Source organism: Heterocephalus glaber, unplaced genomic scaffold (assembly GCF_053883595.1).
Source record: "Heterocephalus glaber isolate CG9 unplaced genomic scaffold, H.glaber_assembly_v1.0 deba00000676, whole genome shotgun sequence".
Lineage (NCBI taxonomy): Eukaryota > Metazoa > Chordata > Mammalia > Rodentia > Bathyergidae > Heterocephalus > Heterocephalus glaber.
The window spans coordinates 25,344,340-25,407,149 of NW_028258156.1; the positions used below are offsets into that span (position 1 = coordinate 25,344,340).

General features: G+C 43.1%; 1 protein-coding gene, 1 long non-coding RNA gene and 1 pseudogene across 2 annotated transcripts; 2 read left to right on the forward strand and 1 right to left on the reverse strand.

Moving 5' to 3' along the window:
- The first annotated feature begins 16,537 nt into the window (after positions 1 to 16,537).
- On the forward strand, positions 16,538 to 18,305 carry LOC101720495 (SOSS complex subunit B2 pseudogene; annotated as a pseudogene).
- An 8,101-nt stretch (positions 18,306 to 26,406) lies between these two features.
- Slc26a5 (solute carrier family 26 member 5) lies at positions 26,407 to 60,315 on the forward strand. Its single transcript, XM_021253951.2, has 18 exons — positions 26,407 to 26,582; positions 27,056 to 27,195; positions 33,678 to 33,788; positions 35,158 to 35,324; positions 35,863 to 36,027; positions 38,186 to 38,338; positions 39,430 to 39,512; positions 45,219 to 45,366; positions 46,331 to 46,444; positions 47,227 to 47,304; positions 47,943 to 48,038; positions 48,280 to 48,386; positions 51,704 to 51,773; positions 53,250 to 53,342; positions 53,993 to 54,100; positions 54,658 to 54,858; positions 55,482 to 55,536; positions 56,660 to 60,315. The coding sequence occupies exons 1-18, from the start codon at positions 26,431 to 26,433 to the stop codon at positions 56,851 to 56,853; spliced, it is 2,235 nt and encodes a 744-aa protein (XP_021109610.1). The 5' UTR covers positions 26,407 to 26,430; the 3' UTR covers positions 56,854 to 60,315.
- On the reverse strand, positions 34,535 to 41,056 carry LOC147829303 (uncharacterized). The gene is made up of 2 exons (XR_015449408.1): positions 40,993 to 41,056; positions 34,535 to 36,119 (listed from the first exon to the last, which is right to left on the reverse strand). It is a non-coding gene; the product is annotated as an uncharacterized LOC147829303 (long non-coding RNA).
- Positions 60,316 to 62,810: the final 2,495 nt, after the last annotated feature.

Here is a 62,810-nt window from a genome sequence, read left to right on the forward strand (position 1 = left end):
CGGAAAGGTGAAGGTCAGCCGTGGGGTGGGTGGAAGGGACCCATGTGGCTGGCGGGGGCTCGGTGGGGCGCCCAGGCCCTGCCCACGGCTGCCCGGGCGACGGCCACTCGCGCTCCTGCGAGTCCGGGCACAGCCCCTCCTGGGTTTGCAACCCCTTTGTCCACAGTGTTGGACTCCAAACCTGGTTGAACTTCGGTATCACCCGGCTGGCTGGGAATGCGTGTCCCAGGCCCCAGCCCAGACCCGCTGCGTCCGGATCTGCATTTTAACCGGGGCAGGGCAATCCGCGTGTACGCGGTAGTTTAAGAAGCGCCGGGCCAAGGACCTGAGTGCGGCCAAGTAACCTCAAGGCGGCAGAGGAACAGTGCAGAAATGTGCGTCCCGGGAGCCCAGCTCCTCCGGTTAGGATTTGTTCGGAGACTCAAAGCATCGCAGAAAAGAGAGCTCGGTGCAGACAGCGCCCGGGTGACCGGCAGGTGCCTGGCGGAGCCCTCGTGTGGCGCAGAGCGGGATTGCAGTCCTTGCTCCGCGCCGGGACCGCGCGCTCCCGGCCCGGCCCGGCGCTGCGCTGCGAAGGGTCGGGGTCAAAACCCGGGGCGCGGGGGCGCTTTCAGCCCCGCATCGGCGGCGAGACGGCCATGCGACGTGCGGACACCCACAGGAAGGGACCCGGCATCGCGGGCCCACTGTCAGGTCCCTTCCCGCCTCTCCCGCCCCATCCGGCCTCCCAAACCACAGCTGACGCTCTTGTCCATGATCCCACCGGAATCTGCTGCGGGAAAAGGGAGGAAGAGTCGGACCCGGACGATCGCTCTGGGGCGCTTTCGCCGAGGGTCACTCTCGGCCCTCGGCCCCGCTCCTCCCGGAGTCCCTTCGCATCCCCCAAACCCGCGCTGATTTTCCTGAGAAATAGGAAGGCTGTCTTGTAAGTCCCAACTCGAGTGCCTGCACAGTGACTCATCATCATCATCATCATCATCATCATCATCATCATCATCATCATCATCATCATTATTATTTTATTGCTGCTCAGGAGCCAGCACAGGGCAGCCGAGCCCCTCGCAGGCGGGGCGGGGGCAGGGGCGGGGAAAGGGGCGGGGCGGGGAAAGGGGCGGGGCGGGGCCGGGTTACCCTCCCCGGGCGTCTACCCCTCTGCAGAGCCGGGCAGCGCGGCTCCGCCCAGGGCAGCCGGAGCTGCGGCGCTGGTGAGTGCGGGGCGGCCGGGCCGGGGCGGCCGGGCCGGGGCGGGGGGGCGGGGGGGGGCGGGGGGCGGCCGGGCCGGGGCGGGGGGCGGGGGGCGGCCGAGGACGGGGGCCGGGACCCCGGCCTGTCCTGGGCGCGGTCTCTGCCACGCTGTCTCTCTCCGTCTGTCTCTTCCCGAAGGCCAACGGCCGAGAAACTGAAGGGGTTGGAGGTACTGAGCCCCGGCCCCAGGGCTTCGCATGAGCTACATCCATAGCCTCTTTTAAAACTCTTGAGATGGGACCAAGTTGCCCAGGCTGAGCTCAGACTGGCGATCCTCCTGCCTCAGCCTTGCAGAGTGCTGGGACTGCAGGCTGCCTGTGCCGCTAACTCCTTTGCTCCCGCCTCGCCCTTGCAGCCCTCCCTAAACCTTCCCTTCGCCCTCTGCACCGCTGGCTATTACTGCTCGCCAAGCCCCTTCGGTTCTCACCCAACCTTTGCCGTTATTTGGTTTGCGTTTTTTCTCGGATCTTCTGAGTGGCTCTCACCCTGCCCCGCTGTAGCCGGGACCGACTCCACAGGCCCAGCGTCTTCCACTCTGTCTGTCTCCGAATGGAGCGGACCCCGCCACCCTGCGGGCCTCCAGCCGTGTCGGTGGGTTCCAGGGGTTGCGGTCCCGGGATCCGAGCCTTAGCTCCCCGCTGGGGGCTCGGGTCCAGTGAAGCTTGAACCCCAGAGGAGGCCTAGAGCCCTCCTGCCCTAAATTTGGTACGGGGCTCGGGCCTAAAACCCCTTCCGCCGCCTGCTCACTGAGCCCCCGGAGCGGATCGGCCGGATTCGCCTGAGCCAAGCGCCCTGGGCCAGGCCGCGGGGAGCAGGGACTGGGTGCTGTGCACCTAGGGTCTGGCATTTTAAAAACATTAACGCAGACGCTTGTAGACAACTAAAGACAGTGTTTTGGGGGGAACTGAGGTCCTGCGTTTTCTTACCACAAAACTGGCACCAGTGCACCCTAGATTTTTTAAATGTATTTCTCCAGATCAGCTTAGCCCTGGGACTAACCTAGCATGAAAATAGAGAGAAAACTGAAATAAATAATAGGAAGTACAAGCCTCTTTGAAAATGAAATTTGAAGACTGATTTTGGTAGTGCTGGGGATGCAAGTGGTTACCCTGAGAGACATTTTTGCCAGTTGATCCTTCTAATTATTTAGCCCTAGTATTCCTCCCAGTAGAAGACTTTAGGTCGGGGAAGAGAAATTCAAACTAATTTGCATTAGAAAGAAACTGAGAGTAAAGGATTCCTGGGTAGGGTTGCTAGGACTGATACCTTAAGTGCGCCGCTGGAAAGCTTTCGGTCTATTAAGTAACACCTGAGGCCCCAATTCTGTTACGTAGCATTTCTCTCTCTCTCTCTCTCTCTCTCTCTCTCTCTCTCTCTCTCTCTCTCTCTCTCTCTCTCTCTCTCTCTCTCTCTGTCTCTCTCTCTGTCTCTCTCTCTCTCTCTGTCTCTCTCCCCCTCCCTCCCTCTCTCTCTACCTTGAAACTATACAGAGTTACACTTCCTCAGTAATTTATGAGCGATACCGAAAGCATTGCCTTAGTCTAACAAGTATTTGAGTGCCTCTGTGGGCAGGCACTTTGTGAACAGGTAAAGAAGAATGGGAGACAGGAAATTTCCTAACCAAAAGCAGCCAGACTAAAAACACAGTGTACATACGAGTTTGCACTGACTGTGCCTGAAATCAGAATCAGTTGAGTTTTCATCTCATTCCAGTGCTTTGTGTGTCCCTGGTACCTTAATCATTATGTCATTTTTCTACCCTCATGGGTAATCTGCATTTTAATAATTTCAAAGTAAGCCGTTTTCTAGGAAATAAAACTAAGAAGATGTGTCCGTTCTCCCTTGTATGTTTATATTATCATTAAGTTAAAATCAAGAAAAGTGAGGAAATGATTTTTCCTTTGCTTTGCTTTCAAACTAGTGAAATCTTACATGAAAGAAGACAAAAGCAACATGGAAAAGTTTAAGCCTCTGGTGCCTCCCAAATTATTTTTTTAATCTAAATCCATTCTTTTGAAGGATGGACCCAATTTCATGAAATCTTTTGAAGGATAGTTCCAGGGACCACTTTTGTAAGATCTTTCTTTATAGAACCAGCAAACACAACATCCTTATCTTCTCTCTCCAGCATTACCTGTGTAGCCCAGCTGTATCCTAGGGCTGGGAACAGGTCCTCTTCCAGACTGGCAAATGCTTGGGACTTTATCTCCAGAAAACAAACAAACAAATGAATGAACAAAAAATAATGTGGCAAATCTTTGTATTCCTGGTGCCCAGATTAAAAACCATTGTTTTCGAATGGCACACCACAATAGAGGCACCTAGATAGAGGGAAATGGAAACAGTGATGGGCAGAAATCCACAAAGTAGGTAGATACAGTTTAATCTACTTCCAAGTGGAATAAATATCTGGCCGCTGAGTTGTCAGTGGGAATCAGTCATTGTATCATTTGTGAAAGACTTTAGTCCTATTAATTTTTTAATTGACCAAAATCAACTTTGATCTTGAACATTATAAAGCTCTCATGTTTCTATTTTTCTTGCTCTTCTCAAGAAAAGTACTTCTGCGGTGATTTACTCGCAGTACTGAACAGTTTCTCACGCACGATTTTTGCACCAGTGTTTTGCTCAGGATGGGAAGGGCTGAGTTCAGGCATTGGACCTTGCCTTCCAGGCCCCTGAAATCTTCCTGTATGTGTGTTTTCCTGTCATAGCACCATGTTGCATGTAAGCTGCTGGGATAGCGTTGCTGCGTCTCAGAAGGCTGGGTTGGTATCAGGAATGAACAAAGGCGCGGCAGACCTTCCAAAGAACAGGCCAGCAGCAGTCGGCTAACTCCGCTTTCCTCTCCTTCCCCCAGGGGACGGTGAGGTCTCCCTCTCCAGCTCTCGGCCTCTGCTCAGGGAGACACTAGCAGTGCTGGAGCTCCTGCTGGGGTCCTGTCCCCTGCCTTTCCACCCGCCGCTCCCTGGCCCCGGGTAAGTAGACCTCCCGGAACTAGTGATGCTGGGAGCAGGTCCTAAGGAGGCATGGATTTTCCCAGATCCAGAGGCGCGAATCACACCCTGCTATTTGGATGAAAAGTCTAAGGGAGAGGGCAGAGCCATCTCGCTGGTCTCACTTCACTTAGGTCAGATCAGCCTAATTGATTCTTAGGTATCCATGAGCTTGGACTGACCTTATTTCTGGGTGGCAAATGGGTGCTGGTCATCAGTTCTAGAGTATCCCTGATAGATGTTCATTGGAGAGTAAATTCTTGGAGATCATGGTTTTAATGCGAGCTTTGTTCCTAGCGAGGTGTGTAATTGTGGGACAGTCACAAGTCAATTCAATTCTTTAGGCCCTAGTGTTTCTATGTGTAAAAGTAAGGTGGCATGTGGGGCCACTGGTTCTCATCCACTGATGTGTACTTGGATGCCTGGGAGTGTACTTTAAAAAATAAAGTACCAAGCAAAGATTCTGATGTAATTGGACTGAGGTAGGCCCAGGCCCCTTAGGTGATACTAACATCCAGCCAAGATAGAAAATCCCTGGGCTCAATAATCACTGAGAACCGATTCTGAGATTGTGTCATCTTAGGACAGAAAGCAGGCCTGCAAAATCTGCTTCACATGACCTGGCCGAGCACGACATGGGCCAGATGGTCACCAAGTCCGAAGCGAGCATCTCAGAAGCAGTCCAGCCCCCTTTCTCTGTGCCCCACCATGCTCTGCTGCGTTCTCGGTCCCCCTGCATTCTGGTGATCAGCTGTGCCTCGAGGTCCCGGGGGACAGTTGCATCTCCTGGGTATCCATGCCAGTGTTTAATCACCTCTTGAAACTTCTCCTCCAAGTGCTCTGTGACTTGTCAGGGTGCAGGAGAAAGGTGTCAACAAGGGATAGCGATGATCACCTTGATGGCAGTGGAAATGTGAGCTCCTCTGTCCCAGCTAAGATAAAAAGTGGTCCTCACACCTTCTCAAGTTGTCAGAGGCGATTGAGTTACCAGACCTGGGAGGGGGGAAAGAAAGGACGTTGTTTACCTCACTCATTTCTTGGGACCTGATCTCGTTGCCTTGGTGTTGTAAATTCTGTAGCTGTTGACACTTGAAAACTTGTTCTTAGGTTTAAACTTATAAAAGTGTGACTCATGATCTTCTTTGTGTCTCCTATCCTGAAATAGCTAGAAGACCAAAAGGGGTGTGTGTGTGTGTGTGTGTGTGTGTGTGTGTGTGTCCTCCCTGCTCTGTGTGTCTACGTGTGAGCTTGGGGCCGGGGCTCCCTGACTGTTCTTGGCAGTACCCACAGTGAACTAGCAGCCTGTACCCAGTGTTAACCAATCCCAGGGCCAGACTTCATTCCGGATAATTCCTTGGGTTGGAGATTTCCCCCCAGTAGAGTTCTTTACCTTTGTGTCTCAGAGTTGCTGCCCTTACTCATTGTCAAAAATCCAACTCTCACCAGCTTAGCCACCAGCGCTGCTTGTATTCACTGCCATTTTTTAAAAAAACTTTTAGAATTAGATTCATGTTATGCTGATCATTATTCTCAAAGAGTTCAGGGTATTGGGCACATGCTATTTTATTATTTCATAATTCATTCTTCACCCACTGCTTAAAATGAATTAAGGTACAAGAGTTACTAAGGAAAGATGGATTTGCCATCATAACTTTAATGAAAAACTTAATTATTACTAAACTCAAAGGCCCATGTGTTTATATAAACATTTGTCCTTCCACACACCTAATTTTTAAGATGATAAGACTAGTCAGGGTTATGCTAGGCCTTAAGGTTACTACTAGTTTGCTTTTTAAATCTTTACTTCTGCAAAATAATAAAGAGGTTGTAAAATAACTAGAAATGATAAAGTGTTTTAACTAGTCACGGTTTCATTGAACACTTTTGTCTCCAGAGGTAGCAGAGGTGTTGATTTCTTCCTTTCTCCTTTCTTTCCCTCTTCCTTGATTCTCTCATCATTCAACAGCTGTGGAGTGAATCCCTACCGTGTGCCTGTCCTCGTGTGGCTCATGTTCTTGTGGAGCATGGAGGCGGGACAGAAATACAAAAGTCAAATGCAGTGCAGATGTACTACTGTGTTTCAGACTTGACAGGCGCTGTGAAGAAAAAGAAAGAGGTGGAGTGGTACGATTTTTAAAATAACGTGGTCACATGAGAGGGATCCTGAGCTCAGGGCAGAAGGTGGTGAAGGACTGGGTTCTGCACCTTCAGGTCCCCAAACAGTGAAGAGGGGCCAGGCTGGAGCAGTGACAGGCAGGAAGTGACCAGGTGGGAAGTGAAGAAAGGAGGTGAGAGCTCGGGAGGCTGCGAAGCGCAGATCAGCAGGCGAGGCCTTCAGGGCCCTGCAGAGCCAGCCTTGAGGAGACAGGAAGATGGGCTTCCTGCTGTTTGACCAGAATTTCAGCAGCTTGAGTTCTCTGATTCCTCCTATACCCCTTTGACATGTGCTTCGCTTTCCTTCTCTCCCAGATCCGGGAATAATAACTGCTGGGTGGTACCAAACTAAGGATCATGGGAGGAATCTTAATAAACTTGTACAAAACATACTCTTGGTTTATACCATAGACTGGACACAAAGTAATTGTGCTGTTATTGGGCTGAGTGAAGCCGTGGTGTTTTATTGGGTCTGCTGCACAATGTTTTGTCACAAATCAGGATTTGGTTGGGCGGCAGCTCAGTGGTAGAGCCCTTGCCCACCATGTAGGAGGCAATCAGCATAGGTCTCCTGCATTCAAAGTTGAGAAAGATTTGTAAAAATATAGTTTTCAGTTCTTTTTAAAAATCAGATGTTCTAGCCGGGGATTTAGCTCAGTGGTTCCGCTGCCTGCCTCGCAACCACAAGGTCCTGAGTTCAATCCCTGGTACCCAAAATAAAAAAATCAGATGTTCTATATGAAGTTCTAGAGTAGGCAAAACTAATCCGTGAAAAATCAGAACTGTGGTTGTGTGATATGGCAGAGATTGGATGGAGATTATCAAGCGATATTTCTCAGTAACAAGAAATTCTTAAATGCATAGAAATCCTCACTAAACCATATGCCTATCCCAATCTGCATGTAAATTGCAGCCTCAATGTAAAGAATGTCTTGATTTTTACATTTAAAGTATTTTTAATTGACAAATCATAATTATATACATGCATGGGGTACGATTTAATGTTTTGATCCATGTACACATTGTGGAGTGATTTAATCAGGCTAGTTAACATAACCATCACCTCATTTACCTGACCTTTATTATAGTAAGATTTGAAATTTATTCCCTTAATTATTTTGATAGGAGTACATTGTTATTGGCTATATCACCCTCCTGTAAGCAGATCTCAAATCTTATTCCTTTCTTAACTGAAACTTTGTATCCTTTGCTCAACCATGCCCCACTCCTCCCCCTGCCCTGCAGCCTCTGGTAACTCATTATGTTTCTATGAGTTCAGCTTTTTAAAAGTTCAATATAGGGCCAGGGATTTAGCTCAGTGGTTTCGCTGCCTGCTGCACAATCGCATGGACCCGAGTTCGATCTCCGGTACCAAAAAAAAAGTTCAATATAAAAGTGAAAGTGGGGGGTGTTAATCTTTCTGTGGCTGAGTTATTTCGCTTAGCATACTGTTGCATATAGCTACCACGTCTTCTCTATCCACCCACCAGCTGATGGGCATTGGGCTGTTTGCATTTCTTGGCTACTGTGGAAAAGACTGCAGTGAATGTGGGAGTACACACCATCTCTCTGACGTATTGATCGCATTTCCTTTGGATAATGCTCAGGAGTGGGAATACCAGATCATACAGTTGTAGTATTTTGAGAAACCTCTATACTGGTTTTCCATAATGGCTGTAGTAATTTACATTCCTATCAATAATGTATAAGATTTCCCTTTTCTCTATGTCTTTACCAACACTTGTTAACTTTTTTTTTTTAATAGAAGGCCTTCTAATGGGTGTGAGACTCTGTCTCATTGTGGTTCAAATTTGCACTGCCCTAATGATGAGTGATACTGACAAGTTTTTCACTGACTAGTAGCTCATTTGTATGTTTCATTTCGAAAGTGTCTGCTCAAGTCCTTTGCCCATTTTTAATCTTTTTTTTTCATTGCTATTGAGTTGTTTGAATTCCTTTTCCCCCTTAGGTTTTTATTTACTTTTGTTCATTGTGAAGAATTGGTACATGTACATAACACATCTTAATTCTTTTTTCTCCCCTTTCCCCTGAATTCCTTATGCATTTTAAATTTTAACTTCTTATTCATTGTATGGTTTGCATAGATTTTCTCCCATTCTCTAGGTTATCTCCTCCCTTGCTGTAAGAAGCTTTTAGTTTGTTATCATTGTATTTATCTATTTCTGTTTGTGACACCAGTCCTTACAGGGCCATTTCCCAAAAAGTGTGGCCTAGCACAATGTATGGAATGTTTTCCTTACATTTTTTCTATTAGTTTTATAGTTTTGGGTTTTAAATATGTCTTTAATCCATTTTAAGGTGATTTTTAATATATAGTGTGAGATAAAGACCCAATTTCATTATTTTGCAGGTAGATCACCAGTTCTCCCAAAAAAAGCTGTAATGAAAGTTTTAAATGGAAAAGTCAGCCAACACCCTGCAAGGACGGAGCAGAAGCTCTGTGCTCTGGGCTTGGCACACGCTTTCTAGTCGGGCATCTCCCGGTCCACCTCAGTCATTTCACCAACTACCTGACCCCTGTAGGTGCCGCTGGGCTGTGAGGCCTTCAGTAATGGCTGGCAGCTTGGGTTTCCACTATCAGCAGGAAGCAAATCTGAAGGGCCTCATAATTTGACTGGCGAAGGAGAAAAATGACTTTCCTTCTGCGTTGCATCTGAAACATTGAACAAAAACATAATCCTGGTAGTATGAATTGGTCAAGCAACTCACCTAACCTCCCTCTTGGTTAGCAGTATTCTCAAATCTCAGGGTTCTCAGCTGTCTGTGGAGAGAACCCCACTCTTCCCTCCAATGCCAGGGTCTCCAGGGTTTGCAACCTCTTCCTCTGGGAAGGTAACAGCAATGACTCTTACTTCTGTTACTGGCGCTTAGCAATTACTTCCATTGTGTCCTCCTAAAATAATAGTATCTACTGTGCAAATCCTAGAAAGTGCAGATAACAAAAAGAAAATGTGATCCCACCGTTAAACACAATCTCTGCCGTTTTATGGAAGTGCTTTCAAATCTTTCTCCATACATCTATATAGTTTATGTTTAAAATATATTTGATACGTTTTACCACAAAATTGCCCAATTTGAAAAACAGACAATATTGGGCCGGGGATTTAGCTCAGTGGTTCCACTGCTTGCCCCACAAGTGCAAGGACCCGAATTCAATCCCCAGTACCAAAAAAAGAAAAAGAAAAACAGACAATATTGACAAGTCAAAAGGTAGGCACAGGCATTGCTTTTTCTCTCTGTGTGAGAACTCCATTAAAATGGCTATAAAGTCATGCAGATGGGAGAGTGATAGAGAAAGTGAGTTAGTGACGATCAGAAGCAAGAATTAGTCCAAGGAGAACCACTGCGGGGGACACAAGTGACCTTCTAGAAAGAAGGCAGAGAAGCTGTGAGCGTGCAGGCGGCAGGAACACAAACTCGTGTGAGCAGCGGTGTCTCAAAGCAGAGAGATGAATGGCACGTCTGCACGGTGAGTTACTATGAGCTCGGTTCTGACGTGAACGCTAGCACTTGCGGAGCCATCAGCCCTCTGTGACCCTGGGCATTGGTCCTAGGACACCACGCATGGATACAAAATGCTCAGATGCCCAAGTCCCCTGTATGAAATTGTGTAGTCTTTGCATATAACCTACACACACTCTCCATACACTCAAAATCCTCTCTAGGTTATTTGTAACGTCTAATACAATGCACATGCTATGAAAATAGTTCTGTTGTTTAGGGAATAATGACAAGAAAAAAAGCTCTTGTCTCCTCACCCTAAAGTGAAGCTAGGCATCAACAAAGCTGGCTGTGATACAGGGACCCTCCTAACCACTGTTTTATCCAGGAAGGAGCCCTAACCTAGAAACACATATGTAATGATGGTGGGGGAAACCAGTTGGCCAAGAAAGTGAATAAAATCTTTGACTTACAAAGAAAATACATAACCAAGGAGAACTTGATATATTAAAGAGGATGAAGCCGGGAGTGGTGGCACACACCCATATCCACAGCTCTCAGGAAGCTGAGACAGAGGGATCCCTGCCAGTTCAAGGCCAGCCTAGGCTACCCAGTAAGTTCAAGGCCAGCCTAAACTACATAGCAAGACCCTGTCTCAAAAAACAAAACAAACACAAAAGCAAAATCAAGATAAACAATTACTACTGCCAAAGGAGAGGTAATTCAAAGAAAGAAGAAATCACTTTTAAAAAGAAAATCTGAAGACTCCACGATTAAGAAGATATTGTAGGGCTGGGGATTTAGCTCAGTGGTTCCACTTCCTGCCTCGCAAGTGCAAGGACCGGAGTTCTATCCCTGGTACCACAATAAAATAAAACAAAATAATAAAAAGATATTGTTTCCTTACAACAAAAATAAAATGCTATTAAGGACCAAACAGAAAACAAAAAAGATCTCAAAAATTTTAAATGATTACTAAAATACATTTTATTTCTAAATTAATTTTATTGGTACAATTTAAATATATATAACAGTCACATTCATCAAAGGAAGTTTCTACCTGTACATGGGATATCTTGATTCCTATTTTTCTCCCAATCTCCTTCACTCCCTTCAACCTCCGCCCCCCTTATTTACAAAAGCTTCATTTCTATTTTTTCCTTCTTTTCCCATTTTTATTTTCCTTCTTCTCTCCCTCACCCTTTCACAGTTTCCCTTTTGTTTTGAACAGTTTCTTCCTATTTTATATTATCTGTTATACATTTTGGTCCTTATTTACCTTTTCAGTTTCTCACACCAGAGAGACAATGCAATATTTAGACATATGTGTCTGATTTATTTCACTTAAGAGTACAGTCTCAAGTTGCAGGGCTGGGGATTTAGCTCAGTGGTGCCGCTGCCTGCCTTGCAAGTGCAAGGTCCTGAGTTCAATACCCGCTACAAAAAAAAAAAAGCCAAGTTGCATACATTTAGCTATAAACTTCTCATTTATCTTTCTTTATGGCTGACTAGTACTTCAATGTACTAAAAAAACACATCTTTTTATCCATTCATTGGTTGATGGGCATTTGGGCTTTTTCCAAGCTTTAGCTATTACAAACTGTGCTGCTATAAACATGGGTGCACATATATCACTGTGGTATGATGCTTTTAATTCTTTTGGGAAGACACCCAGCAAGGGAATACCTGGGTCAAATGGGACTTCCAGCCCTAGTTCTTTAAGGAATCTCCATACTGATTTCCACAGTGGTTGCACCAGTCTACACTCCCACCAGCAGTGGAGCAGGGTTCCTCTTTCCCCACAGCCCCGCCAGCATTTGTTATTGGTTGATTTCTTGATAGCAGTCATTCTTTCTGGGGTGAGGTGGAATCTCAGCATTGTTTTAATTTGCATATCTCAGATGACCAGTGATGCTGAATATTTTTTCATGTATTTGTTTGCCATTTCTACTTCTTCATTTGAGAAGTCTCTATTTGTTTCAGATGCTCATTTTTGGATTGGGTCTTTAAATTTGAGGGGGGGGGCGTCTGATTTTTTTCAATTCTTTGTATGTTCTAGATATTAGTCTTTTATCTGAAGGACTACTGGATAAAAATTTTTCCCACTCTGTGGGTTGTCTCTTCACTCTGTTGGTGATTTCTTTTGCAGTGCAAAAACTTTTTAATAGGATGAGATCCCAGTTGTTGATTCTTTGTACTGTTTCCCATGCAGTTTGGGTTTTGTTCATGAAGTCAATGCCTACCTCTATGTCCTCAAGAGTTATGCCTATTCTTCCAGCAGATTAAGTGTTTCTGTTTTAATATTTAGATCTTTGATCTATTTAGACTTTAGTTTAGTGCATGGTGAGGGATTATACACCATGACTGAGTATGATTCATTCCAGGGAGGCAGAGATGGTTGAACATATACAAATCGATAAATGTAATACACCATATCAACAGAGCCAAGGACAAAAACCACATGATCATCTCAATGGACACAGAAAAACATTTGACAAAGTCCAACACCCATTCATGATAAAAATCCCTACACAAAATTGGAATAGATGGTCTTTACCTCAATCTGATAAAAGCCATCTATGAATACCTCACAGAATTAGAAAAAACAATCCTAATTCACTTGGAACCAGAAGAGACCTAGAATAGCAAAGGCAATTCTGGGCAACAAAGGCAAAGCAGGGAGTATCACAATCCCTGAATTTAAATTATACTACAGAGCTACTGTGAGAAAAACAAAAACAAAAAAACCAGCATGGTACTGGCAAAAGAACAGACCTGAGGATTAGTGGAACAGACTAGAGGATGCAGAAACAACTCCAGCCATACTCAGCCACCTTATCTTTGACAAAGGAGTCAAACACTTTCACTGGAAGAGAGCCTCTTTAATAAATGGTGCTGGAAAAACTGGCTTTCCATATGCCGAAGATTGAAACCATCCACTTACCTAAAATCATAATGAATCAAAGATCTAAATATTAAAACAGAAACACTAAAGCTGCTGGAAGAGAGAATAGGTAGAACACTTGAGAACATAGGAGTAGGCAAAGACTCCATGGGCAAAACCCAGACCTCAAGGGAAATGCTGCAAGGAATCAACAACTGGGAACTCATCTTATTAAAAAGATTTTGCACAGGAAGAGAAACCAACAGAGAAGAGACAACCCACAGAGTGAAAAAAAAATTTTACCAGGTATTCAGATAAAGGACTATTATCTAGAATATATAAAGAACTCAAAAAAAAAATCAGACCCCTCAAATTTAAAGACCCAATGCAAAAATGGGCGGGCATCTGAAATGAACAGACACTTCTCAGATAAAGAATTAGAAATGGCAAATAAACATATGAGAAAATGTTCAACATCGCTGGTCATTCGAGAAATGCAAATTAAAACAACACTGAGATTATATCTTACTCCAGAAAGGCTAGCTGCTATCAAGAAATCAACCAATAACAAATGATGGAGGGGCTGTAGAGAAAAAAGAACCCTTCTCCTCTACTACTGGGAGTGTAGACTGGTGCAAGCACTGTGGAAGTCAGTGTGGAGATTTTTCAAAGAACTAGGACTAGAGGTTCCATTTGAGCCAGCCGTACCTCTTCTTGGTATCTTCCCAAAAGAATTAAAAGCATCATACTACAACGATAGATGCACACCCATGTTTATAACAGCATAGTTTGTAATAGCTAAATGTTGGAAACAGCCCAAATCCCAATCAACTGATGAGTGAATACAGAAGTTGTGGTTTTTTTATACAATGGAGTTCTACTCTGCCATAAAGAGGGATGAGCTTATGGATGGACCTTGAGATCATACTCTTAAGTGAAATAAATCAGACACACATGTTTAAATACTGAATTGTTTCCCTGGTGTGAGAAATTGAATGTGGAAATAAGGACTGAGATGTATAATGGATGTTGGGAAATGGGAAGAAAGTGTTCATATGGGAAGGGAAACAAGGGAGGAGGGAGGGAGAAAGGAAGAAAAGGGCAAGGAAGAAGTGAAAATAGAAGAAAAATGGAATCAAAGCTCTGTACTTAGGGAGAGGAGGGGGCTTGAGGGGGGAATGGGATAAAATAAATTTATTAATTTAAAAAAGCCATCAATGCAGAGACCAACAGCCAACATAATACTAAATGGTCCAAAACTGAAAGCTTTAACATTAAAATCAGGTTATATAGGTAAACAAATTAAAAACAGTAGTATAACTTAGCAAAAATAGAGGGGATAAAGAGACTTAAATGTTTGTTTTTTTGTGCACTCATAGATAATATCCAAATTTGATAAATAGAAAAAATAGCCATACACTCTTGATATTTAGCTCTAAATTCTCCCGGAGATTTGGAAATGTATCATGTGGCAGGGTGGAGGGCTGCTAGAATTTAATGTCAAGAACAGAGATGCTAAATGTACAGAACAACCTCTTACAAGGACCGCCCCAAATACCAATTTTTCTTTTGTGCAAAATGCTGACTTAGAATTGAAAAAATCCTGAAAATAATTAATAACAAAAATAATTTTAATACTTTTCATTATTGAGAGAATATTAGTTTCTGTAATCAAACCCACATAGATAAGACCTTATATATTTAAAACAGTGTGCTACCCCTGTGCAAATGGCAAAAATATGTTTAATAATTCTAGCCCAGTGTGGCTGTCAATTTTGGTGTAATACCAACTCAACATGGTAAACTGGAATCCTTTTTCCAAAGCTGACAGCACAGCTAAAGTTTTCAAAATTTCAAATTTTATATAATTATTATATATTAAAAGACCAATAATAGCAGCATGTTGTTCAGACACAGCTTTTCCAAGTTCTGCAGTCATCTGGACAAAATTATAGGGACATCCGCATGCTTTTTTTTTTTTTTTTTTAGAGAGAAAAAATCCTCAGCAAACACCAAAGTTCTGTTTCTGGTGTGATACCTGGCACCTCTTTTTTGTTACTGTCTCAAGTTATTGTTTTAGAAGAAAAATGACTGGTCAACCAGTAGATTCTCTTTCCATTTTTACCTAGAGAACTTTTTCTTATTAAAATAGCTGTCACTCAAACGGAAGCACTCATTTGAATTACTAAGCTTTTTACCCTGCATATTCTGGACACGTATCTGGTGAGCATTCCTGATCTTTCAAGTGCTCCTGATTGGAAAATAAATGTTATAATTTATCAGCTTCCTGATCACAGTCAATTAGAGTTGGAAGGGTCTCAATTTCTTTATTAGAGCTCAATAAAATGCCCATGGCAGAGCGGTTTTGCTCAGTGGTTCTGCACAAGACGCCCACGGTGTGGCCACGGAGCAAGAGCCTGCTGCTTCACATCGCCCACAGCCGGCCCTTCCCGCTCCTCCAAGAGCTCTACCCGCTCTGTCTCATTTCCTGTGACCCCCAAGGCCCGCTTTCTCCAGTGCTTTCTGTATTCCTGAGCGAGCCCTGCTCGTGTCTTCCTTTCCCTCTCTGTGCAGTCTCCGTTCTTCCTTCTCTTCGTTGTCCTCGGACCCATTGAAAGCCCGCATCTCTTCTGAAGCCGCCTGGATCTCCCAGCTGCTCCCAGTTCCGTCAAAAGCACCACGCTCCCTAAACAATAGATGGGCACAAGTGGGAACACATGCCTATAATCAATACGACTGAGGTAAAATCAGATTGGCATTGTGACATGATTAATCTGACCCACACTTAATAAGGGAGCGTAAGGTAAGAACAGTCTCTGAAATGAGGCACACCGACTCCCAGCGCCGGCTGTTACTCGGTCCGAGCGCCAGCTGCTCGTCTGACATCTGTGGACCGACCTTGTGTGAGTGTGGTGATCCTTCAGCTGCAGTGCCAACCGCTGTTAACGCTATTTTGTTAACTATTGCACTTCACAGCCCGCGAGACTCATCGTTGCCTGCAGACCACATTGTCTTAAGACTGCTTTTACGCGGTCACTTCATAAGTTACCCAATACTCGTCATCAGTATCGGTATTGTTTAATGCTTATGATACAGTGTTGCTAAAAAAAAAATTAAAACCCACAACTCTTAAGATAGCCATATAAATATACATGTACATGTACGACATATATGCACTTAGAGCACACATTTAATATGTATAATTCATGGATGGAAACATAATTTTCCAAATTCTCACCCTAGTCATATATTAATTTTGTAATAAGAAGAAAAAGGAAACTGTTTTACACAACATAGGCTCTTTCTCTCATTTCCCAAGTGTTGCTGTCCCTTCACAGCCACCTCTCGGTCCTATCCCCAAACCTCCAGCGTTCCTCTGTGTGCTCATCTCTCGTATGACCCCACCGCCTGGAGGAAGTCCCCCAAAGGAAGCAGATTGCTGCGGGGTCAGATGAGAACTCCCCCGAGGCCGCGCCCTCGGAACTGGTGATCTCGAGGCGCGGTTCGGGTCTTGGCTCCCGAGCGGCTGCCACAGTCCTGCCTTCCTGCCCGAGGGTGAGAGTGACAGGCCGGCACAGACTTGGGCCCTCACTGCCTTTTTTTGAACCTTTATCCGCTCCGGTCCTCACTGGGAGCGGGGTCGCTGGGCGAGTGCTTGGCGGTTTTCTCCAGAGGCGGTTTTGCCTCCGTCTCGGGGCCGCCAGGCTTGGCTCCCGGTCCCCAGTAACCGCCCTCGCCCCTCGGCCTTCCCTGCCCCGGCCCCCCGCCCCACCCAGTCCCCCGCACCTGCCTCGCCATGAACGGGCTCGGCGACCTGCCTGTTTTCGTAAAAGACATTAAGCCCGGACAGAAAAACGTAAATGTCGTCTTTATTGTGCTGGAGACAGGACGCGTGACCGAAACCAAAGAGGGCCGTGAAGTGAGACCGCGCACAGTGGCAGATAAAACGGGCAGCATCGCTGTTTCTGTGTGGGATGACATCGGAGGTCTTACACAGCCTGGGGACATTATTCAGTTGACCAGAGGGTATGCGTCCATGCGGAAAGGGTGCCTGACAGACACTTTATACTGGAAGGGGAGATGAGCCTCAGAAAATTGGGGAATTCTGCATGGTTTATTCAGAAGTGCCAAATTTCAGTGAGCCCAACCCTGATTATCAAGGACAGTTGAACAAAGGGGCCCACAGTGAACAGAAGATGAATTCCATGAATAGTAATACTGGTACAGGTACCTTTGGACCAGTGGACAATGGTGTTCAAACTGGCCCTGAATCAAGGAGATACCAGGTTTCCTATACTGGTAGAAGTAATGGCTGAGGACCTGTCAGTCCACAACTCCCAGCAGCAGCTAATAATCAAGCAGTCATGACCACAATAAGTAGTGGCAGGGACCCTTGAAGAGCCTTTAAGAGATGACCTATGCCAAATAGTCACATGTAGTTTTTAAACTACGTGCCCTACTTGAACACTTATTGCGCTTTTATTTATTGTTAACTGTGAAAAAAAATATGTTCTTTATTGGTTTCCTTTTACATTTTTGTTCGAGTGGTTGGTTTTTATAGCAAAAATGTTAAGCTGCTCAGTCTCCTAGTGAAGAATGGGAACACTCTGAAAAGTAGGGGCATTTATTTTTTGAGCAAAATCTTATTGAATATCCTCTAAAAATTCTGCACCCATTTCAAGGGTGAGTTACCTAAAACACCAGCTTTATAGCCTCTATGAATCTGTCTTCTGTATAAATTTTGTGATATTTGACATTAGACTTAGTGGAGATGTTCTTGTGTTTTAAATCTAGATGTTACCAACTAAAGCAATAACCAGCAAAAATAGAAACAACAACTAAAAACCAGAAACTCAGTCAATGATAGCAATTTCTGAGTGTTTCTGACTCAAGGAGTAACTGACTTTAGTGAGTGACTGCCATTAAGATTTTCCAAGGACTGAATCATCCTAAATTCTTGCGTATTACCAGAAAACAGATTCTCTATCAGAATTATGAAATAGAATGTGATCTGTACTGTAACAAATAATTTTTAGAAGAAAGCTACAGTTGCTTTGATATTCATTAATATTATAGATTACACTGAAGAGAAATTACAAACTAAGACCTTGAATATTTTCGAGACTACCATGTATAATTGTATAATTTGAGAACATCATAAAGTCAATAAACATTGACCTAATTCTAAAAAATAACTGGTAGATAAACATAGTGAAGGTGATTCAAATTGAATTCGTGTAGTACTAATATTCAGTCTCAAGTTACAAACCCTAATACTTAGAGGTATTCAGCCTGAAGTGAAAATCCTTGGCACCTCCTTTTTCTAAGAGGATCATGTGTGTGCTGTCAGTTTCTGAACACAATTTGATAGCCTTATTAGCAAAAGTTAAATGACTCAAATCATTATAGCTTTATTCAGAAATATTAAGTTGGAATTTGTGTGTCATAAATGGTACCCACTTCTACTCTTTACTGTAGGATGGATAACTCGTAAACTTTGTTAGAATACACCTCTTTTTAAATATCTCTTGAATAAAACTTGCGTTCATGTTAACAGAAAAAAAAAACAAAAGAAAACTTGGTGATCTCTAAGTGTGGCCTGCTTACTCGGTCCAGCCTACTGTGTAAATAGGGACTCCGAAGATTTCTGCTGCATAATGTGGGAAAATGAAGAGCTAAGGCATCAAGAAATAAAGCAGGTAAAAAGGAATAACCATAAGACTAGTAAAAGAATAACAACAGAGCTGGGAACAGAGGTACGTGCTACAGTCCCAGTTATACAGAAGGCTGAGGCAGGAGGATTGCCTTGATTTCAAGGCCAGCCTGGACTACATAGTGAGACCCTTTCTCAAAAAACAAAACAAAACAAAAAAATAACAACAATAATAATAAAATGTAGAAGAATAAGGAAGTTCCTTTGTACTGACATGGAAAGATCACCAGGATATATTAAAAGAAAAGGCAATTCATGGGGAAGAATGTGTGTTCATATCTGCTTGTGAATGTGTAAAATACTTCTGGGCAGTCACATAGGAAACTGCATTCTGGTTGTGTTCCAGCCACGGAATGGGAGTGAGATTTCACTTTAATTCTTTTCATACAAGAGGTCTTGAGCCCTGTGACTACATTAGTGATTCAAAGCAGTAATCAAAGGAAGATCACTATCCTCATTCGCAAATGAGCAACCTGACTGAAATTAGGGACCTTGCCCACAGTAGTCATAATAAATTTTGCATTTTGGGGCACTGTGTGTCAAGTCCCAGAGATATTTTCTAATTTATTCCTTCAAGATCTAAAGTGAGATGTTCTTCTTGTCTCCGTGTTATAGCTTAGGAATCCGAAGGGAACAGAATTTTTGACTCCTTCTGCGACACTAGGAAGTAAAGATTACCCTGGGAGGCAGGCAGAAGCAAGGATCTTCGGCCCCCTTCCTAGACTTCAGGAATTTGTCAGCTGTCCTGCAGAACAGCAGACCAGGACTTGAACTGGTCTCTGTGATTCCACAGCCTGGATTCCCACTGCCATTTACAGATAAGGAAACTGAGGCTGGGAAACTTACGTAGCTTGCAAAAAGCCACACAGCAGGTAGATGCCAGTGCTGGCCTTCTGATCCCAAGTCCCAGTATATGGTGCAGCCTCTCTGAGTACTCATCTGGGAGCCCTTTGAGGGGGAGGACACATAAAGCAGAGGGCGAAGATGGGCAGGGCACTCAGCCCGGGCAGCCTGGGCCCGGCCACTGAAGTACACATAAGGCATTAAGTCAACATCTGCCCAGAGCAGCTGCCAGCTGTGAGCCCGGCCGCTGGAAGCCTCGAGAGCAGGCCGTATGCATCCAGGAGCAGCTGGAAGATTTTAGGGCCTTTTGCTCTCCGTGTAATTAGTCAGTGGCTGCTAATAAGGAGAAGCAGATAGTATATTCTGGTTATGGTAAAGAAGAGAGATCAGCCTTCAGTTTGCTTTTAGACATGGGCTAGTAAAGCTCCCAGTGAAACTTTTTCTGGATTATAATTCATGAGGCCTTTGCTATATGCTATGTATTTATTTTAAATCTTGTTTTTCTGTTTTTCTGGGCAGTGTTGAAAATTTTCATAAAAACATTTACTTCATTAATTGTTTATGCCAATGCCCATAGGGAAGATAGGCGAGAGACACAGGAAGCTTGACATGTGTGGGCATACTTGGAGTTAAAAGGTTAATATGCATACTTATTCACATCACCAATATGTAAATTGATTACTTCGAAAAGATGAGTGGGTGCCCTGAAATTCACTCTCTTTCAATACCTGGAGGCCACCCAGAAAAATATTCAATTCCTAAACTCAATAAAGAATTACTGTACTGATAAAGTTTCTTAGTTTCAGACTGCAGAGTCTGTTCTAGCTCGTTGAAGCGCAAAGATTTAAGCAACTGCAGGAAACCAGCCTGCTAGGAATGCCTAACCGGAGGAGGTGACTGGAGATTAAAGACAAGACTGGAGAAGATTTTGAAAGAGGGGCCAGGGGGGTCTTGCCTCTAGTGGACAAAGAGCCCTAAGCGTCTGGCTCACCTCTCTTTTAATTCAGTTTAGTCAAGGGAGCAAGCAATTAGGTAAATGGAAAATTCATCTTTTTCTCATTATTTGCAAAATGTACCCAGTACGTATTTCTCTAAACCAGATCTCAGCTGTTGCTGACTTCTCTGGAACTTGCAGCATGCTGGCAGGTTGTCAATAGAGGCTCAGCTTGCTGCTCCCTCCTTCATGTCCACAGGGAAGGTCAACTGGGCCTCTCTCCTTATGTCTAGTTTCCCATAAGGGACCTTTTGTACAAACTTGCCCAATTCTCTTCTCAGAATCTTGTCACTGGAAACATTATTTAAATAAAGATAAGGAAACACAGATGTGGAGAATAGAATGGTGATTCCAGGAGGAGGGGTAACAGGGTGGTATTAGTCAAAGAGAGAAAAGTTTCCGTTATGCAGGAAATTGAAGATCTGTAGTAACCAGTACCCACAGTTAGCAATACTATATTGTAGTGGTACACACCTGTAATCCCAGCACTTGGAAGGCTGAGGCAGGAGGATTGCTATGAGTTTGTAGCCAGCCAGGGCTACATAGTGAGTTCAAAACCAGCCCAAACTGCATAGCAAAACCCTATCTAAAAAAAAAAATACTGTACTGTAAACTTAAAATTTCACTAAGAGGGTAGATCTTATGTTAAGTGTTTTGTCACAAATAAAAATAATACTAAAAAAGGTGGTAGAAAACTTTTGGAGGTCATAGACATGTGAATGGCATAGATTGTGAGCCCTGTGAGCCAATCACTATGCAGAAATGAATAGGATTTGGATTTCCCATCTCAGGGAGCTTAGTCTGTATGCTAACAGGTTGTATCAAGTTCTTATTGCAAGACTTTTAAAAAGAATACAGATCGGGCCAGGGATTTAGCTCATTGGTGCTGCCGCCTGCCTCGCAAGCTCAAGGTCCGGAGTACTAAAAAAAAAGAATACAGATTGAAAATTATGAAATCAGAATCTGTAGAGAGCCTGGAAATCTGTGATTTCAGTCCCAGGTGATTCTGATGTGCTTCCAGGATGCAAAGCCCAGGCGTAATAGACCGAGTGGTGACATTCGAACAGTTCACCCGCCGCCCTACAGAACCAGGCCCGAACCTGGTCCTCATGCCCAAGGTTCTTGGAGCTTCTTCCACAAAAGCATTATTGAAGTTTAAAACGTTACTACCATTTTGATATAACTTCCACTTATAAATGTCTTTGCCTTTGAAATAAGTCCATTACCTCTACTACCTACACATGAGTCTATTTTCTCACCTGCAGAGTGATGGGGTTAAGTTGGGTGATCTCCAAGGTTACTTTCAAATCTAGAAATTTATTACGAAAGATGTTACAACTATTTTTAAATCCCTTCTTTCACACCTGTGGAAAATGGGACTTGAACGGTTAGACAAGTTTGCTTTATTAGTGCTTCCGTTGAGAACCTAGCAGAAGGTTTGTCCCATTAGGCCATCTTAGAAGTGACTTTTCTAGTGTATGGAAGGCTTTGTGTAGTTTTACATCTTAGTAATCCTTGAGTTCAGGCAGCACCGTGGATGCTCATTGTTTGCCATGTGAGTTTGGTCATTTGATCTCCTAATGTTGGTCCCTTGGCTTCTTTGCCTCCGATTCTGATAAGGTGGTTATTGATATCCTTCAAGGATTTCATTATTTAATCGTTGTTGTTGAGCATAATAAGTCCCCTAAAGGACATTTCATTCTATGAAAACAGGATGTTTCACCACCACACCCTCTTCTCCTTCCTTCCCTAGTTGGGACATCCCTGAGCTACCAAGCAGATCTCTCAAGGAGGACATAGATTATACTCAGGATTCTATACCCTCAAAAATAAGAGCACTGTGGTGGCCAGAGTTAGCGAAGAGAAATGCAGGGTATCCAGTTAGAGATGGGCCAAAGAAAAACATTAATACAAGTATGTCCCATGCGTTGTTTGGGACATACTTATGCTTCTTAAAATGTGTTTGAAGTGCTTGCCCCAGCTGCACATACACTACAATGTGCTGAATACCTGCTGTGCGTATTTAACCGAGCCTCACATATTTTCTCTGACAACCCAACAGAGAATCTATAACCTAACCCTTCCCTAAGGCCGTTAATGTTCTGAGATCTAAATTTCCAGGAGATTTGCTCTTGACCTAGACCCTCTGAGAAACGGCTGTGACAGTAAAGCTGGATTTGCTTGAGAAACCTAGGCTAAATATTTATCTTTTGTAATTTGTTGTTCAATATTTCAAAAACACGCAGAAGTAAAGACAGTGATATAGCGCACTGTACACAGTGTACTTCTTCCTCCTAGTTTGTCTGACTCAGTAGACAGGGGAGTGGGAAGGTGCAGTATTTGTTTTGCCATCTGCTAAGTGAGTGCTTTGAACCTTGGCTGCACTGTGGAATCACCTGGGAGCTTTTAATCTCTCAGTCCCTGCCTGTTTCCCGGACCAATTAAATCAGGATCCCTGGCAGGAGAGCCATGCATCTACGGTATTCAGACCTGGCCAGGCGGCTCCAATGCAGCCAGACTGAGAACCGATGTTCCCAGTGAAGATGGCAAATGCGGAGAAGCACTTTTAGCAGGAAAGTGTCCTGACACTTGAAATTCCTCTTCCAAACTGGTGCTGTGTACTTTTCCGTAAGCACATTGTCTTAGACTGTGTTATATTTATTATGCTGTGTGTTTTGTTAAACTGTATCATCTATTTGAAGTTTACCTTAAAAATAGTCTCATCTGGGTTTAGTTATGTCACTGATCCAGTATTAATTACCTAAAAGTCTGTCATTTGCTGTTGTTTTTAAATGTTTCTTTGTAATATATAAATAATTGTTATAAATCAAAAAAAAAAAAACAAACAGCCCTATGGCAAAATGGAGAAAGACAGGGACTGATTTTTGCTTTAAAAAAAACCACATGATGACATAGTAAACAATGCTTAGACTCATTTGTAATTGTGACAATGAAAAGTAAAAAGGTGAAATGTGCATTACAATACAAATTAAAATTACAACAAAATGCTATTTTTCACTCACCGGGTGGCAAAATTGTAAAGAACAGAAACTCTTGTATATATGGTTTTTTGTGGGGGATTGTTTTTTGTTTTGGTTTTTTGTTTATTTTTTTGAGACAGGGTCTCACTATGTAGTTCAGGCTGGCTTGAACTCATGGCAATCCTCCTGCCTCGGTCTCCTGAGTGCTGGGATTACAGGTGTGGGCCACCACGTCCAGGTTTACATACAATTTTTTCTATAAGATTGTACAAAGGTTGTAAATCTGTGAGAAAAATTAAGAGAATGATAATCAGTTCAGGATAGAGTCACCTCAAGAGGGGTAGAACAAAGGAGGGAACACAAAAGTGGACTTCCTAGGCTCTGTACGGGGTGAATGTTGATTGCACAGGTGTTTGCATTATTATTATTGTCATTATTATTCTTTTGTATGCTTTACATATGTTCTATTGTGTACACACATGTGAAATATTCTGCAATATTAAAATTAGGCCACTAAAAGTGAAAAAAATTGTGATTTTTCTTATTTTTTTCCATGTCTCTTTCTCCATCTTAGGTTATAAGCCAGTGGTTCTCACCTTGGACTGCTCTTAGACACACCTGGGGATGCTTTAGAAGGCAATGCCAGGGCCCTACTCCTGCGTGCGGTGCTCTAACTGCTCAGGGTGGCCCCAGGCTCTAATGCTTTCTCAAAAGTGTCTGAGGTGATTTCAGGTTTAGCCAAAGTTGAAAGTCAGTATTTTAAATATCTGATCATCTGAATGTCCTGGGGAGCTTTTAAAACACGCAGATGATTGCTTTAGTGAATGAAATAGGAATTTGGAGGCTCCAGGAGAGTGAGGTGTCCAGTGGCCTTCAGATGAATGTGTGTTAATGAGGACATCCTGACAGTAGTGCTGACAGTAAACATAAGGATGTCTGATGTTTTAAGTTGCTTTCCCTGCTACTTTTCAGTGCGGTATGATGGCTCCTAGAAAGGCCATAAAAAGCCACGTAAGGTGTGGCCAACCAGCATCGCTCATCCAAAGCAAAAGACACACAATCTTTGTTAGATTCTGCTGCAAAGTCCTCCCTGTCCACACTTAGCATGCCTGTCTCAGGGCATTTGTGCTGCTATAATGAAACACCACCGCCTGGCCCAGGTATGGACAGTAGAAATTCATTTCATACAGTGCTGACACTGGGATCCAAGGCCAAGGTAACAGTAGATGGGGGCCCAGTCCCCACCTCCACGATGGTGCCTTGTCACTGCATCCACTCGGGCAAGGAACAAGGTGTCCTCATCCAGCAGAGGGGACAGAAGGACAAAAAAGGCTATCGAGAGGGACATCTAACCCCACTTATGAGGGCAGAGTCCTTAGGACCCATTCACCCCTAAGGCTACACATCTTCCTACACAGACAACTCAGCTGTAACAGGATTTAGAGGTGACAACATTCATGGTATTGGAGCTCCATACCATTGTTGTCCAAACTTGGTCTCCTAGTTGCTAGCATTCCCTTTAACTCTAGGCTCTTGAATTTTCAACCTCCTTGGATACAGGTATTTATTTTGCACAAATGCTGAGTTCAGGTCAGCTGTGATTTCAGCTTGGTGAAAACCTCAATTTTACCATGACAGAGCTGTGTTGACCCAAGACTAGTAACCCACAATCCTGTAGCCACCATCAAACACTTGTACACAACATCCATGTTAAACCCGACTCCTTTGCATTACCTTCCTTTGGTTGGAGAGCTGGGATTAGTTGTGCACTAACCTTTTTATTATGAGGTATATAGTTCAAATGTAAAGATAAGTACACAGAATCATGTAATAAACACTGATTTTCTTACTACACAGCTTGATCAAGTCTTAATATTTTGCTGTATTTATGCCTATTCTTTTTTGTAATCAAAACATGGCAGATACAGTTAGTTCTGGCTCTCTGACTATCATTTCCTAATTTCCTTCCCCTTTTCTGACCAGGTAACCCCATCCTGACTGTAGTGTTTGCCATTGGCATAAATGCTTTTGTGCTTTTACTATGAATAGGCTGTTACATTATAAGTTTTTAAATTTAAATAATTGTTTAATAATTTAATAATTGTTTTAAGTTTAAATAATTGTATGCTCTATGAATGGTTTACATTTTATTAAAAATTAAGTTTTTGAGGCTGGGGATTTAGCTCAGTGGTTTCGCTGTCTGCTGTGCAATCGCAAGGACCCGAGTTCAATCTCCGGTACCCCCCCCCCAAAAATTAAGTTTTTGAGATTTATTGTGATACATTTAGATTTCTTTGTTTTAACTACTGCATAATGTTCAATTTATGATTACACCAAAATGTAGTTTTTATTGTGTACAGGTAGATATTTGGGTTTTTTTCAATTGTTTACTATCATAAAGCTACTGTGAATATTTTTGTACATGTCTCCATATGCACAAATATGATTGAGTTTATTCCTTAGTTATTTCTTTTCACGTAACTGGTATTCACTAGGAACCAAGGGAGAAAATATAACCATGCTAATAGTCTAACACTTGACAACATAATCAACTTTAAAACAATATTATAATATTGCAAATGTTTTGAACTTGTGACCTTTTGCAAAAGTCACTAGGGACTTCCTTCATGGGGACATGAGACTCAGCTTGGACCACAGAGTAGTGTAAGGATGTAATCAAACATAGCAGAATTGGGAAGGAGAGTAATATACCTTCAAGGAACTTGAGGTTCAATTTAAGGACCAATTTTACCTTCGCTGTTTACTTGATAATACAACTGCTCACCAGGCCTGGCTTACAGTTCTCCTTACATAGAGCTAAAGGCAACTGCCTGCATTACTTAGCCACTGGACTTAATATGAGCTCTTGTTGAAATTATGTGCATTATCCACTTACTGCTCTGGGAGGGAATAAATCACATATACATTTTCTATTGATTTTGATTTTGTTCTATTTGTTAGTGCCTACTATGAGCAGAACAATGAGAGGTGCTCTAGGGTGTCCAAGAAGTCATTAGAACTGGAGTACCACAAGGAAGGAAGGCTTAGGAACAGTCGTGGTGAGATTTGGGCATCTAAAACGGACTTTTAATTTTCTCCCTTTAGTGACGCTCAGGAAATGCTTGTCTCCTGCTGTTGATGAATAATTTTGGAGTACTATGGATCATGCTGAAGAAAATGAAATCCCTGCAGCAACTCAGAAGTACTACGTGGAAAGGCCTATTTTTAGCCATCCAGTCCTCCAGGAAAGACTACACGAGAAAGACAAAGTTTCGGATTCCATTGGGGATAAGCTAAAACAGGCATTCACGTATGTTGCATTTTAAGCTTTTTCCTTTATTGTATCATTCTGGCATGAGAGAAACAAGGTCAAATGTGCAAAGAAAGCCTGTTGGTGAAGTGGAGAAAAGATGAATGGTGATGCTTTTGGTTTGCAAAGCTGTCTGCAGCGATTCAGTGTAAATCTTCTGAACACAGGCTTCTTCATATAGTTCACTGTGTTTATTGAATTCCTACTATGCCTCATGTCTGTGTAAAGATTTCCATAGACAACCCACTTTCTAATTCTCCACCCACCTCTGAAACATCCCCTTCCTCCTGCTCCTGAGAATGTTCCAGCCGCTCTGTCTCTGCCCGTCTCTGACTCCTACCCCCTGCAACATCGTGAGTCACCAGTCGTAAAGTTTTCCTTCTCATATGTGGATATGGGGGAAGGAGGCTGCCTTGTGAATTCTACAGAGATGTTCCTCATTTACAACTCTGTCTCTTTCTTTGTCTTGCCAGATGTACTCCTAAAAAAATAAGAAACATTATTTATATGTTCCTGCCCATAACAAAGTGGTTGCCAGCATATAAATTCAAGGAGTATGTGTTGGGTGACTTGGTTTCAGGCATAAGCACTGGAGTGCTACAGCTTCCTCAAGGTTAGTAAGGCTGGATTCTTTCCTTCCTTCTTTCCTTCTTTCTTTCTTTTCCTAACTACCTTCTCCTCAAACATTTTCTTGACCTTTTTATCATGAATAAAAACAAATTAATAGTGTTTATCATATCATTGTAGTAACCTTTGCCTTTCTAAAGGAGTTCAGAAAACCTCACCCTTAAAACTTTCCAGGCATATTAACAGTAGAAAACAGCGGAGCTGTTTTATAGATCAGTACATTGCTTTGGCATTACAGTATCTCACCTCTTGCTAAGTCAGTCACTCAATCAACATTTTGTTATGGTTTTTATTGAAGTTCTTGGCTTTAGTCTAAATCCAGGTTGTAATTACAAATGACCATGGAATACTAAATTCCTTTGCAGCTCTGTGATTTTACATGTGATATAAACTTAAGAAAGTATTCATTTCTTCTTCTGAACAATGCATATATTCTAAGCAGCTATCTGGTCTTCCTTGTCCCCAAGAGCTAACCACCCAATCAGGGAGTGATATGAGGCAAATGAAGGCATTTATAAGTTTGTGATTATAAACACTTGAAGGAAGAGATGAGACACTGTGAAATCATAACTGGAAAGTTAATTTAGGTAGAGAAGCCACCGAAAGTTCTTTGAAGAAGTGAGACTTGAACTACATTGTAGGCAGAAGGCATGGCATGGGGAAGGTGCTGAGTAGGAGAGTTGAGTGGGGTTGATGAGCTGGCAGAAAGGAGGCAGGGAGCTGGGTGGCGGCTGGTAAGGTGGGCAGGGGAGGTCTGTAGAGGCTTCTCAGGCCACTTCAGGATTTCACTCTGAGTGCAGTGAAAGCTGTCGAGGTATCTTTTATGTGGGTTTTCTTGGTAGGAGGAGGTCACTGAGTGAGGAACGGACTTGGCTGGTGGAAGGGGCACCAGAGTGGATATGGGGAGACCAATTAGAGTCTGATCCAACAGGGGTCCAGGGTAGGCAAAGCCGGCAATGCCTTGAGCAGCTCTGGGTCAGTTGGCCAAAACTCTATTTCCTTCTAGCCAGTTCCCAAAATTTAATTTGTTAGAAAAAGATTTCCCATAATGATAAATTAGCGGAGGTTTTAATTTCCCAAGTGACAAATTAGCCAAATCTTGTAAATCTGTGAAACCAAATCTTAAACCAGGTTTAGGATAGTTTTTCCACAACCATTTTGCCACCATCACCCCAAAAATAATCAAACAAAAAGTGGCAGATTCAAAGCAGAGTTGAGGACGGAGTAAGGAGCAGAGAAGGGATTGTATCTGCAGTGGGAAACAGAAGCCAAACTGACCTCCAGTCAAGTGGGACTCAGCACTGCAGGGAACCTAGACAGCTTACACTCAGAGAGGTCCTTGGAATTCTGCCTCTCTGGGTCTCGGGCATCCCAGGAACCTACTTTTCACCAGTTGACTTTCTTTCGTCCTAAACAAGGCTGGTGGCTGTGAAAATGGAAAGATGTGTAATGTGGTTTGCAGCAAGAGAGGAGACTGGTTGTGGGGCTAATGTAGGCAGAATGAAGAAAAAGGGCGTGTTGAGGGCAGCTATAATGTTGCAGGCCGTGGAGCTGGATGCTGGCATGGTGTGGAAGAGGGGTGGTTGCAAATAAGTCCTAGGTATCCCCGAGGGACAGAGGTGCCAGTGCCTACATAATAAAGATGGCAGAAACGTGTTAAATTTAAGATGCTTGTGAGATATAGACAATTAGGTATTTCATGCTTATGTTTGATATATGGTGGCCAAAAGACGGGTGTGACCTAGAGATATCAATTTGGGAATCTCTGACACATTCGTAGCATTTAAACATGACAGCAGAGAAGGACAGCTAGGATGAGAATGTCAAGAGAAAAGAGAAGGGAGCCAAGATCAAGCTCTGTCCAACATTAACAGCCAAATGGAAAAGGCAGAACCAGCAGAAGAGACCAATAAGAAGTATCTGAAGAGAGGAAGGGAAACCAGGGGTGTATGGTATTACAGAAAGGAAGAAAGGATTTTAAAACATAGAATGAGCCAGTAGGTCGGTGACTGCTAAGGGGCATAGCCATCCCAAAAATTAGTATCAAAAAGGTATTATTCTGCCCATCTTTGATCAAAGAATATAGATAAATATGAAAATATATAGCAAAGACAATCAAAGTAAATTTATTGTGATTGATGAATAATTTAAATTTCCGAAAAGATTTTTCTTGTTAAGAATGCCACATCAGGGCCGGGGATTTAGCTCAGTGGTTCTGCTGCCTGCCTCGAAAGCGCAAGGTCCTGAGTTCAATCCCCGGTACCAAAAAAAAAACAAAGAATGCCACATTGAATACGTGGTTCTATCTCTAATCAATTTTAAATTTCTCTAAAATATCAGTAAAGAGGAGGAAAACAGTAGAAACTAACAAGGACAAAGAGAATGGGAGAGGAGACACCATGGAGACCACTCAGATGGACAAGCAAGACACCCAGAGTGCAGGAACTGAAATGTACAAAGCTGCTCTGCAGCACCCAGGGACTCCGAGGCTCAGGCAGGGTCAGATCTGGGAGCCAGAGAGGCAGGGAGCCAGAGAGGCAAACAGTGAGGGATTGGCCAAGTGTCTCTGTAATACCACGAAATGTCACTGACACTCAGGTGCCTGCCTCACACCATGCTGGGGAGGACAGGGTGGAAATGCTGAGAGATGTCAGAGGGATGAAGTAAAACTCTGCCCTTTTTCCCCGAAGCCTCACCAGCATTTGTTATTATTTGATTTCTGGGTGATAGCAATTCTTTTCGGGAATAAGATGGAATCTCAGTGTTTTAATTTGTGTTTCTCTAATGGCCAGCGTTGTTGAACACTGCTTCGTGTTTTTATTGGCCATTTGTACTTCTTCTTCTGAGAAGTGTCTATTCATTTCACTTGCCCATTTTTGATTGAGTCTTTTGGGGGGTCTAATTTTTTGTTAGTTCTGTTTTTTTGTTTTGTTTTGTTTTTGTGGGTTGTTGTTGTTTGGTTTTTTGAGACAGGGTCTCACTATGTAGTTCACGCTGGCCTTGAGCTCACTGTGTAGCCCAGGCTGGTCTTGAACTTGAGGCAACCATGCCTCAGCCTCCCAAGTGCTGGGATCATAGGTGTGTGCCACCATACCTGGACTGAATTCTTTACATGTTCTAGGTATTAGTCCTCTGTCTGAGGAATAGCTGGAAAATTTTTTTCCCATTCTGTAGGTTGTCTCTTCACTCTGTTGGTTGTTTCTTTTGCTGTACAAAAGCTTTTTAATTGGATATAATCCCACTTGTTGATTCTTGGTGCTATCTCCTGGGCAACCAGGAGTTCTGTTGAGAAAGCTCTTGCCTGTGCCTATGATTTCAAGTGTTTTACCATCTTATCTTTCAACAAATTGTTCCTGTTTTAATATTTAAATCTTTGATCCATCTTGATTTTAGTTTAGTACATGGTAAGAGATACGGGTCTAGTTTTAGTCTTCAGAATATGGATGGCCAGTTTTCCCAGCACCATTTATTGAAGAGGCTATTTTTCCTCCAGGGTATGTTTTTTTGCCCTTTTGTCAAAGATCAAATAGTGGAATGTGCTTGAGGTTGTTTCCACGTGTTCTGTTCTGTTCCACTGATCCTCGTGTCTGTTTTTTGCCAATACCATGCTGTTTTTATCACTGTAGTTTTGTAATTTAACTTCAGATATAGGGTTGTGATGCCTCCTGCTTTACTTTTGTTACCCAGGATTGCTTTTGCTGTTCTGGGTCTCTTCTGGATCCATATGAATTTTAATATTGTTTTCTCTAGTTCTGCAAAGGATGCTGTTGGTATTTTGTTTGGGATTGCATTAAATCTGTACATCTATTTTGGAAGTATGGCTATTTTAACAATATTGGTTCTTCCTATCCAGGAACAGGGGATATCTTCCCATTTTCTGATGTTCCCTTTGATCTCCTTTTTCAGAGTACTGTATGTAGTTTTCATTGTACAAGTCTTCCACCTCCTTGGTTAGGTTAATTTCTAAGTATTTAATTTTTCTAGGTGTTATTGCAAATGGCATCTTTCTCCTAATTTCTTTTTTTTCAGTGAATTCATTATTGGTGTACAGGAAGACTATTAATTTTTGTGTGTTGATTTTGTATCCTAATACAATGCTTAATTTTGTTATTCTAGGAGTTTGGTGGTAGATTTTAGGATCTTCAATGTTGAAGATCATGTTATTTCAAGTAATAATAACTTGACTTTTTCCTTTCCTGTACATATCTCCTTTATTTCCTTCTCGTGCCTAATTGCTCTTGCTGATATTTCAAGTACTGTGTTGAACAACAGTGGTGATAGTGGACATCCTTGCCTTGTTCCTGATTTTAGAGGGAAAGCTTTCAGCTTTTCCCGCATTTAATATGATGTTAGCACTAGGTTTGTCATAAGTGGCTTTTATCAGATTGAGATAAAGTCCTTCTATACCAATTTTCTTCAGTGTTTTTATCATGAATGAATATTGGAGTTTGTCAAAGCCTTTTTCTATGTCTATGGAGATGATCATGACGTGCGTTGTTTGTCCTTGCTTCTGTTTATGTGATGTAATAACAGAAACATTTAAAACAAAATTTCTCACACCATACCATTTACACTGTTTCTTGTGGCGTCTGTCCTGTGAATTATACGATATTCAGCAGCATCATGGCCTCTAACCCCTCAATGGCAGGAGCACTTCCATTGTAAAAAAGTCCCAAGTTTGCCATATGCAGGAGGGCTGACAAACTGCTTTGTTAAGGACTGCTGAATTTTAAAAATGGAGATAAACAGCAAAACTGGTTCCAGAGTTGGAAGTGACACTGGTGGGTTGGTCAGGATGGGACCTGGAGGGACAGGAGATGCAGTGGAGGGCTGGCTCACCCAAGTGGAGCTTGGAGTACTGCTTGCCTTCCGCACTCTGTACGTGCACTTCTTCGCAGTGAGCCACACAGAGTGCTTGCAGTGTTCCCTGCAATTTGTGGAGACCACTGTCTAAGTCTTGCATGAAAAAAAATTCCCACTGCTCAAAAAAATGGCCTCTTTTTTAAAAACCTGAATTAAACCTGGACATGGCTATTTCTAGCCTCTTTATTCATAGTCATCAAGCCTTGGAAGCAACCAAGATATCTTTCAGTAGATAAGTTAACTGTGGTCCATCCAGATGGTGGAATATGATTCACCACTGAAAAGAAATGCACCCTCATGCCAGGGAGAGACATGGAGGAAGCGTAAATGCATAGGTCCCAAGTATAGGACATTCTGGAAAAGGCAACACTGTGGAAAGAGAAAAGATCAGTGGTTGCTAGGGATCTGTGAGGAGAGAAGAATGAGGAGTTGGAGGGCAGAGGCATTTTTAGGCTATGAAACTATCCCGTGTGTACTGTCAGGGAGGATGGCGTTGTCACGTATTTGTAGGGAATGTGTATCATGTACCTTGGTGTAAACTCTGGCTGTAGGTTCATCATTGTAATAAACGTACCACTCTGGCCAGGGCTGGGCAGATGCAGATAAAGGAAATCCCTGAACCTTCTACTCAATTTGCTGCAGAATTGCTCTAAAAAATAAAGTCTCCTACGAGTCCACAGGTAAAGGCTGGTGTGAGCTGCTGGAGACAGCAGAACAGAGTCCTCAGAGGGTGTGACCTGTGCTTCCTAAGTTTCTTGGGGTAAAATGCCAAGCTTTCCTTTGGAACAGGGGCACCCAGAAGGTACCAGGACAGCTCGTGTGAAAGATGGCGTGGAGAAGACCCTGGGACTGCACCTTCTGATCCAGGGCCAGAGTCAGGGTCTGAGAGTCAGGGGAAGGCATCACATGGACCCGGGGTGGACAGTGGGGGCTCCTCAGAGCAAAGGGACCTCCAGGAACCCACACAACGCACCACTACAGGAAGAGAGAGCATTTGTCCATTGACACCAGACTACCACTGCACCTATCCAGGAAGATTTTTTTCTACTCTTGTCTTAATTTTTTAAAACTAAAGCAGGAAAGGGCCAGGGATTTAGCTCAGTGGTTCCACCGCCTGCCTCAAAAGCGCAGGGTCCCGAGTTCGATCCCCTGTACCATATAAATAAATAAGTAAAAGGATAAAAGCCAGGAGTGGCACATGCTTGTAATCCCAACACTCAGGGAAACTGAGGCAGGAGGGTAACAAGTTTGAGTCCCACCTAGGCAACATATGGAAACTCTGTCTCAAAATTTAAAAAATAAATAAAAGGCCTGGGATGTAGTGGTAGTGCCCCCCTGAATTTGACCCCCAGAGCTAAAAAAAAAAAAAAAAAACTAAAGCAGGAAAAAGCCCATATACTGGCAAAAGGGAGATGAAGAGGGAAAACCATGCCAGGCTGGAAGCTGCAGGCACAAGACTCCATGTGGGATTGGGGTGGAAGGGTGGGCAGGGCGGACACACCTGGCACATGAAGGTGGGCTTCACCTGTTGGTCAGAGAGGAAGCCCATGAGCAATGCACCCACCCCTGCCTTCTAATGCTCCCCTCTCTGCTTTAATCCCACAGGTCTGGCCTTCGCAATGCTGGCAGCGGTGCCTCCGGTGTTCGGCCTGTACTCTTCGTTTTACCCTGTTATCATGTACTGTTTCCTTGGAACCTCCAGGCACATATCCATAGGTAAAAGCTTATGCTTGAACTTGATTTTCTAGGACCTTTCTGTTGGCTTCACAGTGTGCCAAAGAAGTAGTGTGGTTGTTATTTAGAACATCTACTTTCTAACTTTTGTTACTGCTCACATAATAGGTGCTTTAGCTAAGCATGGCGGTGCATGCCTGTAATCCTAGCACTCAGGAGGCTGAGGCAGGAAGATCATCACAAATTCAAGGCCAGTCTGGTCTACACAGAAAGATTTTGCCTTTAAAAAAAAGGTCTTTAGAGCCAGGAATTTAGCTCAGTAGCATCTCGCCTGCCTCGCAAGCACAAGGTCCTGAGTTCAATCCCCGGTACCAAAACAAAAGAGGTCTTTAAGCAACACATTCCTCCCACAACTTCTAGAGTGAATAGCTTTCTTATACTCTTGGGATAATAAAAAAAGGACAATTTTCTTGTGTAAAATAGCAGTTATTAAAATCTGTGAAATGAGATAAATGCTTTATTTCCTAATAAAATTACTCATGTCTGACTTTCTTTGAGTTCCTATTACTATGCATGTATATAATTTTCATCATTTTGAGTGTCTGAATTGTACATATTTTCTCTCCAGCTATTTCAGATGTATTCATATGAATTTCATAACAGTGTTTCATAAAGCCACTGCCTGAAAACACAGTGTTTCAGGTAGCTATTGCTGGGTAACAAATGGCCCTCAATTTAGCAGCTTATATCATGGATCAGTTAAAAATTTTAATTAAAAATATAGAAAATATGAAAAAATAATCATTTTATTACCTCTCCTTTCTTGTGGGTCAGGATTGGGGAAGTGCTGGTCTGGGCCATCTCTCCTGTCTCCCTTCTTCTCCCTTTGTCTCCCTTTCCCTCTCCCTTTCCATCTTGTCACAGGAAGTCTCCCTGTAGCCTGGTTAGAGCTTTCTCAAACATGGTGGCCCAGGCTACAGCATGTGGTTTACAGCTCTCCGGTAGATGCTGCATTGCCATTCACTGCCTCACCTCAGAAGTCACGCAGTGTCACTGCTGCTGTGTTCTTTTGATTGCTAGCATGTCTTGAGCCCACCTAGATTCAAGGAGAGAAGTGCTGGACTCTACCTCTTGATGTCAAGGGCCCAGAAGAGCGGTGGGTGGGAGCTACTGCTGTGGTGGCGCTTGCAGCACACAGCCTGCACACCCGAGGTGCTCACACCCAGGGCCAGGACACTGAAAGAGGGCAGTGCTCACTGACCTCCCCTGTGTCTCTTGGCGCACAGCGATGACCACATGGGATTCACTGGAGAGGTTTCCCTCAGCGAGGGTCAGTCGTGCCTGTCTCGTAGCTACCCTGGGTGGTTCCCATGAGCCCCTGAATAAGACTGTTGATGGTTCACCATTTCAGGTCCTTTTGCCGTTATTAGCTTGATGATTGGTGGCGTGGCTGTTCGATTAGTACCAGATGACATCGTCATTCCAGGAGGAGGAAATGCAACCAACGGCACGGAAGCCAGGGACGCCTTGAGAGTGAAAGTCGCCATGTCTGTGACCTTACTCTCCGGAATCATTCAGGTAAGACTCCAAGGTGGGGACGTGGGGCTGGTCTGTTTGCCTCCGAAACATCTGTGCAACACTCCTGGCTGATCTTAACACACGGTGGACAGCCAGCCAGCCACACTCCAGAGCTGGGGTTCAGGCACACCAGTCTGACTGCATGCCTTATTTACAACAAGGAGAGGCTAGCAAGCTTTGTTGGGCACTTGGAGATCCCAAAAGCAAGTCAAGCCTGAAAAAGCAGGATTGGTTAGTACTGGAAGAGGACGTCCCTTGTCTGCTTGGCCGGAACGACCAGTGGTCAGGTGTGTGCTGGACCAAGCGTGGCCCTGGCTCTGTGGGACACAAGGCACAAGTGTGGCCCGTGCTCTGTGGCCCCTCCAGACTGCCATTGTTTTCTCCATAGCCAGTGGCTGATTTCCGAGCTACCGAATCCCTGCAGGTCCAAGTTTGTAGGGTTAGAAGGTGGGCCAGAAAGAACTTTTATGTGTTTTCTGTTTATCATGCCTTCCTAACCTCTCACGTGGTTTGTTTGTTTCTTTGCCATTAAAAAAAGTTCTGCCTAGGTGTGTGCAGGTTCGGATTTGTGGCCATCTACCTCACAGAGCCCCTCGTGCGCGGGTTCACCACTGCAGCTGCCGTGCACGTGTTCACCTCCATGCTCAAGTACCTCTTCGGGGTTAGGACAAAGCGGTACACTGGAATCTTCTCAGTGGTGTATGTAAGTCAGCAACTTCTGGGTCGCTGGGACTGCGCTTCTTTCTTTATTCTTCTCCCTTTTCTGCATCTCATTTTTCTTTTTTTTCCAAGAAACTATCAAAGGAAGAAGACTTAGTTACTCTAAGGGTTTCTGGGAAGAGAACCACAAGGAAGCCTAACCCTAAAATCCCATTGTATGGATATATGATTCTGCTTACTTCAACAACAATTTTTTGTTAAGTCTTTATTTGGTGACAGCACCATCACCCTAATGAGGTGCCTTACTTATGCTTCGCCTGCCTGAGTTTGTAATTTCTGAGAGAGAGATTCTCTCCCACTAGGCCTTTAAATTATTTGTTAGTGTCCAAAACAAACAAACAAAGCCTCCAAGACCATAACTTCATCTTAAGAAAAATAAAAGTAAGGCTCCAGGCATGGTGGCACCTGCCTGTCATCCCAGCACCCTGGGAGGCTGAAACAGGAGGGCTGTTAGTTCAAGCCCAGCCCGGGCTACCTAGCAAGTTAGTGAGACCTTGTCTCAAAATTAAAAATTTTTTTAAATGTCTGGGGAAGTAATTCAGTTCATAGGCCCGGGCTTCAATTCCCAGTACTGACCCCCACCCCAAAACATGTGAGGCAAAAAGATTAAACTAACACAGCTAACCCAGATTAATAGGATAAAATATGCATACTCTGCACACAACTGAGAGAAAATTTATTTCCAGGCATACAGGAAACAATGGTAATAAATTGTCATGTTAAAACCAATATGAAAACGAGCACAATCTAAAATGCAATATTTTTTCACACAGCGTAGTGTAAATGGAAATCAGTGAATGTCGTTTTAACCCCCCATACATTCTGAATCCAGAGACACATTTCTAAATGACCCACAGACGAAGAGGAAATGATGAAATACTTAGGACACCCTGACCGGGAAGTGGCAGAATCAGGACTTGGCAGATGCAGTCGCCGCTTTTCCAGGTGCTCTGTGCCCACCGCTATGCCGGGCACTAGGGGGCAGCAATGAGGCGAGCAGATGCCGCCTGGCCCGCTCCCGCTTGCAGTCAGGGGGAGGATGATTAATGAATCACCAGCTGGGCAAGTGTGTAATTAACTGCAAATTACATTAAGTCCTATGAAAAGAAGGCACACACTAGTCTGTAAAAAAAAAGTCTAGGAAAGTAACTTTGAGAAAATGATACTTAAATGTGAGTCCTTGATTGATTAGAATGGAATCAAGGCATAAGACTGTTCCCTAAATAACTGTAATTGCTGGTGACAGGCTTCTGACGCTGAGGCTTCTCAGACTGCCTTGTCACAATGACAATACAACACACAAGCAGCGCTGAGTGCACTCTAGGCAGCGACAGGAGTGTGTGCGACCTGGGTGAGAAGACCGTGGGCCTTGTTGGGTTGCAGATGGGGACTGTCTGCCACCCTAGGTCATGACCCAGTGGCTCTCCCCTCATGCATGCTCCCAGGGCTCCTTTCCAAACTTACACTCTGGCCTTCGGAGCCCACCTGACCTCTCCCATCTGCTGATGATCATTTCTCCCTCCTTGACTCCCGAAAAACTTTTCTGTTTCCCTTTGGAGTCTTTTGCTGATATTAACCCGTAATTCTTTCCTAATGGTCACAGCTCAGCCTTGGGGTTATTTTCCTGAATTTTATAAACACTACAGCAAGACATCAGCATATCAAAAAACACCCTAAGATTGGTGAATAAGAATTGCTGTTATAAAATTGTGTGGCACGGTAAAAATGCGAACATTTTTTGTGTGGTTCTGGGGATGGAACCCAGGGCCTTGCACGTGGTAAGCACACACGCTACCACTGAGCCCCAGCCCCAGCCCTCTCTCTTTTAAATTTTTAGTCTCAGTTCTTTTGATTTTTAAAAGTTTTCTGTGGTAAGATATATATAACAAAATGTATTCCTTTATTTTTTTAAAGTGTACAATTCAGTGGTGATAAGTACATTCACAGGGTTGTACAGCCACAATCCCTGGCCATTTCTGGAACCTCTTCCTCATCGAAGACAGGAGCTCCACACCCATTAGAAAGCCCCCGGCCCTCTGTGCACCTGTCTCTCTGAGCTGCTGTTCTAGGTACCGTGTGTTGTCGAGTCGTGCAATGCGGGCTGTTTCTTGATGTAAACTCCAGTGTTCACTGTGTTACAGAGTACAGTTGCTGTGTTGCAGAATGTTAAAAACCTCAACGTGTGTTCCCTAGGCGTCGGGCTGATGGTTTTTGGTTTGCTGTTGGGTGGCAAGGAGTTTAATGAGAGATTTAAAGAGAAATTGCCAGCACCCATTCCTTTAGAGTTCTTTGCGGTAAGTCCCACCTGGTGACAACCTGTCCAACTCCCACAACTGTGTGCTCATTGCTTGTCACCACATAAAACTAATGCTCAGAAACTTGAGCATATTTATGTTGTGAATTTAAATATTCTGGACACTCTCCAGAGCTGAGATGCATAAAAAATGTAGTTAAGAGTGAAAAACATAATTGCTGACAGAAAGGGGTCCTTTATCCAAAGGGACTGAAAACACCCTCGCCCCTGGTCTCTGGGCTTCAGTTTCCGACAGTAAGATTACCTTATGATCACTTTCCTGCCGGGGCCCCCTGAAAGGGACTGGTCCTTTCCCACATCATCTCTAAGTCCTTCTCTGGAGCACCCATTCAGAAAGCTCCATAAGCCATAGTTACTGGGGGTGGAGCAGACCCCCAGCTTACCTTGCTGTGTCTCCTCTTGTAGTGCACTGAGGGTGGTGCTTTACACCTCGGGTAAAGCTGGGCGACTGCGGTCCCGCTCGCCCTGCAGAAGACAACTGCAGGGTCCTGACCACACTTCCGGTGCTGTTCTACAAGCTGGGTCAGCAGGCAGATTCCAAAGTCACTGCATCACCCTCGCCGTATCCTTTATTCGTCCTTTACACTTTTCCTTATCCTTTACTCGTCAAGAGGCCAGAGATGCCTTCTACCCAGATGAAAGGCCAACCCCTATGCCAAAACCTCAGTGTGGAACAGAAGGGAAAATAGAACAATTCCAGGCCTTTAGGAAACTGGAAAGCCCATTTCAGTTATGTGGAGCAGAGTCATGGAGAGAAGTTAGAATTGCTGGATGCTAACAGTGATTCTTTCTTTTAAGTCTGAGCATTCAAAATGAATCATGAGCGGTGATGCATGCCTGTAATCCCTGAACACTGGAGGCTGAGGCCAGAGGACCAAGAATTGAAAGCCTGCCTGGGCTATCTAGTGAGACCATGTCTCAAACACACACACACAAACACACACACACACACACGCCAACGACAACAAAGTGAAAATAGATTTGCCTTGCCTAACAAATTCTTTGAAGCTTATTTATGTGACATTTGAATATTAATCTCTAAAGGTGCATTTGGGTTTGTGTCTATTTTAGGTGGTAATGGGAACTGGCATTTCAGCTGGATTTAATTTGCAAGAATCTTACAATGTGGATGTCGTTGGGACACTGCCTCTGGGGTAGGAAAATAGTTTAAGTAACAGAGTGACTTGAACAATCAATGGACCTATTGTTTATAACTCCTACTCTACTGCTCTTGCAATGAAAAATAACCTTTTTCTACCTATCAAATAGCTGGAGGGTTTAAGGGTTTGTGGCATGCGTGTGTATCTGTTGTGGTTTTAAAAAATCTATCATCTTAATCATTGTTAACCATATAGTTCAACAGAGTTAAATATATTAAAATTGTTGTAAAATAGATTTCTGGAACTTCCTCCTCTTGCAAATCATAAATTCTGCACTTATCAAACAATTCCCTTTTTCTCCATCCCTCAACCCCTGTGACCACTATTCATCCTCTTGTTTCTATGAATTTGACTTTTCTAGGTACCTCTTATCAATGGACTCATATAGTATGTCTTTTTCTGATGGCTTATTTCACTTAATATCCTAAAGTTTTGCCCATGTTGGAAATGACAGTGTATTCTTCCTTTTTTTACAGTTGAGTATCTCATTGTATGTACGTGGTATATTTTGTTTCTGCATTCACCCACCAGTGAGCATTTGTTTGCATTCACCTCTTGGCTATTGTGAATAGTGCTGCTAGGGACATGGGTGTGCAACTATGTCTTTAGGACCCTGCTTTCAATTCTTTTGAGTGTACATTCCAAAGTGGGATTGCTGGATGCTATGGTAGTCCCATTTATGATGTTTCAGGAGATGCTACACTCTTTTCATACCAAATGCACAACTTTATAATCCCACCAAAGTACAGCATGTTTTGTTTTGGGTTTTGGTCTTCTTTAATAACTTTGAAAATCTTTGACACAAGAATTGAGAACAAAAGGAATAACTGTAGCCTGCCATTTCCTAGCTGTGGAGTTGGGCAGGTCAGTTATGTCTCAAAGCTTCAGTCTCCTCCCCCACTGGTGGCCTGGGCATGGCCGCTGTGAGAGGGAGTGAAGCAGGTGGGGTTAGGGTTAGGGTTGGGAGCCACCCTGTTGCACAATAAACCTTCCAGGTAGGGGATTCAAAGTTCTGAGGCTCCTTACTTCAGTGAGTTTTCTAGTCTCAAGTCATACGATGCTTACATTTCTTCATCTGTATTACTTAACTCTGTGTTTGACATTTATTACCTCTGTATCAGAAGACCAAGAATGATCACGCCTCTGCTCGTTTCACTCTGCCCCTCTCCAACACTCTCTGAAATCTCTCTCTAGTTCCAGGTCGTCTCTGTCTTTCTGCCTCATGCACAATATTCTCCCCGTTGCTCTGACCATCGCTCTGTGCCGACACCTGCCCAGTTCTCTCCGCGTAGCCATCCAGCCCCATCCAGGAGCCCTGACAGGCAGAGCGGCCCAGGATGCTCTCGAAGCCAGCCAATGCTTCGAGAGACAGCAGGTGCTGGAGCGGGCAGTGTCACCAGATTTGGTAGGGAATCGAATCAGAACAGAACACCAAGAAGAGCGTCGCAGAGTGAAACGTATTCGCAGCACTTACGGAGACCAGGAGAATAAATTTCGAAGCAGTGACCCGGATGTAATCTGTCCCGCAGTAAAGCAACTTCCGGGACCATTGTCGTGCATGGGTGGGGCTGAGTCTGCGCAGGCGCAGTCCTGTGACCTGGGCTTTCAGGCTCCGGCCGTTCCTGCGGAGGTTTTGGGTTCCTAGGGCAGCAGGTTGGCCCCTGTCACTGGCACATCCTCATTAAGGTAGCTTGTGGAGCATTATTTCTGAAAAACAACTCTAAGGAGATTTATTGGAGAAACACCTTTGGGGGGAGTTCAAGGTACTGATGGGGGAGACAAAGATGGGAAGCAGCCTGCATCCTGCCTTCTCAGGCTGCTCCTCTGCCAGCAGAAACTTGCACTCGCTTTAAACTTGGAAGCATAAATGAGGATCGTGAACATGTTACTTAAGATCCAGCGTACAGCCGTGACAGTAATAACCCCTTGCTTTTCAATTTGGACTTTAGTTTGTACGATACTTCCGTACCTGCCATCGCAGTTGGTGCTTGTAATAATAACCCTCTGTCTCACAGCAAAATTCATTATTCCCATTCACTCAACATGTGTTTATTGAATGCTTATTATGTACCAGAGACACGGTAGTTAAAATCGAAAACAGACACACAAACAAAAAAGTGCTGGTCCCCGTGGAGCTTGCATTTACTGAAGTCAGCAAACAGTAAGAAGTGCTGTTGCTACTGGACGTGGAATCTCCCAGCCCCGGGGCAGGATAGGTGAAACCAAGCTTTATTGCCTCCAAGGAGGACAGCTCTGATTGAGAGGAGCAATCCGGCTCGCCTGTTAACAAAGAAAAGGGCAAGATTTCTATTCACATGCAGGGCTCCGAGGGGAGAAATTTCACTAGTTGAAAAGGAATTTTCTTTTCCTATGCAAACACCTTGGTCTCAGGGAACGGGCGACCAGCTTGTCCCAGCAACTGTTACATTCTATCACGTGCCCGTCCTGCATAGACGCCCGGGCCTGGTGATAGGATGGCGTGGGGTGCCCGCGAAGAGGACCCGCGGGTGGGGGAGTGGCAGAAAGCTCGATGGAGCTGTCAGCGAGCAGCAGGTTAAGAATCTGGGAGTTGGCTTGTCCTCTGTCCTCCTGAGATGTTACTGGTCATTTATTCTCTCATCTGGTTCATTCTTGGAGATGCTGTGGCAAACGCATCCTGGCTTTAAGGATGCACCTGGTTTTTGGAGGTTGATAAAATTGAGAGAGTGAGAGGATAAGGAGGAACACACACTGTACTCGTGTTAGACCCAGCGAGAAAGAACCAGCCAGAGACCGATATTAAATCCACACAGGAGTTTATTACCGGCCGGGACCGGAGCCGAGCATCGGACTCGAGCCCCGACTGGGGGGAGACTAACATGTTTTATACATCTTTGAGACCAACGGTTTCTAAGCCCCCTTATGGGACAGAACTAGCAAAGCAAGCAAAAGGTACAGAAGCGGAAAGTTCTGCTGTTAGAACATTTGTAAAACAATGGTTGATTAATTGTAGTTTCTAAAGAGACTTTCTAAGGGGAGGAGGTTTCTAAGCTTCCTCCTTCTGAGTTCATCTAAAGGGCAGGCAGGTGGGTCGTCCAGCAGCAATATGGAGTCTGTTTTGCTAACTAGGGTCCTTCACTCATAACGAGTCACAGGCCCAGAAGCCCACCTGCCCTTTGTCCCGTGGTGGTCTGTCTCACTGTGAAAACAGTGAAGTGAGGGTTAAGGGCACTGGCTTTGCTCTTTAGGAAGGGAATCTGGGAAGGTGATATTGTGGAGACATAAATGAGCTTTAGTGACATGCTGGTGAGTCCCAGCCAGGACCTAGAACTTGGTCTTCTGATACTGGGTTGTGTCCTCTTTCCATTACCTCAGCCCTGGGTCTCTAACTCAGTCACAAGATAAACAATCATCTCTGATTGGATCCAACAGATAATCCTATTCAGTTACTAGTTACAAATAATTCTATTGAGTGGGAAATTCTTACATGTAGATTTCTCCTTTTAAAATACGCTGATACATTAAAATTTACACATCATCATAATTCCTACTCAATGTCTTCCTTTCCCCGTTATGTTGTATCCAGATGTGTTGCTTTCCTTCTCTATGCAAGAACTAAACTAGGAAAAAAAACATTTTACCTTTCTGGAACTTGGCTAATGAGCAGTCTTATCTTTCTGGAACTTTGCCCAAAACCAAGCAGGTAACAAATACCTATGTGCTTATCTACATACAATCATACTATTTCTCTTATCTGTGACTCTACTCATATATAACAAACTCCCCCCTAACAGTGGCTTTCAACAGCAACCACTCACCTGCTCATAATTCTTCACCCTAAGTTGTGCTTGAAGTGGTGATGCTAGCCTCACTGGTGACCTCTCACCTGCAGGAGTCTGGAGGTGTAACTCGGCCTGGGGGATCCAAGAGGGCTCCAGCCTCACGTCCGTGCCTTAGCTGGCCTGGCTGGAGCAGCTGGGGGTCTGCACCTGGTGTCTCCAGCAGGGTAGCCAGACTGCTTTACCACGTGGCCCAGGGTAGCATAAAAAAAAAAAAGCAGCGAACGTGCTAGGCCTCCTCCAGCCCCATGTGACATCACTTCCACCTCATTATCTTGGTCACAGCAAAGCTAAGGCCAGCCTGGACCCAGCAGGAGGGAAACGCCAGGCTTCTGGTTGGGAGAAGCTCATGCCAGGGTGAGAGCACTGGGCCGTCTGAAGGGAACTTCCACTCTTATGGAGGCATACACACACATGTGCACAATGCAGGGCCCGGGAAGAGACAGATGACTCTTACAGACCCCGGTCATGATTGTATATCCCATTTGAGGGCTTCCTTTCCTGACTTCATTCCAGAACCTGCCCTTTTCTTATTCCTCAGGCCCCACCTGCTGCTGGGCCTTCTCTCTTGGCCAAGCTTACACAAACAGCGAAGTGCAGGAGAAAGATGATGATTTTATAGTCAGACCCCATGCGTTTGACATTCTGCTCCATCTTGGGAAAATCACTTAACAACTGAAAAGATAGATCTCTTTTTCCATCTAGAGAGTGGGATAATCCTGGCACTCACTGATAGGACTGCTGCATGTAGCAGATAATCTAGCCTTACAGACATCAGTTTCCTTTCCCTTCCTCCCCTCCCTTTCCTTACCCCAGAATCTGATGAAATGTCTCTTCTGTCAGTCTACTACGATGTGCAGACAAAAACGGTGTAGAGAGGCAGGTTTCTTGTGACTTTGCTGAAGTCATTCAAATGACTTGTTTGACCTTGGGCAAGTTGTTTAACCTAACTATGCCTCATTTTCTCCTCTATAAAATTGGGATTACAATGCTACATCATTCCTAGGGCTAGAGGAAATAATTAAATAAGCAGAGAACCTGGCACAGAGGAAGCACTTGATAAATGGTTGTGTTTGTAGTAAGCATTCTGAGTGTGTATCACTGAAATGGTTGTGAGTATTATCCAGCCCATTGTTTTGAGTTGGAGCAGGATCCGAATGCCTTTGAAAAATCCTTGTTTCTCTTTCCCTATACAGTCTAGGGAATCTCAATTAAGTTTCTTTAGGAAAGAGAGTCTCAAACTACAAGAATGGGCAAAAACTGGATACTCCTTTGTGGGGTTCTAGGAGGCCTCTAGATCCCCCAATTTCCCCATTGAGACCCAGGGAGTATGATCAGCTACTGCTCCTTCCCCATGTTAGAACTGACTGGAGAGACCGATGACACAGGAAGAGTTAGTAGACTCAGAGTCCTTCCCTCGGGTAACAAGGGAGAAGCATGAGTAGTGTTACAAGGACAGTAGTTCTCCTCTAAGTTAGCCCTTGTACGATGCCCTCCCCTCCCCGAGACTGGTTCAGATGTCTTGTGGCATCTGAGTACCTCTCTGACCCTCTTTTCTCCCTGTTCTGTGTCTTACTTACACCTGGCATCAGGGTGCCCTTGGTATGAGGTTTCTCCTTTTATAAATAAAATGGCACCTGATCTCTGCTGATAAACCACCCAGGCTTCAAGCCAGCCCTGCAGTTTGGGGCCTGGAAAGCACATCTCTAGGTCAAGGAGCGACCTCATGTTTGCCAAACCAGAGCAAATAAGTTCCGTGTCCCAAGAGCCCAGTGAGTTCACCTCATTTGCACCTAATGCCCTTCTCGAATGCTCCCCTCTGGTCCTGTGCTTTTTCCTCAGTGGTCACAACACTTGAGTTACAGTCAGCTTGACTTTTCAGGCTACTCCCTCCAGCCAACCCGGACACCAGCCTCTTCCACCTCGTGTATGTGGATGCCATCGCCATAGCCATCGTTGGATTCTCAGTGACCATCTCAATGGCCAAGACCTTGGCAAATAAACATGGCTACCAGGTTGACGGCAATCAGGTAAAATCATCAGTTCCCTGCAGATGCTTCCCTGTGGTACACTGGTCAAGCTATTACACAAGAAAGCAAGTGAACTCAATTTATCTATCTTGAAAGAAAAGCCTTTGCTTTGGTGATGGATGTATTTGAAGCATGTATTTATTCAATGCTATAATTTTTTCATTATGTATGAGCATTAGGCCATTGGAACCTGAGGTGCAGAGTCCTCCCTTCATGGTCAAGGCTCGGGCTAGAGAGCTGCAACTCGAATCTGGAGCGTATGGTTTGCCATGCTCCTATAGATGTTACTTCTGTGGTTAGAGCCCATAGCCTGGGAGTCTGATCTTTCTTCAGAACCATTTTTGCTCCACAGGAAGGCTTATCTGTATCTGTATTTATCTGGTATATGATTTACCTCTCAAACTCCACAGTATTCTCTTTGCTGCCCCCTCTTATAATTAGCTCCAGGTAAGATATTTAGTCCACACCCCATGAGCTATAACCTTGGCAGCCTATTTCAGCACGCTTTGGTTTCCAAGGTGCTCCATATTTACAGGAAATGCAGAGATCCAAGTCAAAATACCCAAAGGAGGCCTAAGAGCGTTCACTGGTCCTGGGAAGATGAGGGCATGCACTTGATGAGCAATAATATCTAAAAGATGCCAGTAGGAACACATCAAGAACTCTCTTTTAGACAAAATACTTTATAATAAGAAAATGCACTATATGTAAGAGAGTGTTTGGGGAAGGGGGGAGCGGGTAGGGATCACGGCATTTATCTCTGGCACAAGAAAAATCCAAAATGTTTTTCTCCAACCATAAAATATACTATAAATCCTATTTGGGGCTCATACTAAACAAATTATATCTGAAAAAAGAAAGAACAGAGACAGCTTGTGCTGCTGAAAGTTAGTAGTAAATAAGCTGTCACCTCCACCTCCAAGGTTGACTATCTCCTTTGCGTTTTTGTTTCCCCATGGAAAAGGAGCTCATCGCCCTGGGACTGTGCAATTCCATTGGCTCCCTCTTCCAGACCTTTTCAATTTCTTGCTCCTTGTCTCGAAGCCTTGTTCAGGAGGGAACTGGGGGGAAGACACAGGTGAGTATCAACAGGCGTCTGTGAACTGGTGATTTGAGTGCTCTTTAAATGTTAATCTCTTGGTTCTACTCTGAACCCAAACAAAGCTGCTGTGCCTGCAGATCCATGCTGCAGTGAGCTGGGTAGTGAATCAGATAAAGGCTTGATTGAATGAAGGAGTCACAAGGAACTGAATCTATAGAAAAGTGGTATATTCTCCGGTTAAATTGGAAAATTTTACAATACTCCCTTTGCTACCAGGGAAACTTAAAGATCAGACACAGGATGTTGTCAGGACAGCCTGAGACTCAATATGGGCAGGATGCCACCACCATGTAGCAGAATGGTCTGCAATGATGGCAATGCTAAATATGGTGGCCACTAGCAATTTATGGCTCTTGAGCATTTGATGTGGCTATGGCAACCAAGACCTACATTTTTTATTGTATTTTATTTTAATTTTAAATTGCTGAATGTACCCAATGGCTGCCATATCGGACAGCAAATAGTTCTCTGGACTCTTCTTTCCCTGGTAAGTCTCAAGTTGGTACCAGGCACCCCTCTCCACCCCTGCTATGGCCTTTCAGTCAGGATGTTTAAGCATTTTAGTTTCTGTTTAAAAGCTATAAGAGGAACTAAACCTTCAAAAAGTAGAGATATAGGTTCGTGTAATGGTTTGGATGACTTAATATGAATCCGTATTTTCTTGATTTTCCCAGTGGTAATGGAAAGAATAAGACCAGCCTCTGCCCCACATCTTACTCTGGTCTCCTAAAAGCCCTTCCCTGTCTTCTCTCATTCAGCTTGCAGGTTGCTTGGCCTCATTAATGATTTTGCTGGTCATATTAGCCACGGGATTCCTCTTTGAATCATTACCCCAGGTGTGTAGTGTGGACGTGGTGTGCATTCTTTCCAAGCGTGGAGAGTCTGGTATTTGTTTATATTTTTGCAGCCATCTTAGGGGTTTTACTGGAATCCTAGGAGGGTGGTATAAGAAAAGGCCCAGGCTAGGACTGATGTCATGCACCATCATGACCTGACGGCTGCCCACCGCACTCAGGAAAGCCATCTCCTCTCCTCTTGACCTCCAAAGTGGAGATTGTACTGGCTGATCACCGAGGATCCTTCTCCTTTTGTACTGGCTGATCACTGAGGAACCTTCTATGACCTTATACTTTCATTAAAAACCTGAGATGCCCTACATTCAAAGACATTTATTTGCTAATGTATTTAATCTAGGAAAGATCAAAAGATGGAAAAAGCAGATCATAAGTAGGAAGACCATGGTGAAATAATTCCTTGCATTCTAAGTTTAATTCTGAACCTCTTCACCACCATATAGCTTTGCTACTAGGAGATGAGCCTGGATTTTCAAGGCCCATTTCAGCTGAGTGCTAAAACTCCAGGCATTCGTGATTTCAGTGAGGAGTAGGGAGAAGATGGCTGCATGGGGGGAGCAGGAGGGCTCTGGGGCCATGGGAGGAGAGAGGGGAGCCACAGATGGGTTGCTGTGTTGCAGGCTGTGCTGTCGGCCATCGTGATTGTCAACCTGAAAGGAATGTTCATGCAGTTCTCAGATCTGCCTTTCTTCTGGAGAACCAGCAAAATAGAGCTGGTGAGTCAGTGATGCTCAGGTTAATATGTCTCAGCAGCAGCTGTTATTAGTGCAATAAAAACATGGCGAAGATGTTAACACAGTTGTTATGTGTAGCACCCAGGTAGGCAAAGTAAACATAGCCCGTGTGTGTGTGTGTGTGTGTGTGTGTGTGCACGTGTGCATGCACATGCGGGCCTGTGTGTTAACTCTTATGGGATTTTAACATGATTCTCTGGACTGCTCTTTGACCTTCATTTAGACCATCTGGCTCACCACTTTTGTGTCCTCCTTGTTCCTGGGATTGGACTATGGCCTGATTACTGCCGTGATCATTGCTCTGCTGACTGTGATTTACAGAACCCAGAGGTGAGTGCCAGATTGGAGTGGGTGTGACTGTCCTGGTGGACACTGGCATGCAGATTTGCAGCGCAAAAGTGGTGAAAGTGAAGCCCTTCAGTTATTTTTAGTTAGTGTAAGAGGGAGCTACAATGCTCATGTGACCTGTTGACTAAATCAACCAAGTGCCAAATACAAGATTGCATGCAATTTTGTCAGATACTCTACTGTGTCGTGGTGTATATTTCCAGCAGTGATTTTGTTTAAAAATCCTAAGCTCCATCATTGCCCCTCTCATTCCTGCCCCGAGTGTGACTCATTGGTTCATTTGCCCCTCTTCTGAGTGAAAGGTGTTCTGGCAATTCACTTTGGTACCCGGGGCCAACATGGATTTCAATGACATGAAGCAAGCTCCGACACCAAGTGGTCATACGCAGCCTTCCTGGTGTCCCTTCCTCCAGTCTGAGGCACTGTCCCCTGTCATGATGTCTTCTCCTAGTAGGAAGCCAAGCCTATTGGCAAAGGCATAAAATAAACTTTTAAAAAATGCTATTCTGGGGCCAAATGTGGTGGTGCACACCTGTAATCCCAGCTCTGGGAAGACTGAGACAGGAGGATCACAGTGAGTTTGAGGCCGACCTAGGCTACTTAGTGAGTTTGAGGCCACTCTGACCTGCATAGTGAGACCCTAGCTCAGTCAAAAACAAAACAAAACAAAAATGCTATTTATGATGAAGAAACCTCCATGAAAATAAAAGGAAATGTTTCATAGAAATAGCCTCAACTTGGGTCAGACAAACCCGAGTTTGAGTCCTGACTCTGCCTTCTGTAAGCTCTGTAATTTTTATGGAACCTCTGAAAATCTCAGTTTCTACATCTGTAAAATGGGACTAATACTTGCTACCTCAAACAGTTACAGTGAGGTTTAAATGACAGTAAGGCACATGGAGACCCAGCATAGCACCTGACTCCTGCAACCAAAGAGTTTTCTTCCCTTTAACGCAAAGAGTTGTGAAAACAAATCAGGCTGTTTTGCCTGTAGTTGCAAATCATGTAATGGTTCTTTAAGTTCAGACTCAGCTGCACTGAAAAGGCACCAGATGGGGATCCCAATGCTTTTTGTGCAGAGGGCTGGATGTTCCTGCTCAATGGAGTAGAAAATGAGCACTTTTATCACTAAAACAACATGAGAAAATTGTTTAAAAGATGTGTTCTAAGCTCAGAATGAAAATGAAACTACTTTTAACAAATTTCAACATTGTGGCCCATTGTTGTCTACAAGAAGGTTTTCCTGTTTTTATAAAGAACATCATTAGTTCCTACAGGGCCTTTTTTTAAAATCTCAGAGTGTTGGTGAACATCATAGTCTGAAACTATCCAGGGGGTGTAGGGTATAACTCAGAGGTAGATCAATCCCTGTCACTAAAAAAGAAAAATATCCATCTCCTCTAACAAGCCATAATATAGAATTGGAGATTTGTGTGTTGTTTTCCTTTTTTTTTGTTTTTTGTTTTTTTGGTATTGGGGATCGAACCTGGGTCCTTGTGCTTGTGCAGCAGTTGGCGAAACCACTGAGCTAAATCCCCGGTCCCATGTGTGTTGTTTTCTTTACCGAATAGGATTTTATAATTTCTGATCATAAATTAAAATTTAAAGTTGGGCAAGCTTGTTTTTTAAATACTGTACTTCTCTTTCTCCCTCAAGTATTGAACTGAAGTTGAGTTTGTAAGTTCTGTCAGTTGTTGGTGATCTTGCTGGGCTTTTGTAGGGTGGCCTTTGGGGACCAGCAGTCAGGATACTTGTTTCTTTGCAGCTGGCCTCCTTGCTGTGATCAGGCGCACTTCCAGGAGACAGCTAGTGGTGCACCAGCTTTGGCCTGTTCCAAATACTGGGTCCCCCACAGAAGCCCCATGACAGCCACTCCACCCAGCAGAGCTCGACATCACCTCTCCCAGGCCAGCATTGGAAGGAGGTTTAGCTTTGGCCCCAGAGCGCTCGTAATTTAGCCAGTGTTATAAAACGTGTTAAAGCAGTTATAATCTCCATGAGTACATATTTGTCGAGGACCTCCTATATCCCAGTGAGATACTAGACTCTTCGGATGTTGCAGTAAATAAGACAGGGTCCTTCCCTTCCATCCAGGCTGAGCCTCCCCAGAGGGCACCAGGGAAGAGGTTCATTTAGTCTACCTGAGTCCTTGATTCCATGAGTGAGTTAATTCCCCAATAAAGAACAAGATGCAGAGCCATTTATCAGAGTAAAGGCAGCATCAGAGGAAGAGCTCTAGAGCTCAAGAGCTGCTTGCCTTTATTCCTTCAGCAAAGCAGCTACAGTGCTGCTTTACAGCAGTTTACAGCAGTTTACAGCGCTTATGGTGTCTGTTATCAGCTTACGGGGACATGGTGAGACAAAACACCTGAATGACCTTTCAGGGCCATGTAGCACCTTCATGGGTGAGTATATAAAGTCATTCTTCTAGAACTGTGGCCCACTGTTCACATGGCCCTGATAGTGGAGTCATGTCCTTAAGTGTCCCTATGTTTCCCAGGCTTTGAGTCTAATCAGAAGTGGTACTCCACACCTTCAGAAAAGGTTGGCTTCTCCCAAAGATAACGGACATGCAGTAAGGGAATGATGTTAGTTGATAATGAAGGAATGATGACCCTAAATGATGACAGCTACTTACGTGCTCAGCTCCAGGCAGAGATCAGTGCTTTATGTCCTTTCCTCCTTACAACCCAAAGACTGCTAGCAGCTCCATTTTATGGGTGTGGAAGCTGGGTCAGAGAGTCACTGGGCTGCTCACCCAAGATCACAGTGAGTGGTGAGGCAGTGACTTAAATACAGGTTCCCGTGGATCCAGAAGCAGATTCTTCGTAAGCCTTGTATCATCTTTCTTAGAAGATTAGAATGTATAGTTTCATGTGCTTCAGCAGGCGTAGCCAGATACAGTGTGATAATAATGAGAAGAGGGCCCCAGATGAAGCCCATGGGAGCTCATGGAAAGAGACTTCCTGGCTCACGGTGTCAGGAGGGAAGCAATCAGGGCTTGGCCTCCCCTGGAAGCAGAAGGATGCAGACCTGCAGGGCACGCAGGTGGTTAGGGAGGCCCTGTCCTCCTCTGCCTGCCAAATCCTCCCCGCTGAGGCCCAGTTCTCCCATCCAGAGGGACTCGACTCCCGCTGTGCATCCACAATGTCAGCCCATGCAGGGACAGAGTGGCACTGGGAATGTGATGTGCCTCTTCTGCAAAGGCCCCCGAGAAGGGTCACACAGCATACCCACACATGCCTGTGACCGAACACTGCGCCCAGCACGGTGGGCTTCAGCACACTCTCTGTCTGCAGCCCGAGCTACAAAGTTCTGGGACAGCTTCCTGACACTGACGTCTATGTGGACACAGATGCCTTCGAGGAGGTAGGACCTCTTCCTACGATTTTAAAGATTGTAAGCACGTGATCGAGTGGCGTAGTACTTCCTCTCAGGAAGCAGGGGTGAAGCAGAAGGAGGGCATAGTGGTTATTGTAAAAACCCCCAAATTCAATTTACCGTCTGGATTTAACTGTATAGTTTATACCGTGCATTAACTACTCAAGTTCCTAACTGTCATTTTCCTTGTTTTTAAGGAGGATAAGTACTAATTTTTGGAATTAAAGCGTACATTTACAAAACAGTGAAATTTTAAAAAATGGTTTCTATGTGCATAGATTTTTTTTCTGATCTTTAAACCAGCAATAAAATACTAATTTTAACCCATCTAGATGGTGGGGCTATGCAATTCTCCTCCCCCTCCTTTTCTTGAGACAGGTCTTCTACATGTAGCCAGGCTGACCTTGAACTTTTGATCCTCCTGCCTCGCTTCCCAAGTGCTGGGATGATGGGCGTGTACTACAGTGCCCAGCTTTCCCACTTCATCTTTAATGGTTAAAAATTACAAAAGCAGATTTCCTTGATTTTTGAATGTTCTTTTCTTCTGTGGAATCTCAAAGACTTTTACAAAATGTTTTAAAATTAGTTTTGCCTGTCTCATTTTTTGCTAGAGAAGAAATTCTCAGGCTCACTAGGAGGTCCTAGGAAACAAGCCCAGGGTTGGGATTACTAATTTTTCCTCCTTCCAAAGAACTCTGTGGTGAATTAGTGACTATTTGCAATGAGTATTTGCAAACTGTGTCCTAGAGTTCCATGAGGCTCAGGATTAGACACAAAATACTCACTACTTAACTGTGTCCTCTAGGCTCCTTCCTGCACCTTGTGGTCAAACCCGAAAACCTCTGTTCACTTGATTTGCCTGCCTCTCACCATCTGGCAGCAGCCTTCCCTCTTCCGGCCCTGTTCTTTTCTCTTTTTGAATGTTTTTCCATTCCGTCTTCTTTGTTTGAATGGTAAAAATGAAGCAGAGATGATCTTGTAAAAGGAATGGGAGGATGGGCCTTTTGAAAAGCTTTCAAGCTGAGTGTGGTAGCACAGTCTTGTAGTCCCAGCTACCTGGGAAACTGAGGCAGGAGGACTGGTTGAGCCCAGGATTTTTTTGGTACTGGGGATTGAACTCGGGACCTTGAGCTTGCAAGGCAGGCGCCAGAACCACTGTGCTAAATCCCCAGCCCTAGAGCCCAAGATTTTTAAGACTAGCCTGAGCAACATAGTGAGACCCTGTCTCAAAAAAAAAAAAAAAAAAGCCAAAAAACAAAACAAGCAAACAAAAAAAACTGCTTTCTTCCTCAGTATTCTTGCTCCCAGAGCCTGAGTAGATAAAATGACACCATTTTATCCAAACATAGGAAGAAGATCCTTTGCCACTTCTGTATTCATTTAGACATTGGAGGAGGGAGGCAAGTGCAGTTTTGATGCTGAAATACATCCACGTGTTAAATTCACTAATATTTTACTTCTCAGGTGAAAGAAATCCCTGGAATAAAAATATTCCAAATAAATGCCCCAATTTACTATGCAAACAGTGACTTGTATAGCAATGCATTAAAAAGAAAGGTAAGTAGGAAGAAATTACGAGCAGTTCCTTTTGAGGAGGGGACTTGTGGATTGGCAGGGATGGGAGTACATGTGTCAGTGAACCTTACTATATTATTTCACCCCCCCACACACACACACCTGTGATAAAATATACCATTTAAGCATTTTCAAGCATCCAACCTAGTGGGTAACATTAAGGACATTCACATTCTTGGGCAACCATTGCCACTACTCATTCTCTCTTATATGTACTTGTTCCCTGTTCAAATAAAAGAAAGTGAAAAAATAATCTTAGATATTTTTACCTTGGAAATCATGTTGGTTCCCTTGGTGATGATCAAAATTCAATCCCATGCTGCCCATCAGCCCACAAAATCTCTTTAAGATATAAGAATCCAAGAAATCTAAGTTTGATAAATATCACTCTAAAAATTATCCTTGCTACTTCCACTTCTAGTTGTCTTGAGTAAAGACAGAATGAGAGAAGCTACCAATGTATCCATGTTAGGTCTTAGGCTGTGACTCAGTTCAGGACACCTGAGGGAAAGGTAGGAGGGGTGGGGTGATAATCTGCCGTGGAAAGCGTGTGGGGGAATTCGAAGATGAATGGCATCGGGTGGGTCCCTGGGAGCCATGGAGGGATTTCTGTATCTTGCTCTTCTGTGAAGACCCGAGTGAACCCAGCACGCATCATGGGAGCGAGGAGAAAGGCCATGAGGAAGTACGCTAAGGAAGTGGGGAATGCAAACGTGGCCAACGCCACTGTGGTCAAGGCGGTGAGTGGACTTTTCATTGTCATTTTCCCTCTCTCGTGACCTGCAGTAACTAAACAGCTGGAAGTTACCAAAGTGGGAAAGCTTAGGAACAACCTAAGTATCCTTGATGCATTGCAAGTATGCAGTACGGTCAGTTAGGTGGGTGCTTCTGAAATTAGTATTGAAAACTTGGTTTAAAAATAAAAATCACATAGAACCTTGAAAATTTTTACCATTACTGCTTCCTCATAGATTTATTCAGCTGGCAGTAAAAAAGTACAAAGGTAGATTTTTGATGATCAGGCTTATAACTTGTGACTTGTCACACTGAAGTTAACGGACCTATTTTAGAAGTTGGGGGAAATGGAGCGGATGACAAAGGAAGAAACTGAGTCAAACCTAAATATTATAGACATATCCTTTCTGTCAAATTATGAGGCTGGAATATGACAAATATTTTAAAAGAGATCGGCTATAGTCAGTAGCTTGAGAATAGAAGGCTGATATTTTATGAAAATCTTTCTCACACCGAAAGTGTGACTTCACAGAATTCTGGTTTGGTTTCATTTTTGATACAGGACGCAAAAGTAGATGGACAAGACGGTACCAAACCTGAAGAGGAGGATGGTGAAGTAAAATATCCTCCAATAGTCATTAAAAATACATTTCCTGAAGAACTGCAGAGATTTATGCCCCCAGGGGATAACATCCACACCGTTATTCTGGATTTTACACAAGTCAATTTCATCGATTCTGTTGGCGTGAAAACTCTGGCAGGGGTAAGCATCGCTGTGACGGAGTCATTTGATGTTGGTCAGTCAGCGCCCAGTGTCCTGTCAGTCACGGAAGGGAGTTGGCCTAGGCACCCTTTTCAACTCTTAAAGTTCTTTTTTGTTGTTTTTCAACTTTTGATTATGGAAACATTTTAAATATGCGAAAGTAAAGTGCCTAGCCTAGTAACTCCCCACATAACTATCATTCAGCTTCAACAATTACCAATTTATGGCCAATCTGTTTCATTTATACCAACAGGCACTTTCTTTTTTTCTTATTGAAGCACACCCCTGTGGTCACATCTTCTATAAATATTTCAGTAAACATCTTTAAAAAGATTCTTTAAAAAAAAATCGTTACTATTACCTATTACTATTACCTTTGTTACACCTAAGCAAAATTTAATAATATTTTTATACCCCTTGTTATCACTATTACTTTTAAACCAAAAAATAAAAGAAATAAAAAGTTATTTTCAACTGATTACCACAGAAGTGTTTAATTATTGGAACTAAGTAGCTCAATGAATGAATTAAGAGGGTCTTACATCCCTTAAATACATATTGGGAGAGAATGACTTGTGTCTGGCAGCATCAGGAAAACTAACTATATTTCAACATTATTGCAGATTGTAAAGGAATACGGAGATGTTGGTATTTATGTCTATTTAGCAGGATGCAGTGGTGAGTACACCTTTAGGATGGGGAAAAGTTTTGGGTTTTTTTGGGTACCTGGGATCGAACTCGGGTCCTTGCTCTTGCACAGCAGGCGGTGAAACCACTGAGTTAAATCCCCAGCCCAAGGATGGGGAAAAGTTTTAACAAGTTAGTTTTGTTTGTTCATAATAATTGTATTTGGAAATTTTTGCATAATTTTGATGTTTTGATCAAAATGACGATTATTCTTTTGGAAATCACTGTAAAGCTAGCTTTGAAATGATCCACTTACGGCACTCCTGTCAGTGGGTTGCTCCAGTCCTGACCTTCTGACCCAGAGTTGGAGAAAGGGAAGGAGCTGATAAATCCTTCCTGATTATGCAATGGCTGCCATGACACACTGGCACTCTATAAGGTCATTCCTATCGATTTTTTTTCAGCCAGTGGCTCTGCAATACCTTGCCTGCTATTTTTGCTTTATATTATATTTTAGTGAAAACAGTGCTTGAAAATGAAATCTATGTAAAGACATCACTTTTCACCTGTCAGGTCTGACACATGCTTCACAGGCATCTGGTGGAACAGCAGGTGCTCTCAGACAAAAATGATGGGGATGCAGACAGAGGGCAACACCCCGTGGAGGGAAGACCAACTTTATCTGGCAAAATTCCCAATGCATTGACCTTTTAACACAGCAAAACCTCAACATGCTGCACACATTCAAAACAACACGTGTATGTAGTTGGTCATCATAACATTGTCTATAAAATCAAAAAACTGGAAAAAAGTGTCAAGCAAAAGGGACCAGTTAAATAAATTAGGGTATGTCTGTGCAATGGAACACCATGAAATGGTTTTAAAAAACCATATAGAACAATGTATGTGTAATATATATGTGCTATCCTCAGGGTAAGTAAGAACATGGGGGAAATGTTTATATTTCCTAACATTTACATAGAGAAATCCTGGAAGGACACCAAGAAAGTCGTGAAAGTAGCTCCCAGGGACTGGGCATGGGGTGACGCAGACAGGCATTGGAGTGAGGCTTTACTACAGCGTTTTAATAAACTATATGAAAGTGTTACTTTAAAAAAATGTTCAAGACCAAAACCCTGAGTGCAGAATAATTTTCTTTTCTTATTTTTTATAGCACAAGTTGTGAATGACCTCACTCGAAATCGATTTTTTGAAAATCCTGCCTTGAAGGAGCTGCTGTTCTACAGCATCCATGACGCGGTTTTAGGCAGCCAACTCCGAGAGGCACTGGCCGAACAGGAAGCCTCGGCTGCCCCTCTGCAGGAGGATTTGGAGCCCAATGCCACTCCTGCCACGCCAGAGGAATAAGGAGGACCTCAGCTTGGGTGGGGCAGGATCATCATTGGGAAAATTCTTAATTTACACATTTTAAATACTAGAGCCTAGGGTTTTCCTTAAGGGTAAATACTAGTAGTCAAGGCTTGATTTGGAGGGTGAATGACGCACAGCAAGATGTATCTATCTTACTTGTGTTTTCTAAAATTGAGTATTTCAAAGATAAATTGACCTCTTCCCTGCACTTATTGTGCAGTGGCATTTCTGTTACTTTTTAGTATTGTCTTTGCAAGCCAAGCACTTAAAATCTTACTTCCTTGAAGTACTTTACCTACAAACAGGATATGCCATCAGCAGATGGTTCCTGGGTGTTGTACTTGTTTGGCTACAGGTGTCTATAATCAATCACCTGACAGAAGAGGGAAATTCACAATTTTCTAGACATTCTTGATTTACAATAACCTTTTATTATTATAGAAGAGATATAAGTGCATTGTGAACACACTGGAAAAAGAGGTGGGCAAAAAATATTAACATATGCTCAACCACTCAAAGCTGGCCCCTGTTAACATCTTAAACCACCGCCCCCCCTTGGTACCAGGGATCGAACTCAGGACCTTGCACTTGCCAGGCAGATGAGGTGCCATTGAACTAAATCACTGGCCTCTGCCTGTTAACATCTTAATGCAAATCCTTCCAGATGTTTTTCCTATGCATCATATATCTTTACACTTTAAACACATCTATATTTTAAACTATATCTATATAGTGTTTGGAACCAATTTTTTTAGTCACCAGTCTCTACTTTCTTGTCCAGGACATTTTTACCTCAGACTGTACTCACATTTATCCAATTGTCCCTAAATTTGCAGTTGGTTTGCCCAAATCCGTATTCATTCTGTGACCTTCCATTGTACCTATTGGTCATGTCCCTTTAAGTCCATAAGTCTATTTTAATCTAACAGTTCCTGACTTTATTTTCCCCCCAGTACTGGGGATTGAACCCTGGGCCTTCACTCTAAGCTACCTCCCCAGCCCTTTTTTTACTGAGTTACTAAGTTGCCTAGGCTGGGCTTGAACTTGTGATCCTTCTGATCAGCCTCCCAGAGTGCTGGGATTATAGGTATGTACCACCACACACTGCTGACATTTACTTATTAAAGATTGGGATTGTTGTTTTATAGAATCTCATCTTGTGAATTTGTCTAGTTACTTTCTCATGGTGTTGTTTAGCTTGTTCCTCTATTCTCTACCTGCAATCTGGAAGTTATATCCAAAGGCTCATGAATTTGAGTTAAACATTTTATTAAGAGATACCATATCATGCTTCCTATTGCATCGTATCAAAAATACATAATATCTAGTGTACCTACCATTAACAGTATTAAGATAGATCACTGGATTAGTATAATCATCTGAACTTCCAGTTGGTTTTCCCCTTTGTGGGAACAGTTATCCTTATAACTATTTCTCTGGCATTAAATGAATGTTCACTTTCACCATTAGCCACTAAACTAGAAAATGTAAAAATAGAGTTCTTACTGGAACAGCTGGTTGAATGCTTTATTTCCATTTATTTATCAAATTCAAAGTAAGAAATTGGTTTTGATAGTGACAAATTAGGGTGGGGGTTTTGGGTAGATTTCTCACTTGTGATTATAATTTTAGTCCCATTAAATTTTATAGTTTTAATGTTTTCACCCCATCATAGTCTTTTTGATGCTCAAATTATCACAGCTGTAGCCAGTAGGAATCCCTATAAACTTTGCTGTTGCTAATAGTGGAGTAGCATTAAAGACCATGGATTTTAAGAAAGCTAATGCCCAGGTATAGTTTCATGCCATCCTTAAAAGTTCACAATTATCAGTTAATGAGTCATCAAACTGTTTTTAGCCTCTGAAGAAAATATTTCTCAATTGTTTATAGTTGACACAGAAATTTGAAGTGTTCAGAGGTTGTGGGGAAGGGCCTTGAAGCCAATTTGTCATTAGCAGTCCTGCTCTTCTAGTATCTTATCATCTCACAGTAAATCAAAATCCAGGCATTAGCCAGCCTGTTTGAAGCTCCCTCTGCTAAGAGTTCCTGCTGTCTTCTGCCCTGTTTGTCATTAACTATTTTCTTGACTCTTTCAGTTTTCATAAAGAAGATTCTGCTAGAGAAAGTGGTCAGATCCTAATAGAATTGTTAGCATAGTACATTAGATTTTCCAGGGACTTTAATAATTTGATTCAAAGTAAACCTTTCCTTTCTAATCAATTCTTTTTTTTTTTTTTTGGTACAGGGGATCGAACTCAGGTCCTTAGCTTGTGAGGCAGGCGGTGGAAACACTGAGCTAAATCCCCAGCCTCTAATCAATTCTTTATCTCAAGCTAGAATGAAATTAGCCTCTGGTTATTCTATGATCATCATGCACAAGATCAGATACATCTGCATTCTGACACAGACTGCCTTCTGAAAGAGCATGTAGTTCCAGAACTTTAGCTTATACTAGAAACTTGCATAAAAGGGCCCAGATCATTTCAGCCATTTAACTAGAATATAAAATGCTTCATTGAATATTCTTTAGTACCAGTCTTTAACAAATACCTTTTGCACAGTAGACATTCAAGTCCTAGTAGCTGATAAGGTACAAAAAAAGGATTTGTCTACAGCTTACATTTTATATTTTACTTTTCTGTTAATTTTAACCTGTTTTGAATAGAATGCTATTATGTACATAAAAAGCACTTAAATCTTTCTGAAGGTGGGTATATTTTTGTTTTACGATGCATCTGAGAATGTAAGAGTATGTTTAAAAAACAACTTCATCAATGTAAATATGTCTGAATGTTTCAGATTTCATAGTAGAACTTTTCCTGACCATCTTTTGTCTTATAATCTTTATCTTTCAAGGAATTATGTATAAGCCCAGCTTGTTCCTTCTGACCCTTAATAGCTGCTAGTGCACGCCTCACTATGCTTTTCAGCCCTGATTCAAATTCAGAGCCATACTGCCCTATCAAAATGGGCATAATCCATGCTGATACAGAGCCTAGACTAGTCTTATTTTATGGCAATATGGGGAGGGTCTTACAAAGAGAAGTCCTTTGTCTTCCATCAAATCCTGCACAGTATGATAGTGGCTGCTCTCTGCCTCATGGATAAATGGCATGTATTTGAAAACAGCTGCAGGCTGGGCCAAGGAAACTCCACTCTGTAGACACTGACTCATGTAAGCACCAGGTAGCTGATAGTGGGCTCCCAATCGTGTCTCATCTGGAGTGGAACCCAGAAGTGAAGAGCTGGATCTTCAAGCCCTGGGAATAGCTCATTTTGTAGTTTTCAGATAATGTGTAAGATACCTATTCCATGTTGTTTGATCCTGTATCCTGTTTAGCAGAGAAAAGAGGTACTTACCTTCAAGTGTGTATTTTGAGAAAATAAGCCTGCCCTGTGTATGAAGAAAGGGTAGTTAACTCAGAGTCTGCCCTGGAGTGGGTAGGTGTGTTTTTGTGTGTTGGGGGGTGGGGGGTGTGCCCTTGTGTGGGGATGGGGGAGGGAGGGGTAGGTATGTGGTGGGGAAGGCTTTTATCTGTTACTCCTACCCTTTAAAAATAGTAACTCAGTTTCAATTCTAAAAGGAAGCAACTTTCTTGGTGTGAGCCTGTATGCTTTTATGAGTGTAAAATATTGGTCTTTTTTAGTGCACCTTTTGGGAATGCTTTTAGGATTCAGTAAGTTTAGTCTTAATAATGTTTTGAGTGCTTATGAAAGCTTGAGAGTTGATAAGTGTTATCTAATTCTCTATATAGCCAACCAAAATTCATGCAATACTTTTGAAACCCCTCAAATCCCAGCAACAAAATGCTCAGATGTTACTACTACTGTGCTAGGTAACATGTCTGCTTTCTGACTTGGATTGAATCAAGTTTGAGCATCTTAAAAACCTGTCTTTCCTTAAAGAAGAGGCTTACCAGTTTTTATTGCACTTTATGTAATAGATGAAATTGAGAAGCATCATGGAAATTAAATTTTTTTATAAATCTAATCTTTTTTTTTGAGACAGGGTCTCATTGTATAGTTTAGGCTGGTCTTGAACTTACTATGTAGCCCAGGCTGGCCTCAAACTTGTGGCAATCTTCCTGCCTCAGCCTCCCAAGTGCTGGGATCACAGGCGTGTGCCATGCCCAGCTAAATCTAACTAGTTTTTTTAAAAGTATTTTTTAAAGTGCTCGCTTTGGCAGCACATATACTAAAAGTATTTTTTAAGGAAACTCAGCAGTATGATTTTTCCAGTCATAACCCCTTTGCACCCTGATATATTTGTATGTGTGCATGGAGATTATATCTATTATCTATCTATCTATATGCATCAAAACATACAGATGTTCGTCAGCTGATGGAGTCACATGGTGATGAACCCATGACAGAATATTATACATTAATAAGCATTTAATACACTTAACCTACCAAACAAAACACTGTGGAGTATGTTATTCCTCATGGTTACCTGGTTGCATACTTACTGCCAGCCCAGGAAAACATCAAAATTCAATGTATGGTTTCTGCTAAATGGGTATCACTTTGGAAACCATGAGGACCATCTGTACGTGCATATACCCATGTATTCTTTAGGCGGGGAGTTAACAGTAGATGTATTCTTTTATCTTTTTTGTTGTTTTTCCGGTACTGGGGAGCAAAATCAAGACCTTGCTCTTGCCAGCAGGCACGCCATCACTCAGCTACATCCTCACCCTCTTTTATCTTTTTAAATAGGATACAAACATGCTAATCTAGATAGCACTGATTCTATCTGTACAATTATGCCTAGACAGAAATACATATTTTTTAACTAATTCAATGTGTCATTAATATGCAGCATACTTAAGATTTCCACTGCATTCTGAAATGTCAGCACTACTCAGTTCTCACCACGTTTGGCCCTTGTGAGCTCAACAGGCCCAGTCTGAGCTACCTTGCTGCGCATGAGGTGCAGCTATATGAAAAGGGGAAAACTCCGGAGTGTGTTCTAGATGCTCCTTTATTTAAACAAAACATTCTAAAACATACATCTCAGTCATTCATCTGAGTATTTTATTGTAAGTTAGAAGTAGTTTGCTCTATTTCACTCAAGAAAGACTAGGGCAGACTTAGAAAAAGAATTTTTCTGATCAAAAATTAAAGAATAAAGAATATTGGTTGGATTTTATGAATGAAGGGCTTCAATTTTTCTACGTGAAAACTTTTATAAAATTAAAATTATTTCCATGTAATGGCATTTTCTATGCTGTCAACTTTTCCTTCTGTGGCTTAAAAATTTATTCAGTTTTCACTGTTTTGCCATTTATTTATGAATATATAATTTCAATAAAAATATTGGTTATTGTGCTTTAATCTCAGTATTTGGGGTGGTTGGGACCAATTGTGGTATACAAGGAGATTTGGTGGTATACAAGAAAAAATTTTAAACAAATCTGTTGAGGATTCTAATACAACCTTTATTTTCAAAATACCTCACTGTGGCTAAGTAGAATAGGAGCTTTACCAAAATTTTAAACTACTAATTTATGAGATGGAAATAATCACTTCTCAACATTAAGCCAACTCTAGGTTTTCTAAGTTACCATGTGTACATTTTTCTTTCTGCTTTACCGACTGTTTTACCTTCACTTTTCATTAAAATCACTTATTCTTTTTTTTTGGTACCGGGGATTGAACTCGGGTTAAAATCACCTATTCTTGATTAATTTAGGCAGTCAAGTGGCAAGCAAAATGCATCAAATTCTTCTTTGACTTTAAAGGTTTGGCCAAACCTTGATCACTCAACATGGTGGGGGAAACTCCAGCAGTGCACATGCTCTAACACTTGGGGTGAGCTGTTTTCATGGGGGCAGAGGGGCCTAACAAAAGCACAGCTAGTGGAGCGAACACACTTGGACTTGAATCCCAGCCCTGACACTACAAGAAAGTTAAGTAGGGAAACTGCATTATTAAGAATGGCTTGATCATCT

What these genes read in the sequence shown, in the direction of transcription:
- Slc26a5 (XM_021253951.2), top strand. Translation starts at nt 26,431, where the DNA reads ATGGATCATGCTGAAGAAAATGAAATCCCTGCAGCAACTCAGAAGTAC. An exon ending in ACACAGATGCCTTCGAGGAG is followed by an intron (nt 51,774 to 53,249) that starts GTAGGACCTCTT and finishes TTTACTTCTCAG; the next exon opens with GTGAAAGAAATCCCTGGAAT. An exon ending in GCAATGCATTAAAAAGAAAG is followed by an intron (nt 53,343 to 53,992) that starts GTAAGTAGGAAG and finishes TCTTCTGTGAAG; the next exon opens with ACCCGAGTGAACCCAGCACG.